The sequence below is a fragment of the Scyliorhinus torazame genome, chromosome 8 (genome assembly GCF_047496885.1).
Source record: "Scyliorhinus torazame isolate Kashiwa2021f chromosome 8, sScyTor2.1, whole genome shotgun sequence".
NCBI lineage: Eukaryota > Metazoa > Chordata > Chondrichthyes > Carcharhiniformes > Scyliorhinidae > Scyliorhinus > Scyliorhinus torazame.
In genome coordinates this window covers 225854450-225926538 of record NC_092714.1, presented here as the reverse complement: position 1 = coordinate 225926538, position 72089 = coordinate 225854450, and the positions used below count along the sequence as shown (strand labels likewise).

At 48.9% G+C, this 72089-nt stretch overlaps 1 long non-coding RNA gene across 1 annotated transcript; it reads left to right on the top strand.

The window, feature by feature from the left end:
* The first annotated feature begins 52946 nt into the window (after positions 1-52946).
* LOC140428415 (uncharacterized) lies at positions 52947-55356 on the top strand. Its single transcript, XR_011948770.1, has 2 exons — positions 52947-53141; positions 53926-55356. It is a non-coding gene; the product is annotated as an uncharacterized lncRNA (long non-coding RNA).
* Positions 55357-72089: the final 16733 nt, after the last annotated feature.

Below are 72089 nucleotides of genomic sequence, written 5' to 3'. Positions count from 1 at the left end.
GGGTGTCCGGGGGGGGGGTAGGGTGTTTGCCGCGACGGGTACGTACGGGGCCCAATGGCCTGCTGCGCGGTCGGGGCCGTAGGCTCGGTTATTACGCGCGGCCACATCTAGGGAGGCTGCTAGGGCCAGTGCCTCTGAGAGTCCTAGCGACTCTTTTTCTAGAAGTCTTTGGCGGATTTGGGAGGATTGCATACCTGCCACAAAAGCATCGCGCATTAACATGTCCGTGTGTTCGTTTGCGTTCACCGACGGGCAGCTGCAGGCTCGTCCCAAAATCAGCATCGCGGCGTAGAATTCGTCCATCGATTCTCCGGGAGCTTGCCGTCTCGTCGCGAGCTGGTAGCGAGCGTAGATTTGGTTCACTGGGCGAACGTAGAGACTTCTGAGTGCTGCGAACGCCGTCTGGAAATCGTCGGTGTCTTCAATGAGGGTGAAAATCTCCGTGCTCACCCTCGAGTGCAGGACCTGCAGTTTTTGTTCGTCTGAGACTCGGCCGGTGGTCGTTCTGATGTAGGCCTCGAAGCAAGTCTGCCAGTGTTTGAAGGCTGCTGCCGCGTTCACTGCGTGGGGGCTGATCCTCAGGCATTCTGGAATGATCCTGAGCTCCAAAGTCCTTTTTAGGCACGCTTAATAAATTGTAGCGCACAAAGACTCCATGAGACGAAAAGAGTGAAGTCGATGAGGCTTTATTAAGCGTGTCTGTTCCCCAGCAGCCCGATAGTAAACTGGCCTGCGGGGGAAGACTCCGGCTTCTTATACTCCGCCTTTAGGGCAGAGCCTGAGGTCAACGGCCAACCAGGACCCGGGATCTGTCAGCGAATGACATTAGGGCTTCCAGTCCCACATGACCCCCAATACATACTACCACAGTGAACATTACAGGTCCCAACCCCAAACCCCAGAAGCAGTACGGATTTCCCCAGGAAGCAGAGGGAGAAATCTCCAAAGTGATAGAGAGTTTGTTGGATCAAGGCGTACTCAGATCAGTAGCCTCCACAAACAACGCACCGATTTGGCCCGTCAGGAAACCGGATGGACCATGGCGACTGACCATTGATTACCGGGAACTGAACAAAGTAACCCCAGCAGTAGCCCCCACCATAGCCACGAGTCCCGAGACCATGCTCAAACAGGGACTCCAGTCCCCAAATAAATTTGGTTTTGGACATTAGTAATGGCTCCTGGTCCATTCCATTGGCTAAAGCGTGCCAGTACAAATTCACCTTTACATTCCAAGGGCAACAATACGCGTGGACATGCCTTCCACAAGGCTTCCACAACTCCCCCTCTATTTTCCACCGACAGCTAGCAAATGGTTTAGCAAACTTTTCCCGCCCGATTGTCTGGTCCAGTATGTAGACGACTTGTTACTACAGACAGACACAAAGGGAGAGCACATTTTGCTTCTCGCCGAACTCCTCGCACTCCTAAAAGAAATTGGTTGTAAAGTCAACCCCAAGAAAGCTCAGATTCTGAAAGAAAAAGTGATTTACTTGGGAACAGTGATCACTCATGGTAAACGCGAGATCGAGTACAAGAGAATTGACTTGATCGTCAAATTGCCCCTTCCCCACAATGTCTCAGCCCTCCGGTCATTCTTAGGACTGGTCGGCTACTGCCGAAACCATATTGACAGTTTCGGCACTAAAGCAGCGCCCCTTTCCGAACTTCTCAAGAAGCAGGCACCTTGGGAATGGCTTCCATAGCTTACAGATGCCGTGGACGCTTTAAAAAGAGCACTCAGCACAGCCCCCGCACTACAGGTCCCAGATCCACATTCCCCGTACGCTATCGAGGTAGCAAGCACCGACCGAACCGTTTCGCCCGTGCTCCTCCAGGAACGCCATGACCAGTTACGCCCCGTAGCATACGCCTATGCCTCACGCATGTTAGACCCTGTAGAGCAAGGATTTTCTGCCTGTGAAAGGCACCTGCTCGCAGTATTTTGGGCAGTGCAATACTTCGCCTACATTACAGGACTCAACCCCATCACCATCCTCACAGAACACACACCGGCACAGCTATTGTTAGACGGCCGACTTAAAGATGGCACAGTCAGCCAAATCCACGCAGCCCGTTGGACCCTTCTTTTACAGGAGCGGGACATTACAGTAAAAAGAACCAAGACCCACACCTTCCTTGCCGATAATTTGCAGTACGCAGGCACCCCTCATGAATGTGAGATCATCACCACTAAACAGAACACGCCCATTTATTCCCAAAACACCCCCCAGGAAAACAGGTAGGACACCCCAGAGACCCCAGCCCACAGACTCGTGCGCACCCCTGAAGATTTATGTGGATGGCTCCTCTACAGTGTTAAATGGAGAGAGAATTACCGGTTGTGGTATATACGTAGAGGACGCGCAGGGACACGCCTAGATGAAATTTCCTTGAAGTTGCCAGGACACTTAGGCTCACAGGCAGCAGAGCTGGCAGCAATTGCATATATTGTAGACCACCCAGACTCATTCCCGACCCCAGCAGACATCTACTCAGACAGCTTGTATGTCTGCAATAGTTTGACAGAGTTCCTACCACTCTGGGAAACAAGAGGATTTGTTTCCGCGGACGGTAAACCCCTACCCTCAGCCCCATTACTCCGCCACATCTTAGAGACAGCGAAGGATAGGAAATACGGAATAATTAAGTAATTAAGGTTCGCAGTCATCACCGTTCTTCCCCCCCCCCCCGGTAACTTTAAAGCGGACGCCCTAGTGAAGGCAGGCTCCAGGCATGGTTATTTTTGGAACCCCCCCCCCCCCCGAAAGCACCCCAGTACATGCAAGGCCCAGAAAGAGGATGAGAAACTCAGGGAAGTTTTAAAGGGAACCTTCCCAGCCCCGTACGACAAGTTTAAAAACGCAATCACCACACACGACGGTGTGATTTTAAAGGATGGCATTTATATAGTTCCCAGCCAGGACAGGAACCAGATCATTTGTCAGTTCCATGACAATCATGGACACCAAGGGATTGAACCCACCCTCGCCCACCTCAGACCGCTTTGCTGGTGGCCTGATTTAAAAATCGATGTCACACACTACGTGGAGAATTGCTTAATCTGTGCCCAGAACAATCCGGACAGATATGCAAAACAGGTTCAACTTAACCATACCCACCCCGTTAATGGACCCTGGACAAATCTCCAGATAGATTATATAGGACCCCTACCCCCGTGCAGAAATAGTTACAAGTATGTGTTAGTGGTCATAGACACCTTCACAAAATGGGTGGAAGCATTTCCATCACGACCTAATACGGCCAAGACGACGGCTAAAATATTAACACACCACATCTTTACAAGATGGGGCCTCCCACACAGTATAGAGTCAGACCAAGGCTCCCATTTCACCGGATGTGTAATGAAAAACGTCCTCACGATTTTCGGCATCAAACAAAAGTTCCATATCGTGTACCACCCCCAGTCAAGTGGTATTGTAGAACAAATGAATAGGACATTGAAAGCCACCCTCAGGAAATTGGTACAGCAGAATAACAGCACCTGGGATTCAGTACTCCCATTTGCTTTAATGTTTTTAAGAAACACGGTATCTACATCCACAGGATACACCCCCAACACCCTCATGACCGGACACCCCATGAAAGGCACTGAGTACTTATTAGGACTGGATTTGGCCAGCCCCGCAGTTACAGCCCTCACGCATGAAAATGCAGTTACACAACTAGTACAGAACATAAAGGCAGCCCAACTCGCCGCAGCAGTGAGACTTGGAACCAGGAAGAAACAGAGCAAGGCCTGTTTCGACAAAACAGTACACGCCACTGAGTTTACAGTAGGGCAACAGGTTATGCTTTCCCTTTACAGCCCCAGTTCATTCCTTTCCCCAAAACTTCCTGGACCGTATTCCATTTCAGACAAAGTCAGCCCCTCAGTATACAAAATAACCTATCCCAATGGTAAGTCTGCGTGGTTTCATATAAACTACCTCAAGGCTTACGGCTCACAGAATAACCACACACACCACATCCTGCTCGCAGCAGCAGACGAGCATGCCCCGCCTACAGATGACGTATTCCTACCCTCCCCCAACCACGCCAGCCCGTCCTCAGACACGACTACAACTCTGCCCCCAGAGGCACGACTCCGCCTCTCCCTTCCCTCAACCAGCAGCGACAGCGACAGTGATAGCGATCACAATGACGATAGCCACAGCACACCACTTTACGACTACACCCCTGCACCAGGCCCCACTCCCAGCGAATCTGAGCATGATTCTACCGACCCATTTGAGATCACTTGTATCAAAGCCCCTGATCCAGACCCACCGCCCGACGATTACGGATTGAAGCATAGTAGCTCCAACCTCGACACGCGATTCTGGCAACAAGACAATTCGTTCAGGCTCATCCAGGATGATGAGATGGACCCCAATTCGCCCCAAGCAGCTTTAGCATGGTTACTGCCGCCAAGGTTTGGCAGCCGGGAGAAGATGATGACTTAGAGTCTGACTCCCACCAAACGAATCCCTTTGCGACCCTGTTCGCTATTGAGCAGTGAAGTGTCCAGATGATGGAGAAAAAAGGAAACAATGGAGAGATACGGTGTCCTTTCTGATGGAACCTGCACCATGTTTGTTGAATGTTTGTTCATTAATGTTATCGTTAAGTGTTGTGTGTAAACTCGGAAAGTTTTCACGGCACCACGACACCACCCCCTTTGACGCCCAATGGCTGTTAGAGGAACTAGTTTGTCCCAGACAATAGTTCAGAGGAACTAGTTTGTCACCAGAACCTTGTTAAAGGTACAAGTTTGTCCCAGACACTAATTCAGAGGAACTAGTTTGTCTACAGAACCCGACTCATAGTTGCTCTCCTAATTCGAGAGGCAGCCCCCTCGACGACCACATTCTTACCCGTTCTTGCCGGTTGCTCAGGCAGTGGAGAAACGGCATTGGTCCCCGCCCTGCCTGAGGACCCTCCTCTGGTCAGCTACGTTCAGGTAGAGCACAAATGGCATTGATCACTGTCCTACCCGGGGATTCCACCCATTTCTTACCCGCCACAGCCCACACGCACCCCATTTTGGCTTGTTACGTTCAAAATTCTTTTGTTTGGTTTTGGCAATCTTTAGGTTGCTTCCCTATGATATTTACATCCTCAAACACTGGGATGGTAAATCACACAGGCTGCGAGACGGCTCGCCGTACGGCAGTATTTTTCTTAAACGTCTAGTCCAAATATTCGGTTTAAAAAATAAAATGAGGGAGTCACAGATGGTGACCAATTATTAAGGGAAATTGGCAATAAAGGACAGACAGACATACGAGATCTTAAGCAAGATAATAACAGAAATTATGCTTGTGTTCACAGAACTCCGAAACCCAGGAAGCCCAGAGGAAGACAAAGAAGAAGTTCACATGGATCTTAGCGGGATCCCTTCAGTTGCGCGCGGACGCTACCCCCCTGACCTCTACCACACAAACCGTAAATGACTCTCACCCCTGTAATACATGGAACCCCGAGATAACTAGCCCAGTGACAGCTAGCAATACCCCGACCTGGTGTGATAAGTTTATCAACTGGTACTCACTCTCATATGTAGTCAAAGCACTCTTAGTGCTGGCGATACTTTGCAGTGTCGTGCAAACGTTTAGAGTCAGGAAATGGTGAAACAGAGCATATCGCTCTCGCAACCCGGTATACTGATTTAGGCCCCCCATTTTCGGATTTCACCAGACCCCCGAACCCATTGGGACGGATTAAAGAGCATCCATTTTGTTTAATGTATTCTATGGAATAAAGAGATGTAAACCTCTGTGTCTGACTGTCAGGCCAGAGAAATATGTGTGCTGCTATTTTGTACAGTTTAAGATGTATAGATTATTGTTGGATTGTTTGTATATTTGGATTGTTTGAATGAGGATAGCTTATTGAGATGTATTTAAAATGGTTTAGGTAAAATTGTGTTGCATAGGATAGGACAGTGTAGAGCCTAAGCATGGGTGACCCGGGGATCAGAGGATAAAGACGCCATAGTAATGTGATCCTTCACGCTTCGCGTTGAGGATCACAAGGAGGGAATGTAGCCATCTGGGATGGCCACGTCCCGATTACAAAATGGGCACCCACAAAGAATGCAGGGAAAATTGGACAATGCTAAGAAACAAGCAGGTGCAAGCTCTGTCTGTTGATTAGAACCTTACACGCTCAGACAGGGCAGAAACTACCAAACAATCTACATACTAATGAACCATCACCAGGGACAAAAGGGAAACATTTAGATACACAATGTTAGGACAGACTCCCCGGCGCCAGAAGAAGCTAAGACAAAGCAGACTGACAGTCACCTAGGACACGCCCAGCGATCAGGGAACCACCCCTCTATTGGAGGAAAATCGATACAACTGATTGAGAAAGACCCAATTAGTTGAGGTCAAATTCAAGTCCCGCCCAAAAGAGCGCGAAGCCCTTTTCAGTATAAGAGGTATCTCCCAAGGGAGAATCTTCCTCCTTTGGCTTTGGCTCTCACCGAAGAGAGAGACCTGCCTAGCAGCTGCATCAGACCAAGTAAGTTCCAAGTCAACGCACGCTACGAGATAGACGCTCCTACTTGCTACCCTGTAAACAGCTCAACCCAGCAGCCTCAGAACCGAGCAACGGCCATTGTTCCTCTGACTGAGTGGGTACCCGAAGCTAAGTATAGCCTTTAGTAATAAAGTTAGTTTAGTTTGTAGAGTTTATGCATGAGTAGATTTGACTGTGTGTAAATAAATGAGCATTGCTTTTGAACTTACTAACTGGTGTATCGAGTCATTGATCAGTATTCGGTTCTGAACCTTGTGGCAGTGTCGAAAGATACCTGGCAACTCTTGAGCAAACATGATTAAATAGAGCCAAATTAAGAACCAACCAAAAATTAGCAACACAGGTCACCTGCACCATTACAGCAGAAAAATACTGTGGGTCTGGAAATCTGAAATAAGAACAAAAAAAGTTGGAATAAAATCAGGTGAGGCAGCATCAGTGGAGAGAAACAGCATTAAATTTTCAGGTCACTGACCTTTCATCCGAACAGAAATACACCTGCACCATTATTTTTCAATGAAAAAAATTGAATAAATCCAGGAAATCTGTGATTGCCATGGAGTTTATTGGGAGGCAGAGCTTTGATAATGAACTTTGGTCTTGGTGGAATGACTCAAAGGACCCAGACAATGATTGTTCAGTATAAATAATAGATTTCCCCAACTTCCGTGCTGGATTAATAATTGATTCACCAATTCCATGACACAGATTCAGGTCATTATTCAGCAGCTAAATTACCGGAAGTAGCTTTTATTCCAGAACTATTAATTAGTTGGATTTAAATTCCACTCGCTTCACTGGTGGGATTTGAGCTCATGCTATCAGAGGATTCAGTCCAGATTGTGGGTCGAGCAACCGCTATGCTACCAGTCATAATTCAAAAACATTGATTAATTATCCAGAGACATGAGTTCACTTTTCAATGTAGCAGCTGGGAAATTTAAAATCTATTAAGTAAGTAAAATCTGGAGGGGATAACAAGCTAGAGTCAGTAATGGTGACCACAACACTACTGGATTGTCATTAAACACTCGTCTAGTTAACTGATGTCCTTTAGCTATTTGTACATGGTCTGGCTTACATAAGACCCCAGAAAAACATCAATACGTTTGCTTCTTAACGCCCTCTGAAGTGGCCCAGCAAACCAATCAGTTGTATTCATTGCCTTCTCAAGGTCAATGAGGGATGCACAACAATAAATGCTGTCCTTGCCAGTGACACCCATATCCTTAAAAGGAATAGAATAAAATGTAGGCTTGATGGATGCAAATCAACATGCAGACATTTTAAAAAAATAAAAACCATTTCATTTGATAGTTTTAATAAATGATACAAAGAACAAAGAAATGTACAGCACAGGAACAGGCCCTTCGGCCCTCCAAGCCCGTGCCGACCATGCTGCCTGACTAAACTACAATCTTCTACACTTCCTGGGTCCGTATCCCTCTATTTCCATCCTATTCATGTATTTGTCAAGATGCCCCTTAAATGCCACTATCGTCCCTGCTTCCACCACCTCCTCCGGTAGCGAGTTCCAGGCACCCACTACCCTTGATAATTGAGAGTTTCTTCTTCATATTGAGCAGTGCCAAGTGGATTACATAAAAAACCCAACAAGGCGACAGATAATGTGACCTGACCAGTCTGTTTGGGTGCTTATCTTGTGGAAGCCAATAATTCTAATCACACTTATGCACCCTGTTCCCATACTACTTCATTCACCTATCCTACCTAATCTTTCAGGTTGCCATAGTTTTTGCCTCAACCATTTACCTGGAATTCAATTTCATAGCTTCACAACTTTCTCTTGCCCACAGTTCTCATTTTCTTTCATTGAACTTATTTTTTTTAAACATTTTTTTCCAATTAAGGGGCAATTTAGCATGACCAATCCACCTACCCTACACATAGTAAGGTTGTGGGGGTGAGACCCAGCAGACACAGGGAGAATGTGCAAACTCCCCATGGACAGGGGCCCAGGGCCGGGATTGAACCTGGGTCCTCGGCTCCGTGAGGCAGCAGTGCTAACCACTGTGCCACCGTGCTGCCTAATTTTCTTTCATTTAAACCATGGCCCCTTATCCTTAACTGTACAACTACTGGAAGCAATTTATTTTTATTTACCTCATACCACTCTTTCATAAGTTTAAACACTGTCATATCACCACAGTCTGTGTTCTAAAACATAAAAGTCATTTTTCAGTCAGTCTTCATGTTTGTGTTCGCTCACACGAAGCAGCATTCTAACAAATTAGTGTTATATAATTTCTAAAGCTTCAATATCCTTTTTATTACAGAGCCCGATACGACATACAATAATAGTCTAACTAAGGCGTTATTCAGATTTTATATTGACCATAATTATCTCTTGGCTTTTATAGAAACATAGAAAATAGGTGCAGGAGTGGGCCATTCGGCTCTTCGAGTCTGCACCATCATTCAATATGTTCACGGCTGATCATGCAACTTCAGTATCCCACTCCCGCTTTCTCTTCATACCCCTTGATCCTTTTAGCTGCAAGGGCCACGTCCAGCTCCCTCTTGAATATATCCAACAAACTGGCCCCAACAGCCTTCTGTGGTAGAATTCCACGTTCACCACTCTCTGAGAGAATAAGTTCTTCCTCATCTCAGTCCGCAATGGCTTAGCCCTTATTCTTAGGCTGTGACCCCCTAGTTCTGGACATCCCCAACATCGGGAACATTCTTCCGCATCTAGCCTGTCCAGTCCCATCAGGATTTTATATGTTTCTATGAGATCCCCTCTCATTCTTCTAAACTCCAGTGAGTACAAGCCTAGTCGATCCAGTTTTTCTTCATACATCAGTTCTGCCATCCCGGGCATTAGTCTGATGAACCTTCGCTGGACACCCTCAATAGCAAGAATGTCCTTCCTCAAACTAGGAGACCAAAACTGCACACAATACTCAAGGTGTGGTCTCACCAATGCCCTGTATAACTTCAGCAAGGCATCCCTACTCCTATACCCAAATCCTCTCGCTATGAAGGCCAACATGCCATTAGCTTTCCTCACCGCCTGCTGTACCTGCATGCCAACCTTCAGCAACTGTTCCATGACACCCAGGTTTTGTTGCACTTCCACTTTTCCTAAACTGCCACCATTAAGAGAATAATCTGAAAGCAACGTATGTTTTAGATTGACAGTTAGTCTTTTTTGACTGCTAGAGTTGTGAATCTTTTTTAGGTGCATAAATATCAGGAAAGTCAATGATAATTCCAACAGAAATCAAAACAGAAAGTCTGAAAATACTCATCAGATGAGGCAGTATTTGTGGAGAGAGAGACAGATCTAATTGTCTTCAGGTCGATGAATTTATATCAGAATCCCAACAGAATATTTATAGTCCTATCTATATACTGTAGTAACTATAGTCATATCTATATACTATGCCAACTATAATTATATCTATAAACTATACCAACTATGGCATATCTATATAGTGTAGCAACTATAGGGCAGAATGGTGGCACAGTGGTTAGCACTGCTGCCTCACATCGGCAGGGACCCAGGTTCGATTCCAATCTTGGATGACTGTCTATGTGGAGTTTGTAAGTTCTCCCCGTGTCTACGTGAGTTTCCTCCGGGTGCTCCGGTTTCCTCCTACAGTCTAAAGATGTGCAGGTTAAGTGGATTGGCCATGTTAAATTGCCCCTTCATGTCCAAAGTTTGGGTGGGGTTACCGGGAAGGGGTGAGGTTACCGGGATGGGGTGGGGTTACCGGGATGGGGCGGAGGAGTGGGTCAAGGTAAAGTGCTCTTTCAGAGGGTCAGTGCAGATGCGATGGGCTGAATAGTCTCCTTCTGCATTGTAGGGATTATATGAATTATAGCAACTATGGTCATATCTATATACTATAGCAACAATAGTCATATCTATATACTGTTGCAACTATAGTCATATCTATACACTGTTGCAACTGTGGTCATATCTATATACTCTGCCAACTATTATTTTTAATAATCTTTATTGTCACAAGTAGGCTTACATTAGCACTGCGATGAAGTTACTGTGAAAAGCCCCTAGTCGCCACATTCTGGTGCCTGTTCGGGTACACAAGGGAGAATTCAGAATGTCCAAATTACCTAACAGCATTTCTTTTGGGATTTGTGGGAGGAAACCGGAGCAACCGGAGAAAACCCACGCAGAAACGGGGAGAATGTGCAGACTCTGCACAGACAGTGGCCCAAACCGGGAATCAAACCTGGGACCCTGGAACTGGAAGCAACAGTGCTACCCACTGTGCTATCTTGCTGCCCCACATCTATACCTAATGCTTGTAACAGGAGAGAACTTTATGCTAGTTGTGTGAATAAACAGTTAATTTGCTTGGCAATTTCGGATTTATTTATCTCAAGCAGAAACTGGATTAATTCTTCTGATATTTTGCCATCTTAATTCATTACGATTCTGCAAAATAGACCACCACATTGAAATTCTTCCTATAACAGTCTGTCACCATGCTAGCTTAAATCCAAGGAGATTGTTATCAAATGGCTGAATTCCCAACATTCAGTTAGAAATGTTGAATCTGAATAGGAGGAAATCATAAAATATAAAAATATAATTCTTCACACGAGAAATCCATTGTACCACATATGGTTACTATTTGGCCTTTCCTGTGGTTCAGTGCAATAATTTTAGGAAGACTTTACCTCCCACTAAAAATGAAAGCGAGAAATTATTATTTTTATCCTCTGGTTCTTCATTACATTTAAAATATTGCGGAGATTTTCTCAACTCATCTCCCGGAATACTGGACACGGAGGAAGTTGGAATTCTAACAGGAGTCTTTAGAGCTGGGCTTTCTGCTAACTAAAACTATGGCAGATCGTTAGCCCCTTCCATCCATGGAAGGGATTTTTCAGAATTAGGTGATTTATAGGTCCCTCCACAGCCAACCTTACACATTGGTAGCATCTCAAAATATGACTTTCATACTCAACCGCCTTAGAATAAGGTCATCTTTATTCTAAGGTAGCAGACATTGACATTTATAATATAGCACTGGTGTCAGAGAACCTGGGCGGGATCCTCCGTTTCTGAGACTAAGTGTTGATGCCAACGCAGATTCATGGACTTTTACGACAGAAAAACCGGTGCCACACCTGGACCGATTCTGCTACTGTTGAGGGGCTAGCACCGGTGCCACGTGGAACACAATCGATTCCAATGAAAAAGGGGTGGGAGATTCGCTGGCTTCATGATGGACACACAGGAGGCTGACAAGCTGCATACACATTACACTCCTCACGCACACTTATCCCAGCTAAAAAGATGGCACCAGTTGCACTGGAGTGCCCCATTTAGCTGATGGGTCATCTGGGGCGAGAGGGCACCCAGAGGGGTGCCGTGGAGGGACACCTATATGACCCATGGCACTAGGTTCAAAGTGGGCTGTTAGCGGTATGCGCAGCTGCATGGCTGCCTTGCCAGCTGCGGCAATGATATTCCATGCCCGTTCACTCCAACTCCACAGCACACCTCCTGGACACCCCCACTACTCCCCCTGGCCCTGGCAAAAACCCGCCGGCCAGCGGCTCAACTGTCAGCAAACTATGGTGATGTTGGACACTTTCCATATCCCCTCTCTGTCCCTCAGCAGCCGCCACGCCAGTTTCACGATTTTGGAAAGCACAGGTCAACCACGGCGTTGGGAACTCAGCCAATTGGAGGCGGAGAATCACGGAGACCCCGGAGAATACGTGGTCAGGCCCGCTAATGATATGTAAACGGTATCTACTGTACGTGCATTCCGTAACGCATTGGCACTGCTGTCAAGGTGCTGGAGCATTGCGATTTGGCGTCAAATCGGCATCAGTCACGATTTTGGCATCGGAACCGATTCTCCGACCAATCGCCTTTCCCAATTTTGTGTCAACTGACGGAGAATCCCGCCCATTGAATGTTGAAGGAGCAGAATCACATTCTAGTCATATGTGAAGCTCCAATGAAAAGGGTTTTACAGCGATTTGGGTTCCATTGATGCCATCCTGTACTTCGGTGGAAGACAACAACTCTCAAATCTATTGTCATATTTGTATAATTTGTTGCTTTTTCAATATCTTTAATGTTCTTTATACATCACTGTTCAGCTACTTTGCACATGTTGCTAATGCCTGTTCTTTCAGTCTGAATAGATTAAGATGCTTAGACGTTCAAGGCTATTGGGAGCTTCATATCAGTGTGAGGATAAATATCCTGAAGACTTTTGTTAGGAAATCTCAATCCCTTTGAAAATTGTCCATTGGTAAGGCTTTTACAGTATCTTCTGGCTCTGTATGTTCACAGTAAGGGAGAGGGGAAACAGACATGTGGGGTGCACTTTAACCACCACGTTGCACCCAATGCAGATCTGGGTGCGCCAGTTAAATAGGGAAAGGCCACAATTCGAGATCCACGCCAGGCGCAAATTAGTTTGCCATCTAACCGGCCTCCTCCTGGTGCTGAGTTCTGGGTCTCGCCCAAATATGGCGAGCATATCATTGGCCCTAATTAGCACCAAACTCCATTTCGTTAGCGAGATTGAAGTTGAATGTAATGGTCTCCCGGGAATTAACCTACTCTCCAGCGAGAAATCACGTGGGCGTCGTTTAGTATTCCTTTTTAAAAACGTGATGTTGGTGCAATGGTGTTGAGGGGAACTGAGGCGGTGAGCAGCCATTTCCATTGTCAGGCATTCAGCTCAAGGGCACCAGAGCTGCTGCCCCAGTGCTCGGTGCGGGGAGTGGTGCCCTCAGTGGAGGTTGGGCTTGGTCGGGGGGGCTGAAGTGTTCCAGGTCAGGTGTCAGACCTAGGCCAGGGGGGAGAGGGGGTGGTTGTCCATGAGGCCTTCAAGCCATCTTTCAATATTGTGGATACTCATAACAGGGGCAACTACAGATGCTGCCTGTCTGTCCTACCAAACACTTCCAGGACAGATTTCTGTTCTTGGTTAAATGCTGACGGTCACCTTAACTCCCTCTGACTGTGAGCAGTCTCTAGCTTCACAGGCAATTGCCAGTAAGAAATTGGCCTTGGTAGTTGGGAGAGCACTATACAGCTGCAGGTTATGTTTGCTGCTTGCTCCTGCTGGTGGCTGTAGATGCCTAGAGGCTGCTGTTGCTGTTTCCTTCCTGTTCTGTAGCTGGAAAGAAGGACAATTTTTGCTAAGATACCTGGATCCTAGAACACCGGGCTCAGGGGGACGTATGAGTCCAGAAGGCAATCCAGTTTGAAGAAAGAAGACGCTCTGGGACCTGGTGCATGACATTGTTCCAAATGGGCCAACGGCTAACGCCGTTGAAGAAATACTTTCGCAGATTGCTGATGCTTTTGTTGCTGGTGTGGTGAGTGCTGTGTGTAACTGGCTCATCACCGCGGGTTAAACATGCTGGAAGTCAAGGATGTTCAACTGCATCTTGAGTGCCAGTGGGATATGTGGATGCCAGGGTTTGGTTTTGATGAGATTGGGCCGTGTGGGAGGGCCTGCACAGCTGCGGCACCTGGACAGAGAATTTCACTGATACGTGGAACAAGTAACACATTGATGGACAGATCATTTCTATGGCAAAGATCAGTGCATGGTAGCACATTCTTAGGCTTATCTTCCATTTCTGTAGAGGAACCTGTGAGGGGTGATACCGTGTGTTTGTTTTTCTTGTTGAGAAAATGAGCTGATATAGCTTTGTGTTGGTACCAATATGAAACAGTGATGTTTCCTTGTTGTTTAATGGTTAGTGTGACATGTGGAATGTTATGTGGTTGATTTTCAAATCTTGTTACTGTTGACCGTTTAATAAACAAAATATTCTCAAGTGCATTCTCGTGGGTACAGGTGCCATGTCTCAGACAATGATTATTACATAACATTTCAATCAAACTTTGAAGCCTGAACAGTTTGCCTGAACTCGAGAGGCATCATCACCATCGAGGCAGCAGCCAATAATCAAACCCTCAAGAGCTGGACTTCAGCACTGGGGATATCCTCGCGACCAAAGAGTAAGTATGTGGCTCAGGGGAGGGCACCTTATCACAGTCTCCCTCATGTTCCTGACATGGTCTGGGGCATAGGACCCTCCGCTGTAACCGGGGGTGAGTGTGCAGAGCGAGGTTTTCCAGCACAACTGGCTCGGGGGATGGCACTCTGAGAGAAGGCGGGACAGGTAAGGGCGGAGGAGGCCTTTGGGCAATTGGTGGTCCCGGGGTGGGAGCACTAATTGATTGCCAGTCTATCTCCTTCTCCAATTCCTTACAGAGACCAGAATGGAATGTGGTGTCGATCCTGCAGAGGATGCCCTCGCGGTGCTGGTGGCAGCCCAGGTGGCCAGGCGCCGTAGAAGGCAGTAGTGTTGATGCAGGATGATGGCGGCACCCTATGTGCAGGGGCTGCCCATCAGGCTGAGGAGGAACCCAGAGGGGGCATCGGCAATGGCCCATGGTGTACAGGCATCATTGGTCTTTTAAGGAGATGATGGACAGCATGTGCCGCAAGAGACTCCATCTCAACAAAGAGAAAGTGCAGCACCTGTGTTATGTCATTGTGGACTTGGCACTCCATGGAGCAGGAGGACACCCACTCGCGGTGGCTGTGAAGGTCACCACAGCCCTGAACCTTTATGCCACTGGTTCATTTCAGGGCTCTAGAGGGGACTTATGCGGCATATTGCAAGGTACAGATCACAAGTGCATCCGTGAGGTCATTGATGCCCTGTATGCCCAGTCACATGACGATATCAACTTTGAGCTGGACCAAGCCCAGCAAGATGCCCGGGCATCAGGATTCTCTGCCATTGCTGGGATGCCCCAGGTCCCAGGGTAATTGACGGTATACATGTCGCCTTGGGTGTACTTGGGCGTCAGGGAGTGCCCCTCATTAACGGGGGTTCCACTTCCTGAATGTTCAACTCATGTGGGACCATTCTGTGTAGAAGATTGTAGTTTAGTCGGGCAGTATGGTCGGCACGGGCTTGGAGGGCCGAAGGGCCTGTTCCTGTGCTGTACATTTCTTTGTTCTTTGTTCACAACCTCCAGATCGGGCATGTGTGTGCACGCTTCCCAGGGAGTGTGCCGACAGCTACAACCTGGGATACTTGGAGATACCAGGCATCTTCAATGACTACCCCAGGATGACGAGTTGGCCCCTAAGGGATAAAGGGTACCTGCTGACGTCCTGGCTGATTACGCTCGTGCGGAGGCAAGAGGCCGAGGCGGAGACCCGATATAACGCGGACAATGATGCCACCCACGCTGTCATCCCACTGCCTGGGGAAAGTAGGCAGCATAATCAAAGACCCCTCCCACCCGGCTTACTCACTCTTCCAACTTCTTCCATTGGGCAGGAGATACAAAATTCTGAGAACACCCACGAACAGACTCAAAAACAGATTCTTCCACGCTGTTACCAGACTCCTAAACGACCCTCCTATGGACTGACCTGATTAACACTACACTCCTGTATGCTTCACCTGATGCCGGTGTCTATGTATTTACATTGTGGACCTTGTGTTGCCCTTTTATGTATTTTCTTTTTAATTTATTTTATTTTCATGTACTAAATGATCTGCTTGAGCTGCTCGCAGAAAAATACTTTTCATTGTACCTTGGTACACGTGATAATAAACAATACCCAATCCATTGCGGGGTGCATCAGATTACTCAATATGTGGTTCCGATGCCTGGATCTGTATCTACAGTACACCCCCAGAGGGTCCCCTGCTTTATGGTGGTCTACTGTGCCCTCCACAACCTGGCACAACAGTGGGGTGACATTCTGGAAAAGGAGGGACATGTGGCCTCATTGGAGGAGGAGGAGGCGGACCAGGAGGGGATGGTGGAAGAGCCTGAAGAGGAGCCACAGGAGGAGCCAGCATACCAGGAATGCCCTCATCCTTGCCCGCTTTTCATAGGACAAGGCTTTGTCCTTCAGCGCACCCCTATTCCCTCCTTCCCCATTCCTCTCCTTTCCCCCATTCTCCTGCTCTCCCCCATTCCCCTCCTTTCCCCATCCCCCTCCTCTACCCCCGCATTCCCCTCATCTCCCCCATGCCCCTCCTTTCCTCCCATTCCCCCCTTTCCCCAATTCTTCTCCTTTCACCCATCCACTTCCTTTCCTCCATTCCCCTCCTTTCCCCATTTCCCTCCTCTCCCCCATGCCCTTCCTTTCCCCCCATTCCCCTCTTCCCCCATTCTTCTCCTTTCCCCCCATTCCCCTCCATTCCCCAATGCCCCTCCTTTCCCCCCATTCCCCCTTCCCCCATTCTTCTCCTTTCTCCCAACCCCCTCCTTTCCCCGATTCCCCTCCTTTCCCCATTCCCCTCCTCTCCCCACCATTCCCCTTGTCTCCCCCATGCCCTTCCTTTCCCCCCATTTCCCCCATTCTTCTCCTTTCCCCCATTCCCCTCCTTTCCCCCCATTCCCCTCCTTTTCCCCCATTTCACTCCTTCCCACCATTCCCCTCCTTTCCCCCATTCCCCTCTTTACCATCCCTCCCCATTCCTTTCTCTCCCATTCCCCTCCATTCCCCCATTCCTCTCCTTTCCCCATTCCCCTCTAGTACCATCCCTGCCCCATTCCCCTCCTTTCTCCCCCATTCTTCTCCTTTCCCACATTCCCCGTTATTACCATCCCTCCCCATTCCCCACTCTCCCATTCCCCTCCTTTCTCCCCCATTCCTCTGCTTTCCCCCATTCCCCTCCTTCCCCCCCCCCCACTTTCTCCTCCTTACCCCTTTCTTTTCCCCTCCTTTATCCCCATTCCTCTACTTGCCCCCCCCCCCCATTCAGCTCCTTGCCTCCCCCCCCATGTCCTCTGGAGGGCTTGGAGCCTGAGGGCCCCGGCCAACTTACCAGCGTTACTGGCGTCACCGTGCCACTATGTTCTGCCGGCTGCCCTTGAGATGCGCCGTGCCAGGAAGTGGAGGGGGAGAAAATCGCAGGAATGGGAGACCATCATTGTCTCCCTGGTGGCAGGTTCCAGGTTGGCCTCCAGCCCTTCCTCCTCACTGATGATGCCTGTAGGGTCTTGGGGGTCTCCACGAGATGGAGAGGGAGCTGGAGTGAGCTCCAGGGGCCTCTGCGTTATCTGGCTCCACTAGTCCTGGCACCACCGCATTGTTTTCACCATGGTGTTGAAGCCCTTGGCGATGCTCCTCTGTGATTTAGCTATGCTCTGGAGTGCCAAGCAATGTTCACCTGCATCTGGAACACGTCCCTTATCGACTGGGCCATGATATCGATGATATCGAGGCCCTTAGCCATGGACTTCACAGACTGAATCATGCCTTGGTCACCATCACTGAATACGCTGATGTTGTGCTGTTACTACTGTCGCCACCCGAGCAGTGTTGGCCTCAGTGCCATACATTATCAGCATCATCTAGTGTGCCCGTAGCCTTTGGGACTCCTCCCATGGACTTGCCGGATTATCACTGACATGCCCTCCTGAATCTCACAGCTGTATCTTAACATCTGCATCAGCTCTGGGATAACCTTGTCCAGAAGTTTGGCATCTGACTGGGACTCAGCTGAGTCCTGGGATCCAGCAGACCTACAACCGTTGACTCCCTTGGATGTTCCTGCCTCCACCTAATGTGCATCCGCAACTGTGTGGTGTTCACCAGATTGTGCACCAGAAGCCTGTCCACTAATGTTGCCCACCGAGGTGTGTCTCTGCACTGGTGGAAGATGGGGGTGAGAGCTGTGATGCCTCACTGGTGGTCTCCTTGGAACTCTCCGCTGAGGTAGCTACTTTGGCGGTGGCGACGGGGGAGGGGTGATGGGGGCGGTGTGGGGACTCTGGATAGCCCCAGCTGGAGATGCTGTGAGACACTGGACATGTGGTCAGCGGCACAGTGGTTAGCACTGCTGCCTCACAGCAGGTACCATTCCGACCTTGGGTGACTGTCTATGTGGAGTTTGTACGTTCTCCCCGTGTCTTCTTGGGGTTTCCTCCGGGTGCTCTGGTCCCCCCCCCCGTTTAACCCCATTATCTCCAGCGCCTGCGCCTCATAAGGGATAAGGGGCGAAATTCTCCCCCAAAGGCGGATGTCCGCCGACTGGCGCCAAAAACGGCGCCAATCAGACGGGCATCGCGCCGGCCCAAAGGTGCGGAATGCTCCGCATCTTTGGGGGCCGAGCCCCAACATTGAGGGACTAGGCCGGCGCCGGAGGGATTTCCGCCCCGCCAGCTGGCGGAAATGGCGTTTGGTGCACCGCCAGCTGGCGCGGAAATGCGGCGCATGTGCGGGAGCGTCAGCGGCCGCCGACAGTTTCCCGCGCATGCGCAGTGGGGAGAGTCTCTTCCGCCTCCGCCATGGTGGAGGCCGTGGCGGAGGCGGAAGGGAAAGAGTGCCCCCACGGCACAGGCCCGCCCGCGGATCGGTGGGCTCCGATCGCGGGCCAGGCCACCGTGGGGGCACCCCCCGGGGTCAGATCGCCCCGCGCCCCCCCCCAGGACCCCGGAGCCCGCCCACGCCGCCTGGTCCCGCCAGTAAATACCAGTTTTGATTTACGCCGGCGGGACAGGCAATTTCTGGGCGGGCCTTCGGCCCATCCGGGCCGGAGAATTGAGCGGGGGGTCCCGCCAACCGGCGCGGCCCGATTTTCGTCCCCGCCCAATCTCCGGTACCGGAGACTTCGGCGGGGGCAGGGGCGGGATTCACGGCGGCCAACGGCCATTCTCCGACCCTGCGGGGGGGAATGACGCCCAAGGACTCAGATCTATGGTACGCCGCCACCCATCTTGGCCCTTTCACGCCTATTGTGGGCCAACTTATCATGCAGGGACAAAGAGAGGGCATTGTGTTCTCCATAGCAGCTAAAAATAATGGGCTGTCTGAGGAAAATCACGGTTGACTGGCTTTCAAAACAATAATGATTAAGAAACAACAATAAAGATTTGTTAGGTCCCAGTCTCAGCATCAACAGCTGTCACTCAAACAATCAGGGACTTCTCTTTCATCCAAGGAGACCCAAAACGGAAGAAAGTTTGGCAAGTGATGTCATTGGAGCACAGGGTCCTCAATTTTATCATTATGCCCTTCAACAAGGGTGGCACGGTGGCGCAGTGGTTAGCACTGCTACCTCACGTCACCGAGGACCCAGATTCAATCCCGGCTCCGGGTCATTGTACATGTGGAGTTTGCACAATGTCTGTGTGGGTCTCACCCCCACAACCCAAAGATGTGCAGGGAAGGTGGATTGGCCATGCTAAATTGTCTCTTAATTGGAAAAAAAAATGAATTGGGTACTCCAAATTTATATTTTTAAAAGATTATGACCTCCAACGGCCAAGGCAGGCACTTCTTTGGTCTAGTGCAAGAGGATCCAGAAAACACACAGATACATTTTAGGGTGTCTTGCCAATGAAGTGTAATCTGAATGTTTGAATTGTGGATTCATAAAGCCCCCTTGACTTGAGTGATCATCTTCCAACCATTTTAAAACCAAACTATTCTTTTAAACAGCTGATTCCCTAACATTAGCTTTCACTCACTGATGTAATGGTTTATTTTAATTAATTTTAACCTGCATTCACTTAACTTATTTATAAAATCACAATGAATACAGTTTTCAACAGTAGAGCTAATCCATGGTAAGAAACTTTCACAGGAACTCACCAGGATACTAATAGTCAGGCGACATTTAGATTTAGATTTTTAACATTTATTTAAATCGTCAATTTTGACAACAGTAACCCAAGCAGCTGAAAAAAATAATCTTATGCTACCATCATACAGTGGAACTTGCAAGCGCACATTACCTATTGTTTAATATGTGCACTTATTTTATACTTCATAGATGAGTTTGACTTCTAAAAGGCAAAATAAAAAGATCAGCCAGGTTTTACAATCATTCATTTATTTCTTCTAGCCACATTTTGTGGTTGAAAATTCCTCAAGAAACAGGAGTTAAGGGTGGCACGGTGACACAGTGGTTAGCACTGCTGCCTCACGGCGCTGAGGACCTGGGTTCGATCCCAGCCCCGGGTCACTGCCCTTGTGGAGTTTGCACATTCTCCCCGTGTCTGCGTGGGTCTCAGCCCCCCTACCCAAAAAGATGAGCAGGGTAGATGGATTGGCTACGCTAAATTGACCCTTAATTGGAAAAAACAAATTGGGTACTCTAAACTTGTAAGAAACAGAAGTTGAATCATTTCTTTGATACCTGAAATGTATTGCAATTATAAATCATTTCTCGCGCCATTTTTATAAACACATTATCTTGTCTTATAAAAATATTAAGTCATAAAATATATTTGACAGCTATTGTGAAATGCCAGGTCAGTAAGCACACAATTCGTAAATTGAAAACATCAATCATGTTCTGAATGTGACAATTACAAAGGAATGAGACTTATCAAGGTAAAGCAAATCTATATCTTTACTCAAGGACAAAATGTAGGAGTGTTGCAGACAGAGCTGAGAAGAACAGAAACTCTAAGTATAAAGGTCATTTCTTATCACATGCACTAAAACATAGATCAGACCAAACCACAGGCTTCTCAGAAATGCCACTTTGGAGACTAAGTTATGGATGCAGCTTTCTGTAAAATAGTCTGTGTACCAATATTTGTACACCTTTTCAAAGGTTATACTGGATACTACAGGCACAATTCTCCCTGAAAATGACGACGTGTAATTTTGGGCAGGAATAGTGGGGTGAATTCCATCGGGTGTATAGGCACGATCCAGACTGGTTGATTCACCCACACTTAATCATTTTTTGGGGAGATTGGGGAGATTTCTAGAGTGGGGAACTAAAGATACCGGCACGACCGGCTCCTCAAGAGACCAGGGATCCCCTTTGAAAGGGTGCCCAAATCTTAAAGTTAAGTTGAAGGTCCCCCACAATTCCTAGCCACGGACATCATGATCCACCCCCCCCCTCCCCCCACCCCCCACCCCCCACCCCCCCCCCCCCCGCTGACGACATGGGTAACACCCCCAACCCTCGATCCCAGTGGGGCAACCTCCCGCCCATCATTAAATTTCCACGTCACCCCTCCCCCTCACACCTCCCAGGCATGCATAAGGGTGACCCGGGTGGGGTGGTAGGGAGGGGGAAACTTCATGGTGGGCAGCAAGACAAAGAGCCACATTGTGATTGTGACAGCCAATTGTGTGGTTCCATTGGGGCTCCCATCTGTATTAAAGATGGCAGCCCAGCCTCAGAAACCGTGTCCCCAATCCGACTGCTGGCAGCTCAGAGTGCCACTGCTATCGGTGGCCACTGCTGGGGCTTTGCCTGCAGGAATAATGCACATTGATGGCTGCGTGTCCTCAACATTCGGCAGGTGAGGCCTGGAGGAGCCAGGGTCAGCCAGGCAGGCCACAGTGAGGTTGGGGTAGGGGGTTTGCTGTGGGCAGGCAATGCTATTGCATCTGTTACTGACAGTGGGCCCCTTCACCGGTCAAAGAGTGTCCAAAACAAGAGCACCCCCCGCCACCCAACAACATCTGAAGCCCACTGGGAGGCCACCAGGGTGTATCTGACAACCACCCCACATGGTAACAGCAGCACTGCACCTCCCCCTCCCCCCCCCCCCCCCCCCCCCAATCAATGCCAGTGAGTCGGGAAGAGGCCATTAATTCGCCACTTATACTGCTTTTGCCAACATGACAGTGGGTCGATGATAGGCAGGCCACCTGCAGCCTACCACACCATTTTCCAAGTCTTTCTGCCATCCAGCCTGTCCCCAAACGGTTAGTAAAATTCAGCCCCACCACAAACACGTGTTGGATACAATTAATTGCATCTGATTTTCATTCCTTACAATTACGCAAACAATTTCAAGGTCTGACATGCTCATGATATACAAAGCAATACCCATGAGACCAGCATTCCCATTAACAGTTTCCCCTTCTCCAGATTGCCATTCCCCCAGTCCTGATTGCATCCCCCTCTCTTTCTCCCGATTGTCCTTCACCTCTCTTCCAATCGCCACAGCCCCCCACTCGCTGCAGCCCTTCCCCACCGATCGCCATCACCCCCGTTCCACCCAGTGTGGTGAACGTATTGTACTAACCATTCACCACTGTATTACACTGTATCATGCTGTTGCCCATGTGGGCTCCACCTGTGGACCATTGTACGATATTACACAGAATGTATCATGTTGGTGCCCTTGTGGGGTCTGCCCCTGGCTCCGCCCCCTTGAGGGGAGGTATAAAGAGCAGCTGCCCTGTAGGTGGCCCTCACTAGCAGAGCAGTCGCAGGCAGGCACTGTTCTAGTCGATTAAAGCCACTGTTCACTTCAACTCTCTGTCTCGCATGAATTGATGGTCGCATCACCCAGATTACCAACTCAACTCCCACCCACCCAGTTTCAACTGCACGGAATTTGATCCTACCTGTTCGGGTTCCAGTTCATTCTGGGATTATCCAATTTCGCCCCGAGAGTCTCATTAACCAGATTTCACTGTTTTACCTCAAGTCTACTTAAAAGGAATTGTGTTTTACAGAAGCAAAACAATACAGCTTCCCACCTGAATTAGCTGGCCAATTCCTCCAGCTCGGATGAAAGAGATTAAAGTTTAGCTTTAAGAATGCTGGAACTCTGCCAAAGCTGCCAAGTTTCTTAGAAACACAGCCTGTACCGGATAAAAGATGATTTGCAACCTTGTTTAAATTCCAATTAATTAAATAAATTCACTAACGAATCTTCTGAGATTTCAGAGATACTAATTATAAAGTGAAGCCCTTGGAAGCTCAGATAACACTAGCTTTGTGTATAATCCTAACTATCTCTCCCTCGGTGAGTATTTGAAAGTTGTTTTCTAAATGTTACACAAGAGATGCAAAGGAAGAGTTCCACCCCTGGGGTTTCGTGGTTTATATTTTGTTAACTGTTCAAGTAACAAAACGTTAGCCACAGCATTGGAATCGGTAACACTCCTGGTGTTGGTGCTACGGGAAGACAGGGGTGTTGAAGATTATTCTTATAAAAACAGTACTTCCAGATCACTTTTGCTTGTAAAAATACTCATTCTGAGTTTGGAACGGTGGACTGATTGTAACGCTGCTGCGTATCGAATACAAATACTTGGCTTAATTTTAAGCACCGCAGTTGATTTTGTATCAATGGCCTTGAGGGGTGCTGCATTCTTCATTCTCACAATCCATTTCAGTGAAATGTTTCTCGGAGCTAAGTTTTATTGGGGGGGGGGGGGTGGCGGTGAGGGGGGAGGTGTAAAGGGTTGTGGCCATTTCAATCCTACACTGCAGTCAATATCCTGACTCATTATCGCACCCGCTAACTGTAATTGGACAGTGATCCTGGAGTCAGGTTCCTGACTAACGTCTTCCAGCAAGCCACTGCTCACATGTCTGGGTTACCGACTCAGAAATCACCCTACCATTTGCCCAAATACTAAAGCAGCAAGATTTTCCACTGTGGTGAATGTATAATTACTGATAATTCACCAGTGCACTGTGTTATGTTATTAACCCTGTGGGCTCTACCTATGGGCCATTGTGTGACTTCACCCACAGGGGATATGTTGAGGCATGTTCGGGCTCCGCACATGGCTCCACCCCCTTTACAGGAAGTATAAGAGCTGCTGACCTGCGGGGCCGCCTTCAGTGTTGTACCGGTCACAGGCAGGCTCAGTTCTAAGCTGATTAAAACCACGGTTTACTTCTCCGCGAGTGAATTGATGGTCGCATCACCCATGCTTCAGAAGTCTTTGTTGAAATGGATTATGTGACAATAAGGATATTGTATGGTAAATGAAGGGTTAACAATTTTATGTAAATACATCTAACCACCATGGTGATCAAGAGCAGTCACGTAGATCACGTGACACCCTTGATTCTGGGAGAAGGGCAGCACGGTAGCATTGTGGATAGCACAATTGCTTCACAGCTCCAGGGTCCCAGGTTTGATTCCGGCTTGGGTCACTGTCTGTGCGGAGTCTGCACATCCTCCCCGTGTGTGCGTGGGTTTCCGCCGGGTGCTCCAGTTTCCTCCCACAGAACAAAGATGTGCAGGTTAGGTGGATTGGCCATGATAAATTGCCCTTAGTGTCCAAAATTGCCCTTAACTGGGTTACTGGGTTATGGGGATAGGGTGGAGGTGTTGACCTTGGGTAGGGTACTCTTTCCAAGAGCCGATGCAGACTCGATGGGCCGAATGGCCTCCTTCTGCACTGTAAATTCTACGATAAGGTGTTTAGGTGTGAGAGAGTAGTCGTATGTTGAGGAGTTCTGTAGACAGTATTATAGAATAGTTTATTTCGCAACCTTTGTAGTTCTAAGTAGTGTTCATAAATTAGCTTTGTTAATCAACATAGCTTGATGTTCTTTGTTGAACACACCATCCTTATCAAGAAAGTAGAGAACATCACAGTTTATTGTAATTCCTGGTTAATAATGATCTCTCAATAACTCCAAGTGTGCAGTCTGGAAGATTCAAAACGCGTAATACTGTATTAGTTTTCTAATTCAGGTATATTCTTCAGTGATAAATATTTCAGATTGCAGCAAATGAATGATAATGATGGACGTTTGCTTTATGAAACCTTCAGCTCAGGGCAAGAACACAATAGGTCCATCAACATTTGTAAAGAAAAATATGTGGTTAAAATTTGCCACTTTTTCAGCAGAGGACTGGGAAAATAAGGGCAGAATCTCTTCCTCTTAGCAGATTCTCGGGCGCCAGGGTCATTGGCAGGTTCCAACCCCACTAGTGTCTGTATCCCATCCACCTGCACGATCAATACTGGAGGCCACTACCGGAAACTTATCCCAATTAAAGACGGTGGGGCGTGGTGATGACTCACCTCTGGGAAGAACACCCATAGGGGGAAAGAGTCTGCTCGCTGACCCAATGTCAATTTCTGGGAAATTCCTCCTAGTCCTACCTCCACCCACTGTGGTAGAGCCCTCCAATATCCCCACCCTGGTTCAGTGACTCATTCCTACATCTATCTGTGAGGTGTTTTGGACTTTTTCTTCACAGTAAAAGTGTTTGGTTGTAATTGAAATAATACCCTACTCAGAGAGATGCAAAAATGAATTAGAGTGGGTTTAAATTTGTTCATCCTCTCTTCTCAGAGGTGGGTATTCACTGACAGAGGCTAGTTGCCTGGCATCAGAAAATTTCCACAATTAACTGTCCATTTGTGAGCTACTTGGACTCCCTCACCGAGGCCAACGCCTGGAAGGTACTTGGAGGCAACTTCTTAGCAATAGGCACCAGCGAAGTATCCTTTGATTGCCCCACACCCACAACGGAGCCGCACATGCCAGACGGCCACAGTTTGCCAGGGCCATTATAGTGTAGTGGCCACACTCACTTGTAATGTTAAGAAAACTTTAGAGGTCATCTCCATCTTCAGATGCCCAATGTTTGATTATTACATAAGTATAGAGGGAATGTAACTTCGCGTCCTACATGATCTGGTAGTGCCATATGTTTGACATTATCCGAAAAACTGGAGTGTGTTCAGTTCTGCGCTGATGTCCACTCTTTGATGGATGTGAAAGGCTCATTGGAATTAAGTTTGTAAAAAGGAATATACAACCAATAGCGGTAAGATTTATGAAAGGTGTGCTACTTGAAGTCACAAGTAATGTGAGACATTAATCACTAAAAATATTGAAATGGTTATCTTTTTAATTTTGGACCGACTCTTTAAGGGAATGTAATCGGATCTTTACTGAACCAAACCAGTTTGTCACAGTTCCCTTCTTAGAACAATCTTTGTTTGAGAGATGTAAGGTAAGTAACTCCAAATCAATGTGCTGTGTGTTCTTGTGGAGGTGAATGAGGCACATAGCAACAATTTTGAGTTTGCAATAACGTTCTCCCACCAATTATTGAGATCCATAACAAAACTGGTTGAGCAAATAAGGAGAAAAATTTGTTTTTTGAGTCTTTTATTGGGTGTTTTAATCACTGTCTTTAACATTCTGAGTTATGTCTGTCCAATCTAAGCCTCGGGCACACTTTGACCGGCACTACGAAGATGAAATTCACTCCCCCTCTTTGCGTTAATCAGATCAAGAGTTATGATTGTGAGCACTCTGAAATAATCAAATCTTGGCTTGGCAGAGATGTTGAAAGAGGGAGAGGAGAGAATAGAGAGAACATACGTTCTTTAGGATTCCTAACAAACCCAATATGACCTCTACTTTAAAATAAATAAATATTCTGAAATTTAAAAAGTCTCAGTTTACAATCTCAGGAAGATAAATCTAATTGATTCTGGGAACACATGGAAACATGGAGATATGGAAAAAGAAATAAATTCAGTCTGTTCCTCAGTTCATTCGCGCCTGACCTGTAACTCAACTCCATTTGATCATCTTTAATCCGCATCCCTTCATACTCGCACTTCGCATTTTTTCGATCAATCCCAGTCTAGGATTTTTCAAAGTGCGGGTCGTGACCCGCGGGGGGTTACGGGCGGGTGTCAGAAATGTCGCGGAACTAAGTAGCATGGTGTTCTGCATCCATCAGCCTCAAACGCAGTTTCCCAACGTCAGTATTCAGAAGGATACAGGGAAGATCCAGCCTAAAATATCAATTCAGTCCTCTAGAGGGAGCAATTATTTGATTGATTTCCTATAAGCCTCAAGGTTCCCCCTCCAACAAACCACCACCCTCTTGCTCGGTGGCTGCTTCGCTTCGAGAACCACGTGCCGCGAAACGTTTACTGGATTCTTTGCCCTCTCCTGGTCAAAGCTGCGGCCCAAGAGTTCTCGCAGATGTGGTCCGTCTACACTTCCATCCCACTGGACATGGACCACATGTGCTCTGCCACGGTGCAGAACAGTTTCCGCTGGACGACATCAAGGTGACCATACTACCCCACCGGCGGCCATCCAGCAACAGAATGAGCCCATCATGAATCAGAAGGAGACCATCTGACAACTCACCGCCAAGCTCAGCCGATCTGAGAGTCAAAGTATGTCAGAGACCTCGGTGAGTGAGCACGAACCTGGACTCGAATTCCGTGTGTGTTGTGTTCTTGGTGATGACAACAACAATGCAACCGAGGCAATGTCTCCATGCAGACAAATAGCTTGAAAATCTTCTGCGGGTCTTCTTGCAGTGTGCTTGCTGCAGAGGGGCCAGGAGCGTGTGTGTCAGCAACACAATGGAGGCACATTCAGTGGGAGGGAATTGGCTGCCATTGCAGCAAGAGCTACATTATTGGAGACAACAGTCTCCACAAAGTGACTGCAATAGCATTTCATCTGGTTGGGAAGACTTGAGCACATCACAATGCCACAATTGAATAACTGAGAAAAGGTTTTTCAATGTCCATTTTATCTGATTAATGACAACCAGAACAGTCAGTTTTGTCAGTTGTCTGTGGGTCAGTTTTGATGTTGTCAGCATTCACCAATATTGATTAATGTTTTTCTGATTGTGTACTTTGAAGTTGAATAAACTTACATCAAATAATTGAAATTCCATTTAAGCCAATTATAAATCAAGATTTTAATATCACTATCTTCAGATTTATGGCTGTTTAATTTAGAAGAACCACATATAGCTCTCTCCCAGTGATATCTGTTCTTCATTCTCCTCTCCTCAGTCTTCTTCATTGTTTCCTCGAGGCAGTGTCCCACGATGAATGCAGGTTCACAATTGTTGCCGGCTCTCCAGTCTCATGAGTAACTTTCCTTCATGTGTGACCCTGGTCAGTGATCTTTTATAGGTGGGAGGACATCGCAGGCAGATATGATCCTGTCCTCACTTAATGTTGGCATAAATTCAATGCATCAGGGGCTACTGGATTGTGATTAATAACAGGAAAACTAGATTATTTACTTTCTTTCCCTTGCCTGGGGAAATAAAACTTTAGTGTCCCAAACACTGGCTTGACTCAGGATAGACTGGGTTAGCAAACGTGCATGGGTCCCAAAGGTCACCCAGTTGGCAAAAGTGGGTCCCGGGAAAAAAAGTTAGAAAACGCTGGTCTAGAACATTTTGATTGGCACAGCACCCCCATTGCCTTTTGTGGCAAGAGTTCCAGATTTCAATTATCTTTCTTGTGCAAAGAATGTTAGCTGATTTCACTCCTGAAAAGGTTATACACCATCATTGTGGATTCCCCCAACAGGAGAAGTTTCTATTTCTCCAGGGGATCCCGGCGATGTCAATAAATCCTGCACCGCTGGCATCTTGATGGGCCTGATCCAGCTGGTAGGTGATATATTTCGATACCCGGGCATACAGAGCATCTGTCACTTCCAGGATGCACCTGTTGGCTATAGAATGTGACATACCACACAGGTGTCCACTCGAGCCCGGGAATGACTTGGTGGCATGAAGGTTGAGGCTGCGGTGACCTTCCCGGCCACCGGGAATGGGTCTCCTCCTCCTTAATGATGTGTACGTGGCACAGGTGCTGCACTGTCTTCCTGCTGAGAATCGTCTTCTGAGGCACATGGTGTCCATCAGCTCAAGAAATGACCAACAACACCTGTACACCTTGGGCCATCACTGGCCTTCCCTTCTGAGTCCCATCCTCAGCCTGATGGGTAGTTGGGTCTTCAGGGAGTGCGGCGGTCCCCTGCGCATAGGGTGCTGCCTCCAGCCTGCATCGTCGCTGCTGCTCTCTCTGGCATCTGCCTGCCTTGATTGCTACCAACAACGTGAGGCAGCCTCGGCAGGGACCACACCAGCAAATATTTTTTGATCTGTAAGGAATTGGAGAAGGAGAGAGACCAATAATCAGTTAGGGCTTCCATCCCGGGACCCTCAAATCCCCCAAGCATCCCCCACCCTTACATGTCCCACCTTCTCTGAGTGCTATGCTGTGAGCCAATTGTGCTGGCAAACCTTGCTCTGCGCACTCACTCCCGGCCACATCAGGAGCCCTTAGACCCCAGACCTCTGCCGGGAACATTAGGGAGACCATGCTTAGGTGCCATCCCCTGATGCACACACTTACCCTCTGGTCGCATGGAGATCCACAGTGCTGAGGCCCAGTTCTTTAGCGTTTGATTGTTGGCTGCCACCTCTATGATGATACTCCTGGAGTTCAGGCATCAAAGTTTGCTTAATCATCCACTGAGACATGCCACATGTATCCCTGAGGAGGGACTTGAGTGTTGCAGGGTGATTTCTCTTTTGAAATAGCCTTCAGCTATGAAGCTAGAGGCTGCTCACGGTCAAAGGGAGTGAAATTGAATTTCAGGATTGAAGCTACAGTGACACATTGTCCTGGAAGGGCTTAGTAGGATAGACAGGCTGCAGGTGTGGTGGCCCCTATTATGGATCTCCACAATATTTAAAGATGGATTGACGGACTCACAGACAAAAGCCCCTCACCTTAAGGGCAGCATGGTAGCATAGTGGTTAGCACAATTGCTTCACAGCTCCAGGGTCCCAGGTTCGATTCCTGGCTTGGGTCACTGTCTGTGCGGAGTCTGCACGTTCTCCCCGTGTGTGCGTGGGTTTCCTCCGGGTGCTCCTGTTTCCTCCCACAGTCCAAAGATGTATAGGTTAGGTGGATTGGCCATGCTAAATTGCCCTTCGTGTCCAAAATTGCCCTTAGTGTTGGGTGTGGTTACTGAGTTACGAGGATAGGGTGGGGGTGTGGGTGCTCTTTCCAAGAGCTGGTGCAGACTCGATGGGCCGAATGGCCTCTTTCCGCACTGTAAATTCTATGATTACCCCCACTCCCCAGCCCAGGACACCCCCGACTCAAACACCTCAGCCCATTGACCAAGCCCAAGCCCCTGAGAGGTTCCCTGTCAGAGGATGGGTGTGAGCATGCTGTCAGTGGAAAGACTGGAGTCAGACTCTTACAGAAACTGAGGAGCATCAGAGCTTTCCTCACAGTGGGTTATCATCACTCCAAGCACTGGGGCAGCAGCTCTGGTGCCCTTGAGCTGCATGCCAGAAAATGGAAATGGCTACTCACCTCCTCACTTCAACTCAGAAGCCATCACACCAGCTTCACGTTTTTAAATAGGAGTACTAAACGACGCCCATGTGATTTCTCCCTGGGGAGTCAGATAATTCCCAGCTTGAAGGGCCGAATGGCCTCCTCCTGCTCCTATTTTCTATGTTTCTATGTTTCTTGGTCCAGCGCACACTTTGAAATTGTTTACAGCAAATGGAGCTCAACCTGCCGGCAAGACCGGCTCCTCAGAGATTGGGCCACCATTTATAAAGGGTGTCCCAATTTCTAAGTGAGCTTGAGGAACCTCACATCCCTTGAGAAAACTAAGGTTCACTTTTACATGAGGTACATGAAGGAGTATGACATTTTAAACCAAACGTCATGGGTTGACCTTCACATGAGTTTGACTTTGACACATATGTACATTTAGTAGCCGAGAAAACAAGTGATAAAGATAGTTTAGTTTGTAGTATTATCGTGCATGAGTAGATCTTACTGTGTATAAATAAATAGTATTGATTTTGAACTAACTAACTGGTGTATTGGCTCTTCGATCGGTATTCGGGTTGAACCTTGTGACGGTATCGAGAGATACCCGGCGACTCTGAAAGTACACTCATAATTAGGATTAAGAAAGGCGACCATATTGACTTGCTATATTTATAGCAAGTTAACAGAGAAACAGGAGACCTTTGCAAGAAATTGAGAGCAAAGGTGGAGGAGCAGGAAAATAGATTGAGAAGGCAGAATCTGCGGATCAAGCAGTTTCACGATGGACTGTACACCCCACATCCTCCACCCACAGACATTGTCACCCCCCCACCGCACACATGGGCATTACCGCACATCCCCCCAAGTGATGACACCCCGCTATGGGATCGCTGAAGGCCCCCTCCTTTTCAGGCCTCCCCAGACCCATTTTGGACACCCCTTTCAGAACTCCCACCCTTCACCATCCAACCCTTATGATCCCCCCCCCACCACCCGCCCTCTTACCCCTTTCATTCTCCTTTCATGGGCATGGCCTCCTTCAGGCCACCCAGGCACCCAGGCAGTGCCAAAGTGCCCAAGTGCCAGGGGGAGCGCCACCATGCCCTGTCACCAATCGCCCAGGGGCCTCCAAATCACTGGGAAACTCCCAGGTCCAATTACACCTTGTCCACATTTTTGTGGACCAGTACTAAACGGTGACCAGTTGAGGCCTTGCTGGGGGAGGCTGTTAGGTCCCGGGAGCCCAGAGACTCTGGCGCATGCATTTTTAAATTAACCTAATAGCTCATATTTAAATATGTTGATCTGGACCCAGCGTGGGCAAGATCCAGATCATGACCTCTCACGAGGTTCAGCTGAATCTCGCAAGACATCTCAAACTCTGTGAATCTCGCAAGAGGCTGTGTTTGAACCCTTTCATATCCTTGAACTGTAAGCCATTCATTCATTTCCCTTACTAAGCTGTGATTGACAACTGTAGCCACCTGAGTTGGCCAAGTCCCAATTTAAAATGGCGAACGGCAAAGGCTGAAGGGAAATTCAGCCAACACAGGCAGAAACCAGCAGGTGCAGGTTTGCTGTGTATTTAACTCTGCAAAAGCCCAGACAGCATCGATACCAGCGACCATCAGCATAATAATGTAGAAGCCATCTACATACTAATGAGCAATCCCCAGGAACAATAGAAACATTTGGGACACACAAAACTAAGCCAGACTCCCCAGCGCCAGCAGGAGCCAACACAAAAAAGATTAACGAACACCTCAAGACCGCCCATCGATCAGGGAACCGCTCCAGTATTGGAGAAATCGAACCAAGCGATTGGAACAAAGTCCAATCACCTAGAACCAGGTATAGGGTCCGGCCCGAAAGGTGGGAAGCCCCTGGAGACTATAAAAGTTAAGCCCCAAGTTCAAATCGTTCATCTTGACCGGGTCACTCAGCAACGCGAACCAATCCTTGACAGTGACCGGTGCAGCTGCCACCGAGAGACAGTAAGTCTTAAGTCAACACTCGCTACGAGATAGGCGCTCCTAACTACCAATCCGTACCAACTTCGAATCCCGCAGACTCAGAACCCGAACGAAAGGCCATTTGTTCCCCTGACCTGGTGGGCCAGTCGGAAGCTAAGTATAGGCCTGTTAGTTGTAGAAGTAGCTTAGACGTAGAATTTGTGCATGAGTAGCGATTACTGTGTATAATAAATGTGCTTTGATTTGAATCTTACTAATCGGTGTATTGATCATTACTTGGACTTGAACCTCGTGGCGGTATCATAAAGATACCTGGCGACTCGAGAGCAAAGGTTATAAAACAGAGCCAATTGGACCAACCAAAAGTTAGCAACATATTACTGCCGACATTCTGACGGGACCCAAACTAGAAGTGGCTTAACCACTCCGGGAGAACCCAAAAATTTGAATTAGAGATCCAATTGGGAACAGAAAACCACAAGTGTTCAAGCAGTTCTGATCAATCCTCATAATTCGGAAGTGTGTGTATGCATGCATAACTAACAGGGCTATAAGGTAAACTGATAGATTTTTTTTTTGCGAAAAACTGTCGGGAGTTTGTATTTCGGAAATTAGCGGAAGCCGTACCCGTATTTACAGCACCGCCTTAGTCCCCCTGTTCCAAATTTAAAAGAAGCATTTGGATAGGAAAGATGGCAATGCAGCGCCTCATGAACCCAGAGGAATATGCGGTCACAGCGACCAGCAGCAGTAGAGTAGGACAATGTCCCGTATGGGAGGAAGAAATCAGGAAGTACCTCAAAGGGAAAGGATGGCCCCTTTGGAGCGAATTCTGTAGCAATGAGGAAACAGGTCCCGGGAGTATAGGACATACTTGGTGGGAGAACCTGAGTGAGTTTCACAAAAAGAGCTTAGGGAAAGCTCGCAAGCCAATGGCAATCGTGTCCTGCTTGGCACAGTTGCGAGGCACAGAGGAGGTCGTTAGGACGCTCCAGAAAGAGATAGAAGGCATACATCGAATGAGTAAGGTCGTGTAAGAGAGGTAGAAAGAGAGAATGTAGAATTAAGGAGGAAGCTGGCAGCAAAAGATGATGTCAAGATGGCTCACCAGTCTTGTCTGGCGCACTTAAGCAGCTTCCAGTTCCATTATGAAAAGCTCTATCAGGACACGCAATGTGCAGTCCTGGTACGAGAGGAAACCGAGAAGCAGGTAGAAGCATTGCAGAGGCAGTGTAGTGACCTGAAGGCAGCGTTAAGAGCACTCCATACTGGCACCACAGAGCAAAGACAAAGCTCACTAGACGACGCAAAGTGCCGGAAGCAGATTGCAGAGCTGCAATCTCTGCTTTCAGTCCAAAAAGGATTCCAGGAAACCTTTGGAGCAAAATTAGATGAGTAAGACGGCCCTGATTGCGAAGAATTAAACGAGACAGCACAGAGATATGTTCAGGGAACATATGCGCAGGGAAAAGCCCAAAATAGGAAAGCACCCCAACCCCCCACAGAGCAGATAGTTCAGGCTCCGATGAACCCAGTCACCACCCGCCGCACGACACAGAATTTTTGTATACCATCCCCTTAACAGTGACCCTATTACGGGACGCGTGCGAGAAAATCACACCATTCCTCCCCACCTCAGACCCCCACCATTTCTTTGCCAGAGTAAAGCAGCAGGCGACCATGTACGGCCTGGATGAGCGAGAGCACGTAAAGCTCACGGTTTTAAGTTTAGACCCTTCGGTCGTAGCAGCCCTTCCTGACCCACAGAATGTAGGAGGAGGCACCCTTGCAGAAATGCATACCACGGTCCTAGATGCGATCGGGTATAACCGGGGTGACCCCATAGATGGCCTCAACAAATGCAGGCATAAGAAAACCGAGCACCCCACAGCGTTTGCTGGACGCCTGTGGATCCACTTTGCAGCAGTTTTTGGAGACTTAGACCGCGCCCATTTGTCCCCAGACAACATGGCCAAATGGACCCGCACCCTTATCTCCCATGCCACAGAAACAGGACAAAAAGCTTGTGCGAATTATGATCCCTCAGAGGAGGCTCATAATGAGAAATGGGTAGTAAAAAGATTGTCCCGCACCTAGGAGCAGTCTGTACAAAACAAACCCACAGTTAAAAATCCCGAAGAAAAGCAGGCAGAAGCGGACATACAGGCAGTAAAATCACACCAGAACCCTGCATGGGTAAATGAAGGAAAGAACAGCCCCCCACAAAAGTCACAGGAGTGTTACAACTGTGGACAGTTGGGACACTTTGCAAGGGAATGCAATGCCCCACGAAAGCCACAGAGAGCCCAGCAAACGGGCACTCTAAGTAGGAATAAGGCAGAGCCCATACACAGTGTGAGCACCCGTTCAGATCAGACGGATCTGACCGGAACGGACTGACGATGTACGGGCTCCCCCAGTTGGGTCTGCGACACCCTTTGGGATAGGTCCGGACGACCGGTAGTTGCAGCAGGAATTCGGGGACAGCCCATCGAGTTTCTCTGGGACACAGGAGGGTCCCACACCACAATAAATTCCTCCACCATGTTCCAGAAAGACAAGTGGCCCACTACAGCCACTATCACCCTCAGCGGCTTTACAGGCCACTCACAGCAGGGACACATCACAGCCCCTGTACCCATTCAAATCGGCATCATCACCACCAAGCATCCCGTAGTTTTAGTTGACCTGCCCCACACAGCAGAACACATTCTGGGAATTTACTTTATGAATTGACACAACCTATCCTTTGATCCAGTCAACCAATGTGTCTGGAAAATGGCAAAATCTGCAAGAGCCCCCGCAACGCTCAACATAGGTGAATACGCGAACAAAATTAGCGCAGTAGGCGAATTTTGGTTCAACCTGACCACGCTTAGCACGGACAAGCAGGTTAGGGCAGTTCTGTAAAAGAACAGGGCAGCATTCGCGACCTACAAACACGACTGTGGACAGATGGCTGGTTCCGTACAAATCACAGGACCTGACCCTAGACCCCCAAAACAGTATGGATTTCCCCAAGAGGCAGAGGGAGAAAACCCAAAGGTAATAGACAGCTTATTAGAGCAGGGCGTACTTAGATCAGTAGCCTCCACTAATAATGCCCCGATTTGGCCAGTGAGAAAGCCCGATGGATCATGGCGACTGACCATCGATTACCGGGAACTCAACAAAATCACCCTCACAGCAGCCCCCACAGTAGCAACAAGTCCCGAGACCATGCTCAAGCAGGGACTCAATTCCCGATACTTTACAGTTTTGGATGCCAGTAATGGATTCTGGTCCATTCCATTGGCAAAGGCGTGCCAGTACAAATTTGCCTTCACCTTTAAAAATCAACAGTACACGTGGACATGCCTGCCACAAGGATTCCACAACTCCCCCTCCATTTTCCACCGACGTCTGGCAAATGGTTTAGCCAAATTTTCTCGCCCCGAATGTCTGGTCCAGTACGTAGACAACCTACTACTGCAGACCGACACCAAGGAAGAGCACATCAAGCCTCTGTCCAAACTCCTGGAACTTTTACATTCAATTGGTTGTAAAGTTAACCCCAAAAAGGCCCAGATTTTGGAAGACAAGGTGATATATTTGGGAACAATTATCACGCACGGTAAACACGAGATCGAGCATAAAAGGATTGACTCGATTGCTAAATTGCCCCTTCCCCAGAACGTTTCAGCCCTCCGGTCGTTTTTAGGACTGGTTGGCTACTGCCAAAACCACATTGACGGTTTCGCCAGCAAGGTAGCACCCCTCTCAGACCTCCTAAAGAAAGGAGCCCCCTGGGAATGGCTTCCGCAGCATACGGATGCTGTGGAATCATTAAAACAGGCGCTCATAGCCACCCCCGCACTACAAGTTCCAGACCCGCTTGCCCCTTACGCTATATAGGTAGCAAGCACAGACCGCACCCTTTCGGCCGTGCTCCTTCAGGAACGGCACGAACAGTTAAGTCCCGTGGCTTACACCTCCAGAGTTTTAGATGCTGTGGAGCAGGGATTTTCAGCCTGTGAGAGGCACCTGCTCGCAGTATTTTGGGCAGTTCAGTATTTTTTGTATACTACCGGACTAAACCCCATCACAATCCTCACAGAACACACCCCCACCCAACTTTTACTGGACGGATGACTCAAGGACGGTACAGTCAGTCAGATTAGAGCAGCTAGGTGGACCCTTCTTTTGCAGGGACGGGACATTATTGTTAAAAGGACAAAGACCTACACCTTTTTAGCCGACAACCAACAGTACCCCGGAACCCCCCATGAATGTGAAATTATCTCTCCACACCACAATACAGGCCCCTTTATTGCTAAAACACCCTCCAGAAAGATAGATAGTTCAACCCAGAACCCCAAGCACACAGACACGTGCAAAACCATAAAGATATATGTGGATGGTTCTTCCACAATATTAGAAGGGAAGCGCATAACAGGATGCGGTATTTATGTCGAGGACGCGCAGGGACGGGCCCTAGAAGAAATAGCAATAAAACTTCCAGGACACTTAGGCGCGCAGGCGGCAGAACCTGCGGCCAATCCATACATAGTGGAACACCCAGATTCCTTCCCCAGCCCAGCAGACATATACTCGGACAGCCTCTATGTCTGCAACAGCCTTACGGAATTCCTGCCCCTGTGGAAAGCAAGAGGATTTGTTTCCGCAGACGGAAAACCCCTCCCCTCAGCCCCATTGCTCCGTCACATTTTAGAGCGAGCACAAAACAGGACTTTTGGGATAGTCAAAGTTCAAAGTCACCAACGTTCCTCCCCCCTCCCTGGAAATGTAAAAGCCGACGCACTGGCTAAAGCAGGTTCCAGACATGGATATTTTTGGACACCCCCCGAAAGCACACCAGTGAATGCAGTTCAGGTCTCGCAGACTAAGATCGAGGATTTAGTGCAGGCCCAGAAGCAGGACAGCAATCTCAGGGAGATTTTAAAAGGAAACTATCCAGCACCCTACGAGAGATTTAAAAGTGCTCTGACCACACATGACGGTGTGGTGTTAAAAGACACCCTTTATGTGGTTCCTGAACAGGACAGGAATCAACTGATTTGTTTGTTCCATGACAGTCATGGACATCAGGGTGGTGGCCGAGTTTAAAAGAAGATGTTACTCATTACATTGAGAATTGTCTTATCTGTGCCCAGAATAATCCGGACAGATAAGCCAAAAAGGCTCAACTCAGTCACACCCGACCCGTTAATGGCCCCTGGACTAACCTCCAGATTGATTTTATAGGACCATTGCCCCCTTGCAGGAATGGTTATAAATATGTACTCGTGGTGATAGACACGTTTACAAAATGGGTGGAAGCATTCCCATCCAGAGACCACAGCCAAGATTTTGACCCACCACATCTTTACAAGATGGGGACTCCCCCGCAGCATTGAATCCGACCAAGGTTCCCATTTTACGGGACGTGTCATGAAGAACGTCCTCACGATATTTGGCATTACCCAAAAATTCCACATTGCATACCACCCCCAGTCGAGTGGTATCGTGGAGCGCATGAATCGGACCCTAAAATCCACCCTCAGAAAAATGGTCCAGCAAAACAACACCACTTGGGACTCAGTCCTCCTTTTTGCGCTGATGTTTTTGCGAAACACAGTTTCAACTTCTACAGGTTACACCCCACACACCCTCATGACCGGACGCCCCATGAAAGGCACAGAATTTTTATTAGGTTTAGACTTGACCAGCCCCGAAGTGACGGCCCTCACACACGAGAATGCAGTCAAACAATTAGTAGAAAATGTAAAAACGGCTCAGCTAGCAGCCGCAGTGAAATTGGGCACAAGAAAGAAACAGAGCAAGGCCTGTTTCGATAAGACAGTGCATGCGACTGAGTTCAGTGTAGGACAGCAAGTCATGGTCTCCGTATACAACCCCAGCACATTCCTGTCACCAAAGTACTCGGGTCCGTACTCCATTGCGGACAAAGTCAGCTCTTCCGTCTACAAGATAAAGTACCCCAATGGAAAGACTGCGTGGTTCCATATCAACCAGCTGAAGGCATATGGAACACAGTCTAACCACGCACACCACGTCATGCTCGACGCAGCACGCCACACCCCGCCCACAGCCAACGTAACCCTACCATCCCCCAACACGTCCAGCCCAGCCACGGACTCAACCGCGACTCCACCCCCGAAATATACACTCTGCCCCGGAACGCCCACAGACTGCAGCAGCAGAGACAGCGACTGTGACTCGGACGATAGCCACAGCACGCCTCCCTACTATTCCCATGCAACAGGACCCACACCCAGCGAATCTGGCCATGATTCGAGTGATCTCTTCACAGTCACTTTCCCGAACAAATCCCACCACCGACCGGTACCCACAATGACGACCCCGATTCCATCCCCACACAACTAGACACCACCTATTGGCACAGAGATAATTCGTATAGACTCGTCCGGAATGACGAGAGTGATCCCAGATCATACCAAGCAGCCCCATCAGCCCTGATACACTCCAGAGTTTGGCATCCGGAAGAAGATGACGAAATTGTGTCTGACTCCCAAAACGAGAACCCCTTTGTGACCCTGTTCGCAACCGATAACTGAGGTGCCCAGATGATGTTTTAAAAGGAACCGCTTGGGAGAAACGGTGTCCTTTCTGATGGAACCTGCAGCATGTTTTATGTTGTTTGTAGTGTTTGTTAAATGTATGTCAGACCGGGAAAAAAATTTCCACGGCCCCACACCACCACCCCTCTGACGCCCACTGGCAGTCAGAGAAACTAGTTTGGCCAGACGCTAGTTCAGAGGAACTAGTTTGTCCGCAGAGAGCTTGCCAGACCCCCGTTCGTAACTGCCCTTCTGGTTCGAGGAAGGAACCAATACGGCAACCCCCCCACGATGACTACATTTCTTGCCCGTTCATGTCGGTTGCTCAGGCAGTGGAGAAATGGCATTGGGACCCGCCCTGCCTGGGAACCCCCCTCTGGTCAGCTACACTCGGGTAGGGCACACACGGCATTGGTTGCCGTCCTACCCGGGGACTCCATCCAACTCTTACCCGTCGCGGCCCATACGCACCTCATTTCGGAGATTTTTGGTTCAAAAAGTTTTGTTTTGTTTTCAGGTAACCCTTAGTTTGCCAACCCTCTGCTATTTACATCCTCAAACATTTGGATGGTAAATCGCACAGCCTGCGAGACGGCTCGCACTGGTTCGTTATTTGTAAGTGTGTCTTGTCCTGAAATTCGGTTTTTGAAACAGATAAATGAGGGAGTCACACGTAGTGACCAATTATAAAGGGAGTAATTGGCACTAAAGGATAGACAGGCTATCATACGAGATGTTAAACCAAGATAGTAACAGACACTATGCTTGATCACACAGAACTCCAGATGCTCCAGGACCGGAGAAGAGAAGAGAAGAGAAGGGAAGTGGAGGAAGAAGAACCATGAGGACATCCTCCGCGTTGCTCATCATTATAATGGACATTTGGTTGCACGTGAACGCGAACCCCCTGACCTCAACCACCCCCCCCCCCCCCCCACCGTTAGTGATTCACGTCCCCACAGTACCCAGAGCCCAGTCACAAGCGACACCACACCATCTTGGTGTGACAGGTTTATAACCTGGTATTCCCTGTCCTACGTGATAGAATCCTTATTGGTATTGGCGATACTCTGCTGCATCGTGCAGACTATCCATCTGAGAAAATGGAGAAGGAGAGCTTACCGCGCTTGGACAGCGGGATATAGGATCAGATCCCTTATTTTCGGATACGACCAGACCTCCAACCCCCGCGATCTATAATAAAGAAAATTCATTTGCGATTTATTGTAAATAAAGAAATGTTCATGAGCAATTGTACAGTCCTGAGCTTGACTGCCAAGCCAGGAAAATGTGTATAAAACTGCTATGATTTTGTTTCTATGGTTGAGGAAGTTAGAGTGATGAAATGTTTAAGTGAGTGTAGTTTATTAATGATAGTTAGAGGTTCCCATTTTCTTGTTTTGTAATGCATGTCCCTGTTTGACATAGCGCCCCTCAGAATTGTTTGTTAAAATTTTTTGCATAGTTATGGTCAGTGTAGAGGCCATAGAAGAAGTGCTCGCTGGGTCAGGGAATGGAAAGCAATGCAGTTATGTGACCCTTCACGCTTCGCGTTAGGATCACAAGGAGGGAGTGTAGCCACCTGAGTTGGCCAAGTCCCAATTTAAAATGGCGAACGGCAAAGGCTGAAGGGAAATTCAGCCAACACAGGCAGAAACCAGCAGGTGCAGGTTTGCTGTGTATTTAACTCTGCAAAAGCCCAGACAGCATCGATACCAGCGACCATCAGCATAATAATGTAACAGCCATCTACATACTAATGAGCAATCCCCAGGAACAATAGCAACGTTTGGGACACACAAAACTAAGCCAGACTCCCCGGCGCCAGCAGGAGCCAACACAAAAGAGGTTAAGGAATTCCTCAAGACTGCCCATCGATCAGGGACCCGCTCCAGTATTGGAGAAATCGAACCAAGCAATTGGAACGAAGTCCAATCACCTAGAACCAGGTACAGGGTCCGCCCCGAAAGGCGGGAAGACTGGGGACTATAAAAGTTATGCCCCAAGTACAAATCGTTCTTCTTGACCGGGTCACTCAGCAACGCGAACCAATCCTTGACAGTGACCGGTGCAGCTGCCACCGAGAGACCGTAAGTCTTAAGTCAACGCTCGCTATGAGATAGGCGCTCCTAGCTACCAATCCGTACCAACTTCGAATCCCGCAGATTCAGAACCCGAACGAAAGGCCATTTGTTCCCCTGACCTGGTGGGCCAGTCCGAAGTTAAGTATAGGCCTGTTAGTTGTAGAAGTAGCTTAGACGTAGAATTTGTGCATGAGTAGCGATTACTATGTATAATAAATGTGCTTTGATTTGAATCTTACTAATCGGTGTATTGAGTTATTGATCATTACTTGGACTTTAACCTCGTGGCGGTATCATAAAGATACCTGGCGACTCGAGAACAAAGGTTATAAAACAGAGCCAACTGAACCAACCAAAAGTTAGCAACACAACTTCCCCACACACACACACAGCTGTCAGCTTTACTCCATTCATTGTCCTTCACGCTTGAGTAATTCTGAAGTGCTCCAACCACAAAGTTTATAAACATCAACCACTTCAAACAGAGCTAAGTGCTGCCAATTTCCAGATGACCACTTCAAAATCATTCAAGTGTGAAGGGAGGTGATTGGCCACACTTTTTCATAACCTGCAGTGATTCTCGCCCATTAGATTCCTGGCCCAGAGGCTCGGGGAATCACGCGGGCCCGGAGAATATGGTACCCGGACCATTAAGCGGATGCAAATGGGTCGCAATAATCCATTTGCATCCTCCGGCTGTTGGCGCACAGGTGCCAACTCCCATCCCGCCACTGGCAGGGGGGTGGGGGAGGAGGGTGAGAGCATCGGAAACAGATCGCGCCCATTTTCTTCCCGACTCTGGATTCTAGGCCTCAGCGGGAACTCCGCTACCAGCAGACGTGAAGCGGAGAATTTCGCCATGATCTAAAATAAAACTTCCTCCATTTTATATTCCATTCCCTTTAGAAAAAAGCTAGCAGTCCATTGACCTTTATGATTACGTTTGTCCACCAGCTTTTAGTGAACTGTTTATCTGAAAACTTGGATCCCTTTTTTCCTCCATAGTTTCTGATCACCCACCATTGAGAAAATATTCCCATTTTGAGTTTCTGAAAGTATCTGACCTTGCCTTGACCCACATTTTGCTCCATCAGTCATGGTTTTGCCAATTCACTTAATCTGTCTGTGTCCCTTTTAATTTCCAGTTCACAGGTACATATCAGACTTTGCCTCCCAGTATATGAGGTGCTCAGGTGGTCAGTTATCCTTTACTTTCTTAACCTTTATACAGTAAATAAAACAGCAATTGAACATTCTGCCATCAGAGTAACTTGAATCTTTTTATCGATTCAAATGAAGGTTTTTACAAGGTTTATACACTTTGAGAGAGTTGATTATTCCAGGGCTAGCATTATCATCAAATGAAAATAGTTTTCTGCAATGGTGATATTATCCTTGGACACCATTTGTTACATTTTTGTGCATGGTATGGTGTTGTCAGTGGAAGGTGGAGCAATGAATGGATCTTTGTAGTTAAAGGAGCCATATTGCCGCTGAGTACACAAAACTGGTGGTGGTGTGGCCAGCCTGTTCATCCTGAGCAAATGTAAGGTGGACGCCCTTGACTCAGGTACGAGCGCACACCAAGATCATCAGGTCGGAGAAAGGCAGGCATCTTGGAGGAAGGCAAGAGTCCAGGTGACAGAATTGGGACAGGCAGAGAGTGCAAACAATGTAGGGTCATCTAATCTCTCAAGAGGACTTCGAAACATGAGTGCCCAGTTATAAAGCAATCACAAAACCACCATGGTGCCAGTCATATCAGTCGAACCCAGCTGCCTAATATGAACATTGACTGTGTGATGAGTGATAATGCTGACCAATTGATAGATGTGTCATCCTCCAGAGCCAGTCAGGACTCTCCTTTAACACCTGAGGAGATACCGCTGATAGATATACCTGCGGCACACCCTCCCTCAGGAACAAGCATCAGCACAGATACAAGCACGTCAGTGGACTTTATGTCGCCGGCTCAGTTCGAAGTGCATTGTGCGGTGGCCATGGCACACTCACATGAGGAGTTGACAGAGGCAAAGAATGTCCAGGCACCAGTGTTGGAGGACCGCTCACACTCAGGACAAGACTGAGTCTGAGGCAGATGATCAGCCTCTGGAGTAATCCATCAGGCGTCAGATGCTGAATGCCCGGCGGAGTGCATGGGAAATTCTGGTGGAGATCCGGGAGGGTCTACGTGCCTTGGTCTTTGTCATGAAGGGGACCATGAGGAGGTTGGTTCCTGTGTTGAGCCTGAATACCGAGCACTCAATCTCCCCCACTGAGAGTGTGGCAATCGGAGAGGCAGCTGGAGGAACAAAATCCAGGTTCCGGGATCAGGCCTGCAAGGCCCTCACACAGGTAACGACCTCAGGAGGTCGCTGCCAGTATGAGAGATGAATGAGGCACCTTGTCTCTCTCTGGTGCCCGTCCATCACTGGTGAGCTGGGGGGTCCAGACGTGCCTCGCACTTGCAGATGAGCTGCTTGTTGTGTCTATGTGCTCCTCTCACACCGCTCTGGACAAGGGCGGCAGCTCCTCTGCCCCTTTGACCGTGGCATTTTCTGAGGCCGAGGCGACAGAGTGCCCAGCCTTGTCGCTTAGTGCACCCTCGCTCAGCTGTCGCAGTCCAGGGGACTACTGCCAAGATCATCAGGGCCGACAAGGCAGAAGAATCAGTTATCTGCCTCCAGTGCTACAGTCAGTGAGTGGGGGTGGTGGCACAGGCATCAAGATGTAGCACTCGTAAACATAAGTTTGAGGCACCATGAGCACAGGAAGGGGTTTTCGCAGGTGACAGTCATCCATTTCATCAGTGTAATGTATTGTTTCTATGTAGCTGTGGCAACCACTTTGTTTTATTCCTTGCTTGCATCTCTGGTAAAAATATAAATCAAGGTTCAGTTTCAATGCCCTGAGTGTTCTTCATGTTTTCCATAGGTGCAGGCCTCATCAGTGCCTTGTGCAGACTTTATTACAGAGGTTGTGAGGTAACATTGGGGTCATTGCATTGAAATTGTCTTAAATGTTTGTGAAGGAGGCGGCACTCTTGCACTGAGATGAAAGGCAAGCCTTGGTAGCCTAGCTGAAGGAGTGCTGAATCAAGAACTGCTCCCTCGCTCCCTGAAGGTTCCTCATGTTTGGCTTCTCACCCTCACCCTGTGCCTTCCCGGGCTCCTCAACAGATTCATCTATAGAATCTTCATCTGAGGGGTTTAGAGCTGTCTCGGTATCCACAACCTCACATGGGTTGTCCCTTGCCAATCACAGGTTGCGAAGAGTGCAACAAACAACAATGGTAAGTGACTCTCGCTCTGAAGGATATTGCAGGGCTTCCCTGAAACAGTCCAGGGAGCGGAACCTCATTTTTAGTAGCCCTATTGCGCACTCAACTAACGCCCTTGTGAAGGCATGACACAGATTGTACCTCTTGTATGCCCCTGTCCTAGGGTGCCAGACTGACATCATGAGCCATCTGTTCAACAGATACCCTCTGCCACCAGCAAATAGCCAACTAGCCGAGCTGGAGCTACGAACAACCTTGGCAGTTGGAAATGTCACAGAATGTATGCATCATGGGAGCTGCAGACTTGACGTATCTGGGTCCTGTGGTTGCACATGATCTGAATGTTCATGGAGTACAAAAAACAAAGAAAAGTGCAGCACAGCCTGCGCTGACCATGCTGCACGAATAAGCTAAAACCTTCTACACTTCTGGGGTCTGTGTCACTCTATTCCCATCCTATTCATGTATTTGTCAAGACACCCTTTAAACATCATTATTGGACCTGTTTCCACCACCTCCTCCGGCAGCGAGTTCCAGGCACCCACTATCCACTGTGTAAAAAACTTCCCTCGCACATCTCCTCTAAACTTTGCCCCTTGCACCTAAAACCTACATCCCCTAGTAATTGACTTTTCCACCCGAGAAAAAACCTTCTGACTATCCACTCTGTCCACGCCCCTCATAATTTTGTAGACTTCTATCAGGTTGTTTCTTAATTTCCGTTGTTTCAGTGAGAACAAACCGAGTTTATCCAACCTCCCCTCATACCTAATGCCCTCCATACCAGGCAGCATCCTGGTAAACCTCTTCTGTACCCTCTCCAAAGCCTCCACATACTTCTGATAGTGTGGCAATCAGAATTGAACACTATGTTCCAAGTGTATGGCCTAACTGAGGTTCTGTGCAGCTGCAGCATGACTTGCCAGTTTTTATACTCAATGCCCCAGCTGATTAATGCAAGCATGCTGTGTGCCTTCCTATTGGTAACCCTTCCTATTCGCAAAGACACCTGGAGCCTTGATGGCCACACGAGTGCATTCCATGGCACCCTGAATGTGGGGAAACTCAGAAGTAGCTGCGAAGCCTCTGGCTTGCTCAGTCTGGCTGGCTTGGTACATCCGGTAAGTAATGAATGAATATGAGGACCCATCTCAACAGAGCATTAGTTATGAGCTAACCCCTGGAATGATGCACATGCATAAAAATTGAGGGTTACTGTGACTTTTAGAGCCACTGGGTCCACCCACGCAGTTGGAGATGATCTCCAACCCAATTGCGTGGCATAATGATGTCATGGTGTCCCTTGAGAGGTGGATCCCCCCCGCGGCACTGGACCTTGGATATGAATCGATGTCTGTAACTTACGGCAGCAAGATCCTTTGTGGTGCTGTCCGCGATGCTCTTCCTGCAGGCCCTGTACCCACAGTGCCTGCAGCTCCCCCAAAAGGCCTCTCCCTACGATGCGCCCTGTGGACACCTACCCTCTTTTCCCTTCTGCCTGCCTCTTCCTCCTCAGAAGGGGTGCCCACAGCCGGGTACATCTGTCGAGAAGCAGATGGCACTGCCCCATGCACTGAAGGCTGCAATGGACAAAAATATGCAGGCTCCAGAAATTGCTGTCAGTTTCAGGGGAGTAATCAGAGTGCCGGTCTTGCCATCATTATCCCTCCCTTTCTATAAAGGTCACAGTCCTTCATCAGTTACAGTTTTTAATTATAATATTTATTTAAGATTATTGCCCTTTTTAATTGGTTGTTGTGTTTTGACAACTGAGCATTCTCATTGATCCAATAATGGCTCAGAATTTGCTGGCATGCCACACCTGACGATGAGAGTTGACCTTTTCCCCCTCACTCTCCAGGGCGCACTACATGTGCACTAGGTTGCTGCAAATGCGAATGGATAACAAGACAGCAGCATTGAAGCCGCATCTGAGATTTTATGTCATACCCAATGGCCTGTCCCGTGAAACAAAAGGATAAAGAAACAAAGCACAAAATGTGTAAGGAAATAGGATAAATTAGAGGTAGAAAGGAAAGAGAATGACCGAGGAAGAGATAAAGGAGACAGAAAAGAACAAGAAGAAAAAAACTCAAATTTAAATTTGAAACAAATCTTTAGTAACAATTTGCTATCCATAGAAGTTTGATTCCACAGTTTCATTGCTCCCATCCTGCACCTCCAAGGTTGTGCTTCAAGTCAGGACCATAAATCTTGACAATAACAGGGTACTCACCACATGAATTACCAGCCATAAATGGCTGTGATGAGATTAATTCACATTTACGGCATAAATCCAGCAATCGCATGAGTCACATTTAATTTCAATGTGGAGGTTCACCGGGAGGTTGCAATGATTTGGGGTTTTCTTTGACTAACAGCAGAGCAGCACAAATCATCCAGCAACTTGTGAAGAATCCAGACTCATGGCTTATCTCAGCCCCAAATTGTGGGAGTTTTCTTTTGCAAACTAATAATGGCAATGATGATGAGCTTGCCATTTGTATTTCAGCAATTTCTGGGCTAATTTCTATTGAGTTTATGCGCTAAGCAGAGATTACAGTTCGTAATAAAATATGGATAGAGATTACAAGGAGTTTGGGATAACCTTATGCACATTGATTCTAGTTTATATATTTCTAAGCTTCAGCTCGGTGTTTGTATTTACTTCCTGTTGAATGAGTAATTTAACCTAATAGTGTTTTGACAACCAGGCACCTTCCTCGAACCATTCTTTTATTGAGCCCATGTATTAAGCATGGATTGTGAGTTAATGAAATAAGGCAAAGGACTGCACACAGATCAGGAAACTCTAGACACATGGGACTTATATGTTGATAAAACGTTTATTTCAGGATTCCTCTAAGGTAGAAATAACACTAATCTCAATTTATTATGAAACAATAACGTGACTGGTGCAGGTCTGTGCCTGCTTCAATCTATGGGGCGTGATTTAGCGACCCCATTGCACCCGGCGTGGATCCGGGCACAACGGGTGAATCGTGTGTGAGCCCCAAATTGAGCTCCGCACTAAGCGCTGGGCCGGTCGCACGTCACCCGACGTGCTCTTCCCCCCACCCCCCGCACAATCTAGATCTTGCCCCCGCTGGGTGAGATCGAAATCTGAATATTTAAAATAGCATTGTAGCTCATTTAAATACTCGGGTGCTAGATTCACCTGGCGTCAGTGACTCACCAGTTGTGCCTGGGAGGCCTTGCCAGGGTACTGTTTAGCTCTGGTCCCTATGAATGTGGACCAGGCATAAAAGCACCTGTGAGGTCTCCCAGGCCATTGGAGACCACCAGGTGGTCTGGAATAGGGAAGGGTGGCATCCTGGCACTCCCCTGGCACCCAGTCAGTCTGGCACTGCCTGCCTGGCACCATGGCAGTGCCACATTGGCACCATAGCAATGTCACCCTGACACTGCCTTGGTGGCACTGCCAGGATGGCCGTGTCAGAGCGTTCTGGTGCCAGGTTGGCACTACCAGGGGTCAAGCCAGGGTGGGCCTTGCCAGATAGAGGGGGGATCCTCGGGTTTCCCCAAGATTGGGGGGAATGAGGCGGATCAAAAAAGCAGGGAGGGAGGGCAGCACTGCTGCCTCACGGTGCCGAGGTCCCAGGTTCGATCCGGGAGCTGGGTCACTGTCCGTGTGGAGTTTGCACATTCGCCCCGTATTTGCATGGGTTTCGCCCCCACAATCCAAAGGTGTGCAGGGTAGGTGAATTGGCCACACTAAATTACCCTTAATTGGAAAAATGAATTGGGCACTCTAAATTTATTTTCAAGATGCAGGGGAGGGAAAGGGGCAGGGTACCGGGTCGATGCGCAGGGACCGACCTGGGTGTCCGAGCCCATGAGCATCTCTGCCATCTGCCCATTCCTGCCCCCAGCCCCCACCGCCCTCTGCATCCAGCACAGCCCATCCCTCATACCCTTCTGACAGAGCACCAAGGCAGTTTGGAACCTTTGTGCACAGGTATCTATTTTGAAAATAACATGTGAAAATCACAGATAAAGATTTGTGCCCTAGCCCCTAACGCTGTCCTATGTGCTGCAGCCGTGCTACTTCACTGGTGTCTACTTTCCTGGTCTTACGGGCCCTAGGTGGATCCTCAGGTGGTACATTAGGGGTGGAGATGGCCTGCTGTTGATCCCGCCCTGTGACATGGGTCCCAGTTGACGGCCATCCTCTGAAGCGACCGGGCCTGGATGCGCCTGGCAGTCGCTCGAGTGTCCCAGTGGCGTGGTGCCACCCTGTTCTGCCCGCTACCCATCGGATATGCAGGGACAGGAGGGGGGGGGGGGGGGGTCTGAGGCACTATGGAAACCACAACGCAGCGGGGGCTCACTTGGTTGCCCGATTCCGACCTCCGCCTTGGCGACTGTCCTCTCTCTGATCCCACCTGCCAAGTCCAGTGCCTGCTGCTGGTGAGGAACCACAGGTCTTCTCTCCCTCACTGCAGTTATGTGGCACCTTCTCCTAATGGGGGGGGAGGGAGACAGTAACCTTGAGCACCATTCTGTAACGGTCTGGCAGCAGCTATCATTGATGTAAGCTTGGAAATCCATGATTTTGATCATTGATTTTGTTTGGGTGGGGGGGGGGGGGTTAGTGCAAATTCTTCACTGAGATTTATTTTGGATGTGGAGATGCCGGATTAAAGGCATGAGCCATTCATGCCATTATTTCCTGGAATGTCTGCACCATAATCACAGAATTGTTATGGTGTGAAAGAAGGCAATTTGGTCCATCATGTCTGTACCACAAGAAAGGTGCAGAGGCCCAGGTAAATAGATCACTACATGCATATGGAACATGTACCAAAAGATTTCATCAAATTCTACCCCAATAAGGCTAAAGACTTTAGCAGTGTTTTGAATTGACACAACTTGTAAATTTTGCATCTTCACTTGTTCGGCTGGTTCCTGTGCTGTCAACAATTCCACATTGCATATTTAATGAGGCAAAAGATTAAAAGGATTCTCGTCTGAGTCCCCTGTCTGGCTGTCAATGAGGTTCGGTCTCAAAAAAGATAAATTAACACATGTAAGGAGCACATGAAAGAACTTATTGACGTAAAGCATCTAAATTACAGCAGGAATGACCAGGTGATCAAAACGGGGTTTATTTTGTAGGTATTGCATAATCAGCAGGGGGATGGGAACCTATGCACGGAGTCAGAGTAGGAGGAAACAAGGACAAAAATAAAAGGCAGGAAGGTGAATAAAGAAAGTGACAGGCAGAGAAACCAAAGGCCAGGGGCAACATTCTCCGAACCCCGCCGGAGAATGTGGAGTCTGTATGGGTAGAGCTGAGAAACACCAAGGGGCAAAAAACATTAGTGGATGTCATATATCGTGGTGCTTTTGGGAATGGCATTAAACAGGAAATTAGAGATGCTTGCGATAAAGGAATATTTGTAATTATGGGTGATTTTAATCTACATATAGATTGAGAAATTCATATTACCTACAATACTGAAGAAGAGGAATTCCTGGAGTGTATATGGGATGATTTTCTGAACCAATACATTGAGGAACCAACTAGAGAGCAGGCTATCCTAGACTGGGTACTGTGTAATGAGAATGGAATCATTGACAATCTAGTTGTGTGAGACCTCTTGGGGATAAGCGACCATAATAGGATAGAATTTTTCATCAAGATGGAGAATGAAGTCATTGATTCTGAGACTAGGATCCTGAATATTAATGAAGGGAACTACGATGATATGAGGCATGAATTGGCTTTGATCAATTGGAGAATGTTACGTAAAGGGATGACAGTGGATAGACAATGGCAAACATTCAAGGGGCGCATTGGGGAACTGCAACGATTGTTTATTCCTGTCTGGCATAAAAGTAAAATGGGACAGGTGGCCAATCCATTGCTTACAAGGGAAATTAGAGATAGTATTAGATCCAAGGAAGCATACAAATTGGCCAAGAAAAACAACAAGCCTGAGGATTGGGAACAGTTTAGAATTCAGCAAAGAAGGGCCAAGGGATTGATTAAGAAGGGGAAAATAGAGAACGAGAGTAAGCACGCAGGGAACATGAAAACTGACTGTAAACGTTTCTATAGGTACGTGAAGAAAAAAAGATTGGTGAAGACAAATGTAGGTCCCTTACAGTCAGAAACGGGAGTGTATAATAGGATGACAAATAAATGGCTGAGCAACTTAAACACATACTTCTGTCTTCACAAATGAGGATACAAATGAGATACCAGAAATGTTGGGGAATGCAGGGTTTAGTGAAAGGGAGGAACTGAAGGAGATCAATATGAGTAGAGAAATGGTGCTGGGGAAATTGATGGGATTGAAGGCTGATAATTCCCCAAGGCCTGATAATCTATATCCCAGAGTACTTAAGGAAGTGGTTGTAGAAACAATGGACGTATTGGTGGTCATCTTCCAGGATTCTATAGACTGTGGAACAGTTCCTGCAGATTGGAAGGTAACTAATATAACTCCACTATTTAAAAAAGGAGGTAGAGCGAAAACAGGGAATTATAGATCAGTAAGCCTGACGTCGATAGTAGGGAAAATTCTAGAATCCATTGTCAAAGATTTTAGAGCAGAACACTTAGAAAATAGTGGCAGGATCGGACAGAGTCAGCGTGGATTTATGAAGGGGAAATCATGCTTGACAAATCGACTGGAATTCTTTGAGGAAGTAACTAGTAGAGTTGACAAGGGGGAGCCAGAGAATGTGGTATATTTGGACTTTCAGAAGGCTTTTGACAAAGTCCCGCATAAGAGATTAGTGTGTAAAATTTAAGCGCTTGCGATTAGGGGTAGGGTATTGTGATGGACAGAAAACTGGCTGGCAGGCAGGAAACAAAGAGTAGGAATTAACAGGTCTTTTTCAAATTGGTAGGCAGTGACTAGTGGGGTACCGCAGGGATCGGTGCTTGGACCCCAGCTGTTCACAATATATATTAATGATTTAAATGAGGGAACAAAATGTAATATCTCCAAATTTGCAAATGACACCAAATATTGACCACCCTCCCCCCTCACTGACAAGGGGAGCACCCCCAACCCCTCATCAAGGAGGGCCAACCTCCCCCACAAATGGAAAATCAGGTCACCCACCCCCCACACCACCCATGCATGAGGGTGGCCTGACCCTCCACCCACTCCCCTGCCCCTTCACCCCCAAGATCCTTTGAAATGATTGGCATTCATTCATTTTCACAGTGCAGTACCTTCAACTAGTCTTTGATTGACAGCTTAATGGTTTAAACACAGCAGACTGTTTATTTATTTTTCTCTTCATGTTGAATGCATTTGAACTACCCTCCATTGATTCAAACAGCAATGTGTATAAACATTCCGATTGATACCTGCTGGCCACTTCAACAATGCTATGTGCTTTCTGCAGTTAGAAAAGTGGTACTGCACTGTGAAATTGAATGAATGCTCAGCATTTCAAAGGATCTCAGGGAATTTCAAGGCTTTTCAAGTGTCGTGGGCTTTCTAGGAAGGCTCAGAAACTTTAAAAAATAGCAGTTTTAAAAGCATACTGCTGAGGGAGCAGATGTAAGGAAAGGAAAAGTCTTATTGGCTTGAATCTTCAATGAAATGTCGGATCTGCGCATCAGCTGTCAGGTAGAGTAGTTCAGAGTGAGAAGGCCACTTCAAAGTTTAAACAATTCACAGGCAAGGATGATGCTTTTGAACAGAGGGGTGCTTGAATCATCATGCCAAGAGTGACCTTCAAGTTGCCCAGGAATGGAAGGGGCATTTCAGACATAATACCCAGGGAAGGGTCGTGGGTCCAACATTTTAACCACAGCCCAAGCCCACCCAACCTCCAGGACCCTTGGGGGAAGAGGGGCACATGAGCAATGGGCTATCCTCCTTGACCCCTCCCCCCCTTCAATGTCCAGCATGCCAGGGCTCTGCTTGACAACACTATTCCCCCCTCCCCCCAGTGGAATTCCATTGGAGGGGTCAGGGTATGATGGTGCCGTGGAGATTCAGGCTTCCAGCCCATTAATCGCATTTAAATGAATTCCTATCAGTTGTTTTCATGTTCACACCGGGGTGGGAAGCCCACTACGGCCAGAGGGTCATGATCAAAGACCGTGGACAGGTCTGCCGCAGACCCCAATACTGTTTTTGGGTGGCCGCAAGATTCTATGCCCGATTGGGATTCCCAATCATAGTGGCAGTGATGGAGAATTCCACCCCTATCACTTTGTAAGAATCCAGTGCTTTCTCTGGATTCCTTGGAAGTCTTGGCAGTTTAATTGGACCTTCATCTTGTTCATAATTGAACAGTTGCACCTTTGTAAGGAAACTCTTTTAAATGCCTGTCTGCTCCCTATGTCCTTTTTAATTCCTGTTTTGCTGGTTGCTTCAACATTGCAGAATTTGGGTTTGAACAATAGACCTTGAAATCCCCCCCCTGCTGCAAGCTGCTATAAGAACTGGCCAAAGAGGATCCTCCCCACCCCCATGCAGTGTGCTGTGTGGCAGAGTCTCGTGATGTCATTTTGATAGTCTTGGCTAGCAGCCAATCAGCTCTTTTGAAATCAGGGTCTTTGACGGGCTTTCGATTCTGATTGAAGGGCTGTTTCCGGAATTTTCTGAAAACACAGGCAAGCTCCATTTTGCAGAGCTGAGTTTCAGTTATGAGCAAAACCGAGGAAGCAGCAGGTTCTGTCAGCTAAGGCTGGTGATTTAAATACTTCTCAGCCCAGCCTGTGAAAGTTTAACTTCTGATTGAAAGGCTGGGGAAGTGAATCTGACTTTTCTCAACTGATGGCCTGTGTTTAAAAGCCTTTCTACCTGCAGAGAACTTCAAGGGTGCGTTCTCAAGAATTACTATCCAACATATCTCGAACATGAAAGTATTTCAAGAAATAGACAATTGTTAATTAATGTGACAAACAGGATAACGTACAATTTTGCTGTTTTCCATGAAGTATACCTTGTACTGTGTAAAATGTGAACTTATATAAAATTATCCCAATGAGTAACAGGCGTGAGAATGAGACAATGGCATAAAATAACAAAAACTAAAATAGTGGTTCTTTGTCAGGAGAGGTAATTAGTACAAGTAGTACTGTAAAATCACATAGCAAGATATCATTTTCCTGCCAGCTGAAATGATTAATCTTAATGGCTTTTCGTTGTATTAAATCTGTCAGTGTTACACGATGAAAGAAAATGATAGTTCAGATCTTTCAAAGGAATAGTATTGTAAGTACAAAGTAAACAGTGCCAATGATAATAAATGCATTGCGCAAAACTACCAGCCGTAAATAAATTTATATGCACAGTAAACCAGGCAACTAATGACACTTAGCTTTTATTATGGTAGAGTAAAGCACTAATATAAAATAAAAGGTTTCAGTGTATTGCATGATTTAGAAAGGAGGCTTCAAAGTGACTGGATGTGTGCCTGATTGCCTGATGCACTTATTTTGGGGAGTTTTGTTAACAGTTCAAAGTCTGTAAATGGTCAGCAAGAGGTCAAGCAAACCGACCCTGTTACCACCAATGTATGCCTTTAGGATTTCCAAAGACGTTTTTAAAATCCCAATAATTAAAATGAAAAGGTTTTTTGTAATCTCCAATTCTCCAACAGAAAAGAACCAGCCTTCAACCACAGCAAAGCAGATGTGTTTCCTCACAGCTGTTGAATAAACAGGACATGCTGCCAGGGATGCAAGAAGAGTGGTCACTGCATGTGCTTCTGGCACAGGTGCAACCGAAGCAAATTTTGCAGTTTGAAGAGCATAAGGATGTCACTAAGCAGAAACACGAGAATCTAATTCTGCGCTGCCCTGATCTCCTCCCTCTTTCTTGGAACTGTTGGCAAACAATGTTCCTCTGCACCTTGTTCCTCCTGTAGACTCAAACCTTGTTACAATGTTCTGGAGCACACCACAACTCTTCAGGACACCTGGACTGGTGCATACTGATGTTTCCCTATCTAGGCTATGGATATGCATCTTGAGTATACCCATGGCTTGTTTGATCACACATTAAATGCCATGATATGGCATTCATGTTAGCACATTTGGATTTTTGTGGTCGGAATTCTGATGGGCATCATGAGCCAAATTTGAAGTGAGCATCCTTTGTCTCTTATAAAGTCTGCGTGCATGTTCAAAGACATCAAGGAGCTTGGAATATTGCAGGACGGAAGTGTTGTGGCGGGTGCCCAGAAATCTGGTGTCCTGCAGAAATATCTTTTTTTGGCTTCCTACTAGCTGGACATTAATGAAGTGGAGGCTGTTCTGGTGGGGTTCACAAACAAATATTCTAGATTCGTCTGGGGTGGGAAGCCAACCAACGATGCACACTCGAACAACTGCTCATTCTAACTAGCATCATTGCAGGTGAAATGCACATTGCTGCTGGCCATGGAAAACAACCTGTCTTTTGCACTTGTGGGCTGTCTATTGGGAGATCCTAACCGGGTCCCAGCAGAGCTCTGGAAAGATACAGACATGAAAAGGTTGAGGGAGCCGGTGTCTTTGAGAGCCACTGGTGTCACCAAATAGCAGACAGCAGGTCTTCCAGGATACTTCATATGTACCAGCACCTGGCATGGCAACCTAGCTTCCTGAAGCACTGCCATTCCAACATGTCAAGGAAACGTAACCTCTGCCTATGCACACTGTGTCATAAGCAGTGTCGCCTATGAGCTGCATCCTCTGCTGCTCCCCTCCTTGTTGTCCAGCTGCAGGTTACTAAACAGGCTATACTGCAGCTGTTGCTGGTGCTGCTGCTGTTGATCTTATTAACTTGTCCAAGTTGCAACCTAAGGCAGCCAAGGTGCTATCCATCCTCATGTGACTTCGAAAACTTGCCTAGATGTAGAAACTCTGAGCAAAATAGTGTGAGCACCCTTTCCGATGTAAGGAAGCAGTTGTGGGTACTGAGTATTGCAGTATTTCCATGAGTTCTAATTAACCCTTTCAGCTGCTTCTGTTTGCTTGCGTTGCTTTCGATGGTGAGTGTCAGAAAACCGTTGGACGCATTATTAAATGTAAAATGATGTTGAAAATTGTTCCAATTGAGTTATGCGCTTCTGTTTGTAGATCACCTTCCTCTTCTGTGTGGGTTTCGCACACATGCAGCCTAACAAGCTCCAGTTAAAGGCACAATTGTATTTTTGATAGTTTTTTTGAACCCCTAAACCAGGTCCTCCAGGTTAAAATCACCCTAATTGTTTCATGCACCCCACAAAATGGTATTGCCATTTACGTTGCACTTCAATAATTCAAAAAGCAATTGAACACGTCAGGGTTTTAGAGCAAGTGACATAGATCGGACGTTTCTGTTGATTTTAATTTCAAGACATTGGAACACCTGTGTGACCAGTTCATAAAGGTAGATCTGATTTTATGGGTTTGGTGTAGAATCTATAAATCCACAAACCATTTAAGTCTTTTCGCTGCTGTTAAAGTACAGGATTTACTGTTGATTTTACACCACCCATTAAACTCTTACAAGAATTTGTATCTGGGCTGTCTTTGATGTTGGGAATCCCTTGATTAAATTGACCCACTAATAATGAGAATTTATTCCATCCCAAGCCTGCCTCAAAGAAGTGGTTGTTTTGTGGGCACTTTACAGATTTCCACTCTGCATTCATGACTCGGTCATATACATGAGGGGAACGGTTATAACCATGAAGTTCATGAACGCAAATTAAATGAATACATTGATATTGGAAATACTTACAATACTTTTAGAAGAATTATTTCAAGAATTCGCTCCCCTTCCCTCATGGGGACATTGACTCATTGATAGGTTACAGTTCCACACCTAGTCAATCCTCTTCCTGTACTGTGATCATTAGTTTTTGTGAACCTTAGCAATTATGCCCTGCTATTAGACTATGGCCGCGGGTCTCTGGGCCCTGATAGGCCGAGTGGCCGCTGAGTTCGGCCGAGTCCGGCCGGCGTGGGTTATTCAAGTCCCACCAAGGTGAGTCTGCGGGGGCTGCCCTGGAGGGGGGGACGGAGGGATCCGACCCCAGGGGGGCCCCCACAGTGGCCTGGCCCACGGTCGGGTCCTACCGATCGGCGGGCGGGCTGGTTCCATGGGGGCCTACTTTACTACGCGCCAGGCTTCTGTAGGGCTCTGCCATATTGCCCGGGGGCCGACACGGAGAAGGGAACCCCCGCGCATGCGCGGACATACGCCGGCCATAGCGCGCATGCGAGAAAATACGGCAGCCATTTTGCGCATGCGCGAACTCGCACCGGCCATTCCGAGCCAGCTGGAGCTGCGGGGACTATTCCGGCGCCAACCTAGCCCCCTAGGAAGGGGAGAATTCCTCACTTTCTGGAACCGTTGATGCCGGAGTGGTTGGTGCCGGTTTTCACGCCGGCGTGGGGACATAGCCCCATTATGGGAGAATCCCGCCCTGTGTCAGGCATCATGCCTGAGTAGGAATGCTGCTGATTAATCTCCAATGAATTGAGGAGTTTGTAATCAATTATACCACCTGCAGCACCATTGCAGCTAAAGTCAGCTAATTCAGCACAGTTCAGGGTGAATCCCCAGTTTTCTTGGATTGTGTGGTTCAGCTACTCATGTGATGAATTCGGGGGCAGTTTAGCTCAGTTGACTGGACAGCTGGTTTGTGATGTGGAGTAAGGCCAACAGGGGTTCAATCCTCATACCGGCTGAGGTTATTCATGAAGGCCCCGCCTTCTCAACCTTACCCCTCGCCTGAGGTGTGGCGATCCTCAGGTTACATCACCACCAGTCAGGTCTCCCCCTCAAAGAGGAAAGCAGCCTATGGCCATCTGGGACTTCAGTGGCTTGACTTACTTATTTTACTAAGGGTGCTAGCAAGTTTAAATTGGTTAATGAACTGGAGTGTGGTTGGGGGGATTGACCGCGGTCACCGGAGGCTGGTCGAACAGGTTTCAATGGGCCTGAGAGGTGTGAAACGTGGGGGAGGGAATCGATTATGGGAGAGGTGTTTTAGAGAGGAAGTGGATGGGGGGATTCTGGGAGGGGAGGAGGGGTTTGATGGCAACAAATGGACATGGCGGGCCAGGTGCAGTGGGCAAGGCCCAGAGTTATGAGGATGGCGGATAGGAGGAGCGGGACGGGTGGGGGGGGGGGGGCGGTGAGAGACACCCCAGTCAGAATAGGAAGTGGAACGTGAGGGGTTTGGGAGGGCCAGTGAAGAGATTGAGGGTGTATGTGTGCCAAAAAACTTAAAGGATTTTAAAAAAAAACTTTTACTAAGGATGAATTCAGGGAGTGATACGGGACATTCATCTCAGTCTCATCATTCAGCCGCATCCAATTGTCTTGCAGAACGTTGCCACTTGAGTAACAAGGGCAAAACTGACAGGAGTTTCTTACAGGATTTGAAATCGAGGTTCCAAAGTCTTTAAACTAACACCCTGGAACACAGATCCTAGAACAATATGATTACTCTGGTCCCCTTGAGGTACATCAACACTGTGCAGTAAAGCAAATGTAAGACTGTCACGATGAAGCATGGATGGGGCACAGCACAGGATAATGATGTTTGTATCCAATAGTGTGTTATAATAACAATTTATTTCATTCCAAAATATCTTTAAAAAATGTTTTCTGAAGTGAAATGGCATTTAATAGACAAATATGGCAGCCATCCAATGCCAGCAATATGTTTTAAACAGCACAATTGGCCAGCCAATCTGTTTTACTGTTGGGGGGAGGTTAGGGGTCAGGAGGGGAGAAAATTGCCACTTGTATATGGAGACAGTGGATCGCCTTTCATCTTTGGTGCCTATCAGGATGGATGACAGGTCTGTTTTGTCAACCGACTGATGTGTTGGGTATGCCGGGTCTGCGAGGATTGCGTTTACTGCAGCAGTGAGAGAGACAGGCTTCCAACACTTGAAAAAATGCAACTCGATTTTATTGAACTCTTAACTATCACACATACTTTAACTATGGGTTGACACTATGCTGACTTGACTGGAGACCTGAGGTTAACCTGACCAGACTATCTTATTACCACATGGTGTGTTCTAGTTGCTGCTCACGGGCTCTGACTGTCTCAGAGGCTGGATCCCAAGAGAGCGGGAAAACCCGTGCCCTCTGGCTTTATAGTGGTCGTGTCCTGTCTGGTGATTGGCTGCTGTGTTCTGTGTGTTCACTGGTCATCCTGTGTGTCAATCACTGCCTGTCTGCACCATCATATACCTGTGTGTACATTATGACACCAATGGCGTTGGCAAAAGGATTGATTGATTTAGAAGTTGAACCTCACCTAAATGCAGCAGGCGAGCTGTACCCGCTAATCTCACTGCATATAGGCAGTTCATCCTTTGGGAGGGGTACAGTTAGTGAACCTGTTGTCACCTTAATGGGGGAAATGTGCTTTTTGACAGGGGTCAGCCCCGTCTCTGCTTTGTCAAAATAGCCTTGAGGAGCATGTAAGGAATAGGAAAGACGTCCTTTTTCTTTCACAGGGCTAACAAGTCCCCAGCAAATTAAGAGAGCATCACTGGAAATAGCTGGGCAATTGAGTAATTCCAGGACCTGGTTGAAATTTAATGACCTAATGAGGACCTTATACCTCTTGTAAAGGCAATGCTGATAGCAAGTTGACAGTCCTTTCTGAGATTTGTCATCACTTGATCCCTTCCCAGCACTTGGTAACAATACTACTGAACAGTGATTCACAGAGCACAAGTGAGCTTGGAGCTCAAGGAATTGGAAACAGCTCTTCAGAAGGCACATTTGTCTCCTAGATTTTCTGAAGAGAGATATATACTATATCTTTAAAGATCCAGGCATAACATAAAATGTTTTCTGCGTGATGCACGATCAATGACCACTAAAGCAAGGTTGTAGTCCAACTTTAATAAGCTAGATGTTTCCCCCAGCAGCTCAGGTGCAGAATGAGGGCTGCTGGCGCGGCACGGGTTCTTATACCCCGCCTATCAGGACGGAGCTATTATACACTCTAGCCAATAGCAAGCATACAGGTACTACCAATGGTGCTTTAGCCTCTCAGGTACCGTAATACCTATAATACCACATTCACCCCCTATTTAAAAAATGTCCGGCGGGGGTGATGGCCAGAAACAACAAAACAGAACAACATGGTATAATTAGTTATGGAGGTACCGTAATACCTCCATACAGTGTTTAGTAACTATTTACAAGTCTGGTAGCTATGTACATTTGATGGTTTATATTTACAGATTACAGTTAAAATGAAGCATTCAGTCGATCGGGGGCCCTGGTCGTCCTCTGTGAGCGTCGGAGCCTCGGTGGTGACTCCAGTGGAGGCTCGGGCGTCTGGAACTCCGGGAGCATGGCTTCGATCTCCATGGCAGCTTCGTCACCCCTCGACGGCACTGGTGGGGAAAACGGCTGACCTGGGAAGGAAGTGCCTGCGGGGGGCGTCGGTGGGTGGGGGGGCCTAGACGGAGGCGGCGGAAGGACCGATCCTCCTGTAAGGTGCTGTGGTGGAGGGGAGGGTGGGACTGGTGGCTGGAATGTACGTGGAGTTCCGGTGGGCGCCAAGTCCCAGAGGGAGACCATATCTTGTCGGTCGTCGGGGTACGCCACGTAGGCATACTGGGGGTTAGCATGGAGCAGATGGACCCTCTCGACCAACGGGTCCGACTTGTGCGCCCGCACATGTTTTCGGAGTCATGGGTCCGGGTCCTGCCAGCCAGGTCGGGAGCGAGGTCCCAGAGGAGGACTTCCAAGGGAAGACGAGGAGACGTTCGTGAGGTGTCTGATTGGTGGTCGTACAAAGTAGTGACCGGATGGAGTGGAGGGCATCCGGGAGGACTTCTTGCCAGTGGGAGACTGGGATGTTCCTGGACCGTAGGGCCAGGAGGACGGTCTTCCAGACCGTTCCGTTCTCCCTCTCTACCTGTCCGTTACCCCAGGGGTTGTAACTGGTCGTCCTGCTCGAGGCGATGCCCTTGCTGAGCAGGAATTGACGCAGTTTGTCGCTCATAAAGGAGGACCCCCTATCGCTGTGTATGTAAGCGGGGAACCCGAACAGTGCAAAGATGCTATGGAGGGCCTTGATGATGGTGGTGGCGGTCATGTCGGGGCAGGGAATGGCGAATGGGAACCGGGAGTACTCGTCAATCACGTTCAGGAAGTACGGAGGGGAGGGGGCCTTTGAAGTCCATGCTGAGGCGTCAAAGGGACAGGAAGCCTTTATCAGGTGCGCTCTCTCTGGCCGGTAGAAGAGCGGTTTGCACTCCGCGCAGATTTGGCAGTCCCTGGTGGCAGTCCTGACCCCCTCGATGGAGTAGAGCAGGTTGCGAGTATTGATGAAATGGAAAAAGCAAGTGACCCCCGGGTGGCAGAGGTCCTCGTGGAGGGCTCGGAGGCGGTCCACTTGTGCGGTGGCACATGTGCCGCGGGTGAGGGCGTCAGGAGGCTCGTTTAGCTTCCCGGGACGGTACAAGATCTCGTAGTTGTAGGTGGGGAGTTCGATCCTCCACCGCAAGATCTTGTTTTTTATCTTGCCCCGCTGTGCATTATCGAACATGAAAGCAACCGACTGTTGGTCAGTGAGGAGAGTGAATCTCCTGCCAGCCAGGTAATGCCTCCAATGTCGCACAGCTTCTACTTTGGCCTGGGCCTCCTTTTCAACTGAGGAAGTGGCGGATTTCGGAAGCATGGAGGGTACGGGAGAAGAAGGCCACGGGTCTGCCCGCTTGGTTGAGGGTGGCTGCCAGAGCTACGTCGGACGCATCGCTCTCGACCTGGAAGGGGGGGGGACTCATCGATGGCGTGCATTGTGGCCTTTGCAATGACCTAATGAGGACCTTATACCTCTTGTAAAGGCAATGCTGAAGGCCTGGCGGGCCTCTATCGACAGGGGAAAAGCTGTGGATTGGATCAGGGGACGGGCCTTGTCCGCATAGTTGGGGACCCACTGGGCGTAGTAGCTAAAAAACCCTAGGCAGCGTTTCAGGGCCTTAGAGCAATGAGGGAGGGGGAACTCCATAAGGGGGTGCATGCCTTCAGGGTCGGGGCCTATAACTCCATTTCGCACTACGTAGCCGAGAATGGCTAGACGGTCGGTGCTAAACACGCATTTATCCTTATTGTATGTTAGGTTAAGGATTTTAGCGGTCTGGAGAAATTTTCGGAGGTTGGTGTCGTGGTTCTGCTGGTCGTGGCCGCAGATGGTGGCATTATCGAGATACAGGAATGTTGCCCGTAAACCGTACCGGTCAACCATTCGGTCCATCTCGTGCTGGAAGACCGAGACCCCGTTAGTGACACCAAAGGGAACCCTTAAGAAGTGATAGAGCCGCCCGTCTGCCTCAAAGGCAGTGTATTTGCGGTCACTCGTGCGGATGGGGAGCTGGTGGTAGGCGGACTTGAGATCCACCGTGGATCCTGTTTACCAGGTCGGATATGCGGAGGAGAGGGTACGCGTCCAGTTGCGTAAACCTGTTGATGGTCTGACTGTAGTCGATGACCATCCTATGCTTCTCCCCGGTCTTTACCACCATTACTTGAGCTCTCCTGGGGCTGTTACTGGCTTCAATGACCCCTTCCCTCAGTAGCCTTTGGACCTCCGACCTAATAGCACTGTAGCGCCTGCTCCTGGTGGCGACGGGTTTGCAATCCGGGGTGAGTTTCGCAACCAGGGAAGGCGGGTCGACCTTAAGGGTTGCGAAGCCGCAGACAGTAAGGGGGGTATAGGGCCGTCGAATTGGAAGGTCAGACTTTGAAGGTTACACTGGAAGTCTAAACCCAGGAGTGTAGCCGCGCAAAGGTGGGGAAGGACGTAGAGACGGAAATTTTTGATCTCCCTTTCCTGGACTGTGAGGTTTGCTACACAAAACCCCTTTATCTCCACTGAGTGGGAACCGGAGGCCAGTGAGATATTTTGATTAACAGGGTGGATGAGGAGGGAACAGCGCCTTACCGTGTCGGGGTGTATGAAGCTCTCCGTGCTCCCAGAGTCAATTAGGCTGGACGTCTTGTGCCCGTTAATGAAAACGGTCGTCGTAGTGGTTGAGAGTGTTCGAGGTCGAGACTGATCCAGAGTCACCGAGACAAATCGCAGTAGTTGGGAATTCTGTTCAGGCAGTGTGTGGCCGGCCGAGCTGGGGTCCTGGGGGTTCATCCAAGATGGCATCTCCCATTGGTCTCACATGGCCGGGGGTGCACAAAATGGCGGCGTCCATCGCTCAAGCGTGGCGTCCGTGGAACAAGGTAGCGGCGCCCGGGGTCCGCACGTGGCCCTGGGATATGGGGGTGGCGGCGACCGCTGGCCACATGGGGCCCGTGGAGAAGTTTGTGGTGGCGGTCCGGATTCACCGCTGGAGACTGCGGCCATCGCTCGGGCCTGACATACCCCCACAAAATGGCCCTTTTTGCCGCATCCCTTGCAGGTGGATGCAAGGGCCGGGCAGTGCTGGCGGGGGTGCTTGGCCTGCCCGCAAAAGTAGCAGCGGGGCCCCTCGGGGTTGCCAGGCCGCCTTGCAGCACAGGCCTGTGGGGGAACGGGGGAAGTCTCGGGGTCGGCCGCTGCGGGGTTGCACGCTACCCAGGGGGCTGCCGCGAGGTCGGGAACGTAGGAGCGGACGTTCCTGGAGGCCACGTCCAGGGAGCCTGCCAGGGCCCGTGCCTCCCTGAGACCCAGGGTGTCCTTCTCTAACAGGCGCTGGCGGATTTGATACCTGCCACGAAAGCGTCCCTGACTAAGAGTTCCGTGTGTTCGCTCGCCGAAACTTGCGGGCAGCCGCAGCTTCTTCACAGCACCAGGAGTGCGCGGTAGAATTCCTCCAGCAATTCCCCAGGGGTTTGTCGCCTTGTTGCAAGCAGGTGCCGGGCGTAGACTTGGTTTACCGGGCTATTATAGTGTCCTTTTAGCAGCTCAATTGCTGCATCGAAGTCTTCCGCTTCCTCGATGAGGGTGTACATCTCCGGGCTCACCCTTGAGTGCAGGATGTGCAGTTTCTGCTCTCCCGTGGGTGCGTTTTCGGCTGTCTCGAGATACCCTTTAAAGCACACCAGCCAGTGCTTAAAGATTGCCGCTAAGTTCGCCACGTGGGGGCTAAGTGGCAGACACTCCAGCTTGATTCGGAGCTCCATCCTTTCTTCTTAAAAATCTAGCTTATTAAATTGATCCACGATCAATGACCACTAAAGTGAGGTTATAGTCCAACTGAAGGCTTTAATAAGCTAGATGTTTCCCCCAGCAGCTCAGGTACAGAATGAAGGCTGCTGGGGCGGCACGGGCTCTTATACCCCGCCTATCAGGGTGGAGTTATTATACACTCTATTATACACATTATTTGCCAATAGCAAACATACAGGTTCTACCAATGGTGCTTTAGCCTCTCAGGTACCGTAATACCTATAATACCACACTGTGCACCAACAATTGCTGATGACATTGGACAAGCTGCCAGGGAACTAGCACAACAGGTCAGAGATGGTGGAGGATTGGGTTCCTGCTGCATGCTACCAAAAGATACAGCAGCTTTTCCGCTCAGTCCCTGGTTAAAATGCCATTGGATGGCACAGGACTATAGTCAACATTTTTGCATGAGGCGGTTCACCAGGATAAGGCATGTACCCCAACTGCCATCAAAGACAACAGTGCTAAAATCGAAAGTAGGATGGAACAGAAGAAGAATCTGAGCTGTTCCTTCACTGTGTTCCCATCCATCAGGGGGAGTTAAAATCCCACCCTAAGTTGTTGCATTTTTAAAAGTCATTCACTGTCTACAGAAAACGATCCAAATGTATGTGGGTGTCCTTTAACTATATTCCATAATCAATCCTCATGATGGGCGTCATTCTCCGACCCCCTGCCGGGTCGAAGAATGGCCGTTGGCCGCCGTGAATCCCGCCCCCGCCGAAGTCTCCGCTCCCGGAGATTGGGCGGGGGCGGGAATCGGGCCGCGCCGGTTGGCGGGACCCCCCGCTGGATTCTCCGGCCCGGATGGGCCGAAGTCCGCCCAGGAATTGCCTGTCCCGCCGACGTAAATCAAACCTGGTATTTACCGGCGGGACCAGGCGGCGTGGGCGGGCTCCGGGGTCCTGGGGGGGGCGCGGGGCGATCTGACCCCAGGGGGTGCCCCCACGGTGGCCAGGTTCGCGATCGGGGCCCACCGATCCGCGGGCGGGCCTGTGCCGTGGGGGGACTCTCTCCCTTCCGCCTCCGCTACGGCCTCCACCATGGCGGAGGCGGAAGAGACTCTCCCCACTGCGCATGCGCGGGAAACTGACAGCGGCCGCTGATGCTCCCGCGCATGCGCTGGAAAACTGACAGCGGCCGCTGACGCTCCCGTGCATGCGCCGCATTTCCGCGCCAGCTGGCGGGGAAACAAACGCCATTTCCGCCAGCTGGCGGGGCGGAAATCCCTCCGGCGCCGGCCTAGCCCCTCAATGTTGGGGCTAGGCCGCCAAAGATGCAGAGCCTTCCGCACCTTTGGGCCGGCGCGATGCCCGTCTGATTGGCGCCGGCTTTGGCGCCAGTCGGCGGACATCCCGCCGTTGGGGGAGAATTTCGCCCGTTATCTTTAGTGGACGGGTCAAACCTGAAATGGATTTTCCTGATATCTTTGTCACTTTACTCCTTAGGGAGCAGCCAGTCTGTAATAATTGAGATTGGTGAGTTGCTATGAGCTCGATACATTTCACAAAATAAATCAGTTGTAGCTATTTCAAAAATGAGATTGCACATCGCATTTAAATTTGCTTGTTTAATACTGCCGGATTGCAGTAAATTTCAGATCGAATGATAGAAGAGAGATTATTTTGCGGATTTCGGAAAGGAAGGGTTTTTTTGACTGCAGGTACAATCATTACTCAAATTCAATTTTATGCTCAGCTTTATGAATTCTGCTGAAAGGGATGAAACACGTTTATCATTTTTTAAATAAATAAAAATGATTTGAGTCTTGACAAGACGGTGGGGGAAGAGTTTCAACTTGCCACCTGAAGGTAAAACGTGTTGTACATTGACTGCCCTGTGATGGTCTTGTTCACATTGAGATTAGTACAATGAAAACAGGTGATTTCTATGACAGGCAGCTGAACTGCATTCATTTTCCACCTGGCGGCAACTTAAAAATTCCTCCCTACACCTTCAAAATGAGAACTATTGATAACAGGAGACGAATATTGAAACCACTTGCATGACATTCCTCTGTCGACAAGCTAGCGTTTGCATTAAAATATTTGGCAGCCCATTATTTTAATTCAAGCTTCAACAGCAATATTCAGGCTAATGATGGGGATCATTTTTTTAAATTCTACTATCCCCATTGAAAGCTTATGCAAGTCAACAAAGAAGGTATTTGAGCTCCTTTGACAACATGGTAACTTCAGGTAGCAATTAGTTCAAAATATCAAGGTTCCAGCTTCAGTGGTATGTTTCCCTTTTCTCTTAGGTAAATCATGCCACAGTTGTTTAAAACATTGCTCGATCCTGGAGTTAAACTTTTTCAAGTGGTTGTTTGCAACCTAGTTTGAGAATCGCAGGCACACAGCATCTGTTGAATTGGTGCCCCATTCTTTATCACTATTCATAACTGGAAAGTTCAAAAAAAGAGAGCAAACTCTTTATTAACACATAGATCTTGAACCACATGAACAGACTGAAAAGTCAAGAAAGGAAAGTACTCACTAGGTGGCTGGTGATTCTCTTCGAATGGTTCAATATTATTGTGGCTGGAGGTTTGTTGGAAGGCTCAAGGTCCACCATCGACACCCAAAGCAGCTCCTCAGCCCATGTTGGTGGACAGTGGGAGGCCACGGGGCATTTTACCAGCTGCAGACAATGATGACGCCGTTCAGGGTCCACTGCCTAATCGTGGGAACCCTCTGATAATGTCGGCCGGGACCCAACACTATTAAAATGCTGGTGGTGGCAGAAAGTGGCTGCCAACTGACCAACTAATTGAATTAATTGGCCACCCACATCCAGTCGGCGGAGGCTACTCCTGGGAATATGTTGAGGTGGCACAAATGTGTTGGGCTGCCCTCTTGATGTCTTTCGCTGCCATTTTACCAGCCCTCCCACTTCCAAACCTATCCCCAGAGACCTTGTAAAATCTAATCCCGGTGTCAGCAAGACAAATTGAGCTACCACACTAAGCAACTGGATTAATTTCTCGTTCTCTTTCTTTAACACATTGGGCCTGGATTTTCAAAGGAGCGATCAAAAGTGGAAAAAAGAGCTTAGCAGAAAAAGAATATCTGTCATTGAAGTGAGCAGTGATAGAGGGCTGGATAGGCTTGCAGAGGTAAACTAGGATGAAGAAGAAACATTTGAAATTTACCCGTATAGATATAGGGGGCGGGATTCTCCAATCCCGCGGCAGAGTGATCACGCCGTCGTAAATGCTGTCGTAAAATGCAACGGCGTGAACAGGCCGCTCCCACAACTAATTCTGGCCCCTCCAGGGGGCCAGCACGGCACTGGAGCGCTTCGCTCCAGCTGCAGATCCCGGTGCGAACTGTGCGCCGCCAGGATCCGCGCATGCGCAATTGCGCCAGCACCAACGAGGACATGCGCAGTGGCACCAGCGCCAACGCGCACATGCACAGTGGCCTCCTTCAACGCGACGGCCCCGACGCAACATGGCACAGGACTACAGGGGCCGGCGAGTAGGAAAGAAGGTCCCCAGCCACAGAACCCGGCCCGACGATCGATGGGCCCCGATCGCGGCCAAGGCCACATTGGAGGTCACAGGGTCGGACCCCTCCTCCCCCCCAAAGGCCGCCACCCGACCCTTACACGCTGAGGTCCGCCGGCCCAGAGCAGGTTAGAACGGCGCCGGCGAGACGCGGCTCTTTTCTTATGGCCGCTCGGCCCATCCGGGCCGTAGAATCGGTGGGCCAGCCGCGTAGAGTGGCCCGCGACCAGCGCTGCGCCAACCACACCAGCTCTGCGGAGAATCGTGTTCCGGCGTCGCGGTGTTGGAGCGTCAGGGCGGCGTGGCGCGATTCGTGTGATCCGTCGGCGATTCTCTGACCCGGGCGGGGTCGGAGAATCCCGCCCAGGGAACCAGTGAAAAATTGAGTAATTGAAGTGTGGGCAGCATGGTGGCACTGTCGGTAGCACTGCTGCCTCACAGCACCAGGGTCCGATTCCAGCCTTGGGTGACTAGGTGGGGTTTTCTTGTTTGCTCTGTGCCTGTGTGAGTTTCCTACCCCGGTCCAAAGATGTGCAAGTTAGGTGGATTGGCCATGCTAAATTGCCCCTTAATGTCCAAACATGTGGAGGTTAGCTGGAGTTTCAGGGTTTGGGGGATCGGGTGGGGGAGTAGGCCTAGGTAGGGTGTTCTTTTGCATGGTTGGTGCAGACTCAATAGACCGAATGGCCTCCTTCTGCACTATAGGGATTCTATGGATCTTATGGCTTTGCATGGGAATGATTTAGGGATTCGTAATGAATTGCTGTTCACGTTGTAATTTGCAGCAGGAGTCCCAGCTGGAAGAGCACTGGAGAAATCAAACCAGGAAATGATAAGAGTTTTAATAGCCGTGAAGAGCAGGAGCAGATGTGGGTAATACATCTGAAGCAAAAACAGGGAGAATTGATGCTGGACAGACAACTGGAAGGTTGAACAATAAGCTTGCCAACAAAAAAGGAGGTAGAAAGACCAATGTGAGTGCCGCCTGAATTCATATAAACCCTGAGCCAAAGCTGATTAAGAGAGTAATTCTTTTTTAAAATAAATTTAGAGCACCCAATTATTTTTCTTTTCCAATTAAGGGGCAATTTAGCATGGCCAATCCACCTAACCAGCACATCTTTGGGCTGTGGGGGCGAAACCCACGCAGACACGGGGAGAATGTGCAAACTCCACACGGACAGTGACCCAGGGCCGGGATTCGAACCCGGGTCCTCAGCGCCGTAGGTGAGAGAGTAATTCTGTTTCAGTTGTCAGAAGACCATTCTGGTAGATGGATGGTACTCTTCAAAGATCAAAGAGCTGTCCCAGTGTCCTGTCATACACTTGTGCTTATACCAATAGATTGGAGGATGATGGGAATGCAGCCTCAGAATTTTGGTGAGGTCAGATGACATCTTCTGCTGCATTCCTTTCAATGACTGAACAAGCTGACTCTGGAAAGACAAAGGTCTGGATTCTCCATTCCTGCATCTAATTGCTGACGCCAATGGAGGATTCGTGGAGTTCCAGGACGGACGATTCAGCGCCACACCCGCACCGATTCTGCTAACGGTTACGGGCTAGCTCCGGCACCGCATGAAACACCCGTGGAACGTGTGAAAAATGGTAGGATCCCCGTGCTGGACACGCGCAGGGCTGACAAGCTGCAGTCGCGCGTTCACTTACACCCCCCACACACGCACCAATCATGCCTGAAAAGATGCCGCCAGTTGTGCTGGGCCGCATACCCGTCCACCTCGACCCCACAGCCCACCTCCCGGCCACGCCCCACTCCTGCCCACAGCCCTGGCAGAAGCCCCCTGGCCAGCGGCACGACTGTCAGTGATGTATGGGGGTGCTGGACATTGTCCATACGCCCTCTCCGCAGCCACCACGCCAAGTTCACGACGCGGCCCATGCCATCATGAACTCAGCCCATGGGAGGCAGAGCATCGTGGGTGGGTGGGCCCGATAATGAGATGCGAACGTGGCCACAAATACGCCTGGCGCAATGGTGCTGATTTGGACGGGGCGGAGCATCGCGATCCGGCATCAAACTGGAGCCTGCCGTGATTTTGGCGTCGGGAGATATTCTCCGCCTGATTGCCTTTCCCAATTTCAGCAACGGGAGCTATTCCCCATCTGATCACCGTTCCCGATTTCGGCGTCGGGAGGTATTCTCCGCCTGATCGCCGTTCCCGATTTCAGCGCAAGAGTTATTCTCCGCCTGATCGCCGTTCCCGTTTTCAGCGCGGGAGTTATTCTCCGCCTGATCGCCGTTCCCAATTTCAGCGGCGGGAAATATTCTCCGACTGATCGCCGTTCCCAATTTCAGCGGCGGGAAATATTCTCCGACTGATCGCCGTTCCCAATTTCAGCTGCGGGAGATATTCTCCGCCTGATCGCCGTTCCCAATTTCAGCGGGGAGATATTCTCCACCTGATCGCCGTTCCCAATTTTGGTGTCGGGAGCTGTCCTCCGCCTGATCGCCGTTCCCAATTTTGGCGTCGGAGATATTCTCCACCTATTCGGCGTTCCCAATTTCGGCGTTGGGAGCTGTTCTCCGCCTGATCGCCGTTCCCAATTTCAGCGGCGGGAGGTATTCTCCGCCTGATCGCCGTTCCCAATTTCAGCGGCGGGAGTTATTCTCCGCCTGATCGCCGTTCCCAATTTCAGCGCCGGGAGGTATTCTCCGCCTGATCGCCGTTCCCAATTTCGGCGTCGGGAGGTACTCTCCACCTCATCGCCTTTCCCAATTTCGGCGTCAGGAGGTATTCTCCGCCTGATCACCGTTCCCAATTTCAGCGTCGGGAGGTATTCTCCGCCTGATCGCCGTTCCCAATTTCGGCGTCGGGAGGTACTCTCCACCTCATCGCCGTTCCCAATTTCGGCGTCAGGAGGTATTCTCCGCCTGATCGCCGTTCCCAATTTCAGCGTCGGGAGGTATTCTCCGCCTGATCGCCGTTCCCAATTTCAGCGTCGGGAGTTATTCTCCGCCTGATCGCCGTTCCCAATTTCAGCGTCGGGAGTTATTCTCCGCCTGATCGCCGTTCCCAATTTCAGCATCGGGAGTCATTCTCCGTCTGATCGCCGTTCCCAATTTCAGCGTCGGGAGTTATTCTCCATCTGATCACCGTTCCCAATTTCAGCGTCGGGAGTTATTCACCGCCTGATCGCCGTTCCCGATTTCGGCGTCGGGAGATATTCTCCGCCTGATCACCGTTCCCAATTTCAGCGTCGGGAGTTATTCTCCGCCTGATCACCGTTCCCAATTTCAGCGTCGGGAGATATTCGCCGCCTGATCGCCGTTCCCAATTTCGGCATCGAGAGTTATTCTCCGCCTGATCACCGTTCCCAATTTCAGCGTCGGGAGATATTCGCCGCCTGATTGCCGTTCCCAATTTCGGCGTCGAGAGTTATTCTCCGCCTGATCACCGTTCCCAATTTCAGCGTCGGGAGTTATTCTCCGCCTGATCACCGTTCCCAATTTCAGCGTCGGGAGATATTCTCCGCCTGATCACCGTTCCCAATTTCAGCGTCGGGAGTTATTCTCCGCCTGATCGCGTTCCCGATTTCAGCGCGGGAGGTATTCTACGCCTGATCACGTTCCCGATTTCAGCATCGGGACATATTCTCCGCCTGATCGCCGGTCACGATTTCAGCGCGGGAGGTATTCTCCGCCTGATCGCCGTTCCCAATTTCAGCGCCGGGAGGTATTCTCCGCCTGATCGCCGTTCCCAATTTCGGCGTCGGGAGGTACTCTCCACCTCATCGCCGTTCCCAATTTCGGCGTCAGGAGGTATTCTCCGCCTGATCACCGTTCCCAATTTCAGCGTCGGGAGGTATTCTCCGCCTGATCGCCGTTCCCAATTTCAGCGTCGGGAGTTATTCTCCATCTGATCACCGTTCCCAATTTCAGCGTCGGGAGTTATTCACCGCCTGATCGCCGTTCCCAATTTCAGCGTCGGGAGTTATTCTCCGCCTGATCGCCGTTCCCGATTTCGGCGTCGGGAGATATTCTCCGCCTGATCACCGTTCCCAATTTCAGCGTCGGGAGTTATTCTCCGCCTGATCACCGTTCCCAATTTCAGCGTCGGGAGATATTCGCCGCCTGATCGCCGTTCCCAATTTCGGCATCGAGAGTTATTCTCCGCCTGATCACCGTTCCCAATTTCAGCGTCGGGAGATATTCGCCGCCTGATTGCCGTTCCCAATTTCAACGTCGGGAGTTATTCTCCGCCTGATCGCCGTTCCCAATTTCAGCGTCGGGAGTTATTCTCCGCCTGATCGCGTTCCCGATTTCAGCGCGGGAGGTATTCTACGCCTGATCACGTTCCCGATTTCAGCATCGGGACATATTCTCCGCCTGATCGCCGGTCACGATTTCAACGCGGGAGGTATTCTCCGCCTGATCGCGTTCCCGATTTCAGCGCGGGAGGTAATCACCGCCTGATCGCGTTCCCGATTTCAGCATCGGGAGATATTCTCCGCCTGATCACCGTTCCCGATTTCGGCGTCGGGAGGTATTCTCCGCCTGATCGCGTTCCCGATTTCGGCGTCGGGAGGTATTCTCCGCCTGATCTCCGTTCCCAATTTCGGCGTCGGGAGTTAATCTCCGCCTGATCGCCGTTCCCGATTTCAGCGGCGGGAGTTATTCTCCGCCTGATCGCCGTTCCCAATTTCAGCATCGGGAGATATTCTCCGCCTGATCGCCGTTCCCAATTTCGGTGTCGGGAGCTGTTCTCCGCCTGATCGCCGTTCCCGATTTCAGCGTCGGGAGTTATTCTCCGCCTGATCACCGTTCCCAATTTCAGCGTCGGGAGTTATTCTCCGCCTGATCACCGTTCCCGATTTCAGCGTCGGGAGTTATTCTCCGCCTGATCGCCGTTCCCAGTTTCAAAGGCGGGAGTTATTCTCCGCCTGATCGCGTTCCCAATTTCGGCGTCGGGAGCTGTTCTCCGCCTGATCGCCGTTCCCAATTTCAGCGGCGGGAGGTATTCTCCGCCTGATCGCCGTTCCAAATTTCAGCGGCGGGAGTTATTCTCCGCCTGATCGCCGTTCCCAATTTCAGCGCCGGGAGGTATTCTCCGCCTGATCGCCGTTCCCAATTTCGGCGTCGGGGGGTACTCTCCACCTCATCGCCGTTCCCAAT